Genomic DNA, 72,089 nt, shown 5'->3' with positions numbered 1-72,089 from the left:
ACATATAGTAAATGGCATTGACCATTAATTCTGAGATGTGCTTGATTTGCTACAAAAATGATGAGCTTATTCTTATGAGTGATTCAGAGGAGGGATTTGAAAGCTAAATTTTCACTGCAGAAGATAATAAATGGGAACAAAGTATGAATCATATGGAGCACAGCAAATACATTCAGAAGGATTTGGATAATTCATTAAACTAGGCCTGAGAATAACAAAAATATTTCAGTGAAGACAATGATAATGGAATCCAGAAACTTCAGAGGTGACCCAAGAGATATCTTACAAAGTTGGTGAAAAAAAAATAAAAATCTCTATTCAACCTTCACTGCAAATTATCCCTGTATCTGTTATTTAATCCATGAGTCAAATGGATAACATGACATCTATGACCTCCTTTCCTTGTAGCTTTTACATGATGGTCAGACTTTTCAGATGTATGCAGCACCACATGCGAGGTTACGTTTTTGGAGTCAGTCTGCTCTCATTCAGATGTGTGAAAAGCAAATATTGGGCTATACTCAGCTTCAGCTCAGAGAAGACTTTGAGTTTTGTTGCATGTATAACTTTCTTCAATCCTCTGCTGAACCAGGGTCAAAGGTATTAATACACCTTGCCTAGGAGGTGGAGGCGGCCTGCTTTAAGCTCCAGTGCATTTTTAACTATAAAACCAATGTCTTCTCTCTTTGCAGGGAGAGGTAAGTGATAATTTCCTTTCTAAAAACCAGATCACATTTTTTCAGACTATGGGAATGTTCTCACAGGAGTCTTCTCCTGGGAGAAAAGTCTTATCATACTTTAAGAAAATATCTTGCATCCAGCGAGAATCATTCATATAATTACAATAAGTCAACAAAACTAGATTCAAGCAAATAGTTCCAGCACACATCTGTACTAAAGCCAGTGTTCAAAGAGGCAGGCAAACACTGTATACAGAAGGGCTGAATTTCATCAGGATGAGAGGAGGAGTAAATTACAGCCTTCTGTGAAAAAAAAAAAAAAAAAAAAAAAAAAAAAATGATGAAGATGCAAAAAGATGTTGTTTTGCAATAAAAATATTTGTCATGATAGTACATAATTTTGGCTTGGAGTCCAAACACTGCTCTCTTAAATTTGCATAAATCAAATGCATTGTCTGTACAATTGGCTGCCACCTGGCATGGTTCCATCCTCTTTTATTATTTACAGATTCTCCTTGAATAGGGAGCTGCTTTTGACACCCTATAAAGGACAAACTTCTCCTTGAGTCACCCCTGTTGACATACAGCCCTCCTGAAATAACTAACACATGTACTCTGTATTCACCAAAGCTGTATTTTCTAGAAAAATGCTGCATTGTAATGACAGCTGGAATTCTATAATCTCCTTCTGGACAGAGAACCAGGTTTTGACTGGGCTTTTTCCCGATTTATGTGTTTCTGACCATTTAACTTTAAAAGTTCCTTGTTAGTGAACCTTCCTCCTCACATTATGGCTTCCATAACTGGTAAATTTACTAGTTTCACCAAAACCTCATGATGAACACAACTAATCAATCTGGCCTCAAGCTGGCTTTAGATGTAGCAGAAACACATGGGATCATATCTACAACCATAATGAATTGTCTGGTCTTGAGAAGTGCCCAGACATTTAGTGAAGGCTACAAGCTTCCGCCCTCTTTGACAACCTTGTTGCCTCAGTGAAACTTTCTGCATCCATGCCTTCCACAAGATCTCTCTCATTTACCATTTGCAACTTTAATTATCCACTTGGTATTTTCTTTTTTCTTTATTTCTTTATTTCTTTTTCCCGAATGTTCTCACCAAGCTGTTACAACAAGTGAAATAAATGATCATCCCCTATTCATTTATTCCTTCTAAAAAAATCCATTTTTAGCTGGACTGTTCTCAGTCTATTGGCACTGCTGGTGTGGATTCTCTGGAAGGCTGCAGCTGTGTTTCAGGAGCTGACAGCAGATATGATGTTATCTTCTTCCAGGGTGATTCATGAGGAGGGGCTGCTGTGAGACTGCTACAATCAGGTGGGGGCATCGTAGACATAGCATTAGAAAAAAATAATTCTTTATCTATGGCACGATAAAAAGTTAAACCTGAATCTTGCTTTATAAGGAATTTAAATGTAAACACCATCTCCCCATTCTTTTATGGGTACCCTACGAATCTGAATATGAAAATATGTCTGTCTTCAGGGATCAGTTTGTCTTTTGAAATTAAGAAGCTTTTTTTTTTTTTCTCCTTCTCCTTTCTTTCTTTCTTTTAAAGAAGACCTGACCAAATGTGATAAGGCAACATCAATCAGTGAACAAACCTCTGACCTCTACTATATTATTTGTTTACAAATAATTCATGGTCACCAGATCAAAGTCTTCTTTTTTTTGTATATATGTTGGCAAGTTATTTGACAGACAGGTCATCTTGGAGAAAAAAAAAAAAAAAAGGTAAAAAGGTTAAAAAAGAGTAAAGGACTTAAAGGAATTCACGTGCACAAAAAGGTCAATGTGCCTGAAGGGTCATACAGCACCATCATGGCTGAATGGTATCACATAATAATATTGTGAATTGGTGAGAAAATTGTTGGTAGAGGTCAGAACTTTACCAATGTGGTGCTGAAGCACAGAGTTAAATGAAGGGGATATAGAAACAGGTGTATAATTTCATTTTAGGCACTCTAAGGTATTACCTGTCCTCCAGCATCCACACCATAGTAACATGACTCTTAAGTCCTGCATCATTTGTGACAGCCCTATGTAGATGTACCACACCCACTACGGCATCTCAAATGGTACTAGATATCTGGTTTAGGTACTTGAATTCCTCTTTTGGTGTTTCACCCGAGGTCACACGGGAAAACTCTCACAGAACTTGAAATTGTATCTTTCAAATCTGGGTGAATAACCAGTTAATAATATTTCTGAACAGGCAAACTTTATACTGAAACATGCTATTTATGAATACGTGATTTGTCAGCTGATAAAGTTTAACTGGATTTTGTTACTCATCACACATATATATGTGTATCTATATATATATACACACATGTAAATATATGTATATATATGCACACGTATTTTTAAAGCAAGATGAATAAAGACAGCAAGCTGCCATCAGTCAGTCAAGCTTTCCATCCACCGCACAGATCTCTGCTGTCACTTACACAAATTGAGTGACTGATAACAGAAGTAGGTTGTTAACTTCTCCCATCAGCTAGCACTAGAGAGGGAAGGGACCCTTTGTTTTTGTGCCTTGCAGATAAACTATTGATAGCTGTTGGCAGCTGAGATGGTGTTGAAGGTCTCTGTTGAAATATGATTTGATTAAGAAGTGGCTTTTTCAAAGGAAATTTCGTCATGTGGTTTCCCATTCTTTCACTATATCTGCAGCAAAAGTCCATGTTCCTCTTTCACATGGTCATTTTCCTTTCTACTTGTGCTCAGAAGTGTTTGGTCCTTTCTCTGTAGGGAGATCTAGGTTTTGCTCTACTGCCTGCCACTTTTCTGAGCCTGATGCACAGAATCTTACTTCCTTTCTTGCTTCTCCCCAATGCCAAATATTATACTCACATGTTTTCCACAAGGGGAACGGAGAAAATGAGACCTCCCAGGAATGGAGAAAATGAGATCTTTCAGAAACTATGACTCAAGCAATATCTGACTCTAGTCCTATTCCCATCTAATGGTGAAACAATCTCTATTCTAAGCTTAATTGTAATTTTACTTGTGAGTGTCTGAGAGGTAAATACAAGACATTGTATCAACAAAATATAAAATAAATTGTCTCCAGTGTAGTCAACAGTTCAGATACTGGTTGTTCTTCTTTGTCCTTCTGCCACATTCCTGGTGATTCTGAAAGATCTCAAAGTGCCCAGGGCTCTCTTTCAGCCTGGCCAGCAACAGGGCATGCAAGCTCTTTTATTTCCTTTGTTCCACCTCCTTTTTATAAATTAATATATTTGCATGACAGATAGAAAAATATCACAGAGATATGGTCCAATTACAAAGGAAGAAACTACAACTCTTAAGACCAAATGCTCTTGTGTATAGCATCCATCAGGTTCTGTCATCATCTGCCACAAGAATCAAAGGCTGCTAGACACTTACTAATTCTGTGATCTCATCAATGCCAGTTAAAACTTCCCCCGTTTGTAGTTCTGCAGGATGAAATCATTATTCCTGCTTATCTTGCTCCACTGGTCTGAGTCTACTGATGCCAGACTTTGTTCCTACAGGCTGTTGCAGGTTTAGGTACTCGAGTACATTTATGATGCTTTTGCAGACTCTAAATTCCCTAAAAGAAAAATATTCCAGTCAAATTGTCATCTGTTCATAGAATTTAAACAAAAAAAGAGAAATTGTGGCCATTTGAGAGGATCTATCACAGTCTCTTAGCTTTGATTTGGGGGCATCTGTACTGAGTTCAATAACATGTGATTGAAGAATAATTAATAGATACCACAGGATACATCAACAAGTCACAGAGGACTGATGTTGAGATATTAAGAGGTAAATGCCTTGGTTCTTATGGAAGTTTTTTGGTCTTGTATTAAAAATGCACCTCTTTCCCATGTGAATTTCTCTCTTTTCTGCTTCTAGCTATGAGTTTCTCTTATGTTTTCATCTGTTAACATAAAAGCCTTTTAGGTATTCAGTATTTTCTGACAGTGAAAGCACAGTTTTATTAAGTTACCTTTTTTCCTTTGCTTAAATAACTAGATTGAAGTCTCAAACTTTTTTTTACTGTAAAAGTTTTTTTCCTCCCCCAACTAATTTTAGTGTTTCTTTTTCCCCTGTTTGAAAAACAGCAATATTTTTTAATGTCATCATGAAATAGTTGATAGTTTTTCCAAATGTTACAAACTATTTTGAGGGTATACAGCATTAAAAAAAAAAAAAAAAAAAAAAAAAAAAAAAAAAAAAATGTGAGTCCATTATAGTGAATAAGGTGAAAATATGCTTAAATGAGGAAAATTTGCAGGCAGAATATAATCCTGATATTTCAAAATGGTTGTAAAGGATCCAAAACAAATTCACACGTCCAGTTATAGAAAATGAGATAATGGTAATCACAAGTCTTAAAATTGCAATGTATATTTCTGGACACATTTCTGGAAAGTGGTGAATTACAATGCTAAAAGACATAGACTTCTCCAGCAAAGAGGAAGTGATTTTATGCCTGCAATGATCAGAAGATAATATGAACATTTGTGAAGTGTTTGTCAGGTTGTACAATTTGAGTTTATATTGGTAGTGGTTATTGTATCAGTAAGGATAGACTGTTGCCTCTAAAGTTGAAGATGGACAACTGCACATGGGCAACGTTATGAAAGACCTGCTAATATGACAGGTTTAATATCAGGTAAAGCATGAGACATAATCTCTGAAAATATGTGTACCAGTATTATTATGGCTATGCTTTGAGTTTGGCATAGATGTTATTAAAAAGAATATGATTTGAACAAATATTCTTAAATCTGTCCAAAGAAATGCATTTAGAAATCCCAAATTACCTGGAAGAGTCACTGCTTTTCAGGTCCAAAGACAGAACAAGCACAGAGTACCACCAACCCTCTGTATCCCCTGCCCTTTGCAGTGGATGCCATACTGATGCAATGGTCTCAGCTCCTGAGAATTACCTTCTGCAGCCTAAAGACTCAGTAAGCCACCCTGAACTGGAACTGGGAGCTTGAACTGGTTGGGTAACAGCACCAGTGGAAACACTGAACTTTGCTGCTGAAATAGGCCAAAAAGTCCTGGGTATCAATCAGCCTATGGCTTTGAAAGAATTTGAGTAAGAAAAGGACCCTCTCTTAAAATAATAAAAAAAAATGATTAGTAGAATTTGATGTCTCCGATCCAATTAAAAGCCATGAAATATATTGGGAGAAAGGCCGCTTGGAAAGCTTGAAGTTGAACTTCTCAGGAAAATGCAAGTAAGAACAGTGAACCTGAACTACCCAAATACAGCACAGACTATTTGTAAATCCATTTATTCCAAAGCAATTATTTTATAGTGCCAGCACTCCTTTGAGATTAGAGCAGAGATGCTTCCAAATTATATCTAGAAGATATTACTGCAACTGTAACACAAAGCTGAGGTGAGAATTTTATTTCAGGTGCCAGCTTCAATCATGACTAACTGCTAAGCTTCATCTATTGCAAACATACTACGAGGTCATTAAAGTCAGTTCAGAAATGTCTCCATCCACTCAGCCATGCCAAATGCCAGCTGTTTATGAGATAGGAGAAGTGGATCAAAATGATTTTGGTAGTGTGTTCAACCTGTGATAGGAGTGCAGTTTCAGAGCTCTTTATCATATTAAAGCCCAGCTTGGATTGACAGAGTAGAAAATCACCCATGACTTTGAGAAGTGGCAGAGCAATGTTTCACTTCAACAAACATGAGGTGTTTATCTAGTCACACATTACCTAAGAGTCTGGAGAGGATTTAACCCTTCACAAGCCACTAGCTGCTTATGCCATATTAAAATCCAAATCTTACTGAGGTGTAGGAAAAATGGAAGATAATAACTCAGTGTGGAAATGGATAAATCAAGTCTGTCCAGGCTCTCCACTTAAAAAAAGAGGATGAAAGCCATCTGACAAAGAGAAGGCAAAAGTAGTTTTTTCTTCCTAGTGTAGGACTGCATATTGGAAAGCAGTGAGGTATGGTGAAGGTCATCTGATGACAGCTTGACAGTGCTATCCTGTTGTTCATCTTCCTGCCAGCTCTCCTGCTCTACCTGTTCAGGTTGAAACAGGAATGGGATTACCAAAAAGACAGTAATAAAATTAAAACATAGCAAGACATCTGCTCATTTTCAAAGACAGCCTTAGTAGATATCCCTGGCTTGTAAAACTGAACTTTCTCACAGATTTTCCCCAGTATACTGTACCTGGCAGGAACCATTTTCCTGAACTGTCATCTTTAAAGTTTTGCAAGCCACTAAGGTTTTGTCAGGTTAAGCACTAATAGACAAGAAAGCTGTTGCACAGTGTTACATCCAGGTTCTCTATTTTCCTGCAGTAAGATGATGTGTTTGTGATGAAAATGACAGCCCCTCAATTTTCTGTTTGACACAATGATATGTTGCAAAGAATGCCCCAAAATAACACATGCTGAAGTACCCAAAGTAGTCAGAAAAGGTGAAACTTGTTTTTCTTTTTATTACTGCAGGAAATAGGCCTTACTGTTTTGCTCTATTTAATATTATCTTTCCAACTGACAGAACCCCTCAACGCTACAGAAGAGGAGGTTATAATATTATCTTAGAGAACCAGATGGGATACATTCAAAAGATATTTTTGATTAATATATTTATCAGGATCTTTCATTACATAAAACTGCTCTCTGCTTGTCTTTTTCTTTTGGCTACTTTAACCCATGCAGGCATAATACATTCAAAGGGTAAAGCAATAGCACATGTTCTTTTCATTTCTGTGACATGGATGTTTGTACCATAGATCAGCTATTTGGAGGAGAATAAAGAAAAAAATGCCAGTACCTCACTTGCTTCTGCAGTAGAATACATCATGCCATATCTCAGCTGCACAATAAAAAAGACAAATTTAGTCATTCTCAGGAAACTCAAGTACACTATGATACATTTGCTTTTGGCAATGGAAAAAAGTGAGAACTTAACTACTTCTCTGACCATTTTGCTCCAAAGTATGAGTCTACAGAAACAAGCTGATTCTGCCAACACTTTCCTCTAACATAGGTACAGAAAATAGGTTGCTAGACCTTTCACTTTTCTGTTTCCTAAGAAGAGGTTATTGTAGGTCTTTTGACAATTAGTGATAATTTAGAGGGTTTAGAGAATAGTGAGGATTTAGAGGGCTATATCCACAGCTGGTGTAAATTAGCCTGACTATCCCAAAGTCAATGAATGCTAAAATGTATGTGCTGAGGCTCTCAGTGTAGGTTCCACCTCCTAATCCCTCTGAGTCAGATTTTACTTGCAAAAGGCTGTAACTAATTTATTTGGGAAAAAATATTAGATTTTTGTTTCTCCACTTGTAAAATGTACATAAACTTGTTTACTTGCATCTCAGGGGCATTGTAAGGTTGAATTAGTTAAGTAATGTACACTTCTTTGAGTTCCTTGAATGAAAAATGCTGTAGGAATGCAAAACAGTGAGGATCTGTGGTGTTAAGATCTAAATTATGCTTACTCTGTTATAGTAATTCTGGGTAAACTAGACCAGAGAGCAATATACTGGCAATAGCTCCTCATAATCCTGTGTGAAATATTATTCATCAGGGCATAATACATGATATCCTGCACTTCACAGAGGCACTGGGTTGAGTGCTATCACGTTTATAGATATTACTGTATCTATAGAGATAGGCAGTTAGGTTTAGAAGTCCTTGATTAGTTCCCCAGTGTCAGGCCTGGCTGTAGCCCTGAAATAAACAAGTTGCTCCAGGTGATATTATAGCACAGTAATGAGGTTTAGATGATAGCTATAGAAGTTATGGGGGGGTTTGTTTCATTCTTCTGATTAACACATACATATTACTACAGCTAAGGTCATTTGGGCCCTTATTTCTCTCTTACACTTTCCTAAATTCTTCTACTGTGGTAGGAGAGACTTGTCTGCAAAAATCTAGACTGAAGATAATTATTACTCTTACTGACTTTTTTTTTATCTTTACTTTTTTCTTTTTTTTTTTTTTTTTTTTTAAAGTAAGATGAACTAGGAAATGCCTTTAAAGTTCCAGGTCAGCTAATATTACTACAAGAACATAAGAAGAGATAACGACACGGTTGGCTTGGGAAATTGCAGCCATTGATGTGGATGTCCTCTCTGCTGGAACAGAGCATCACCTGGCATAAATTGACTTCACTGGCCCACCTGATGTCAGTTTGCTTTTATGCACTGTAATGCAAGTTTCTTTCCCTCTTGTGTTACTCTCTTCTGTCAGTGTATGACTTCCATTTGTGGTCTAGCACTGTGGTTTTTCTCCTACCATAAGGTTTGTCGCAGCTGGAGACGACTCATTACCTGTGTTCAGGGAGTAGGGCTGGCTAAAATGGGTGGAGAAAGCAGTCGTGATATATAAATGCCTGTAGGTGGGATGGGTAAAAAATGATAGCCCAATACAGAAGATGAGTCTCCTGCATAGCAAAAATCGTATGCCCTGCTAAAACTCATGCATGTTAACTTTGAGTGGTTTAGAAAATATTCATTATTAGGGTAGAGTTCAGAGAGGAATAGAGGTCTTGTAGTAATTGTGTTTTCTTCTTGTTTTAGGCTGTGACAGAGGCTTTTAGGCCTCCACTAAATGGGCAGTCATTGTACAGTTGGGCAGTGAGACATAGGAGCAAATGATTGACAGACACAGAGCTTTGAGCAGAAGTACCACATTCAATTGCTTTCTCTTCTGGAAGGAGAAACTAAAAAGTTGCCCTGTTGCTCCTCCTCTTGTTATCTAAAGTAATCAAACAAAACCAAAATTAAATAATATGGTGTGATGGGTGCTTATTAAATTTATTTTTTACAGGAAAATGAGTTATGAGCTGAAACAGATTTGAAAAGAAGAAGGAAAAAAAAAAAAGGATCAGAAGGGTTAGTTTATTAGCCTTAATTTTGTTATGCAGTGAAGCTGCCTTTGTAATCATTTTCCCTTGAATACTCCAGGCACTGCGAAGAGTTCAACATCCTTGTATTTCAAAATAAAGTGAAGACCTGATAAATACTGTATAAATAATAGGATTGGCTTCAAAGATAAATAGGCTGTTAGCTTTCCACTGTTGAAGAAAAAGCACATTTTAGCAGCATATGAAGAACAAGTCATGTAAGTTTGAGATTTTCTCTCTCTTGCAGCTATTTATCTTCCTGCCATATAGCACTTAATGGTAGAAACCAATGAAAAGGTTATGAAATTTGGTACGGGAATGGGACATCCAAAATCTCATGTTTTAGAGAACTAAGCATTTATAATTTCAATATCCTCTTTAAAAGGCAGTTCAGATATCATTATGGAATCTTACAGCTTTTAGCATTTCAACTTTATGTCTTTTTCTAGTTAAAACAATTCTCTGTCCAGAATACAGTTCAAAATATATGTTGTCAGCTCCTGAACTAACACTTCATCACTCAATAAGTCATTGCAGTAAAAGGGTGGAAACCAAAATAAGTAATAATATACATTACAAAGAATTGCATACATTAAGGTTAATTCTTATAGTATTTCATCTCCTCTTTATATCTGAAAATATGCAATTTCTCTAAATGATCATCCTACATGCAGAAGGAAATTAGATCAAGTGGAGGAAATTAGATCAGAGCTTGCAACAGAGAATAAGCATAATGTTCTTAGAAGAAAGACTTGGGTAGCTGGACTTCCAAGAGATGTGGTCAAGACACCATTGCTACACACATTCAAGAACTAGTTAGATGAGACATTAATGGAGATTCTAAATTGAATTGTCTGTAGTAGATGTAGGCTCTGTCTGCAGGAAGAAACTGGTTTTTTGCTTGTTGGCTTCCCTGACAGCAGACAAAAATCTGTTTTGGTGACAGGCAGAGACTGACAAGGGTGTTGGGAATTTGTTGTCTTTTTGGTATCATAGATTTTAATGTCAGGCAATTTGAAATAATTACCCTGGGAGTAAACTTATGTTTGACTCAAGCAGGTGGAAGACTCCTTAGGATAGCCATGAAAAAAGAATGTTAAGCACAAATAGGTCAAAGTCTACTTAACTGATTTTCAGTTTAGAGGAAGGTTTATGTTCTCTATAGCAAAACCGAGAAGGAATCAATTCTGAAAGCAAACCACTCTGGACAGAAAGCAGGATTCTTTTACATCTTACAGAAGGATGTATGTGTAAAGGTAAAATGAACATGTCTTCATTTTAACTTTATCCATTTGTACTTATCTCAACATAGAAATAAAATGCACATAAATATCCAGAGATAGCTATGAAATAATACACTTTTGCATGTGGATAACGAAACAACCTATGTTACTGGGTACTGCTTTGCTTCCTCATCTGCTGCTTAAGAACACAGGAAAACAGAAGTAAGTAGAAACAGAGGTGGTTCTGACCTAGAAATGCTTCTTTTCAAATTAAAGATTATTTTGCTCTCTGAGGATGGAAACAGCTTTGGTAAAGTTTCAGGGAAATGTGATAGATTTTGTCTTGTCTCATTTCACACTTCAGAGTTGATTTAACTATAGCATATAGGAAAATTCTTTCTCTGGCAAAGATAATGTACATACTCCGTAAAGAATCACAGCACCGAGAATAACTGACCACCTGAAAATACCTTTCCAACTTATCTTACATATTGATTACTCAGTTAGGAGGAGAGTTAGATTTTAACAGGGATAACTTTTTCTATTTGTTATTTACTTACCAAAAAATGCACCCTTAAATTAAACCTTTGACAGTCTGAAGCCTTTCTTTGGATAAAACATTGACAGTGGGAGTAACTCCTGTGTTTAATGTTGTCAACCAACACAAAGCCCACACCTTTGTAAAGCTTTATGTTGCATCAGTGGCTAGAACGGAGGTGAAACTTGGGAAGCCTGTTTATACCCTCAAGACAGCTCCTACTCAGGCTCTGACTTAGCTATAATTCTTATAGCTACATGAAGACCACACTCAAATTTGACTAAGCCTTGGTCTGTACTCAAGCAAGAAAATTCATATGCACCCTGATGTAGATCATGTTGTCTACATGAATTGTGCATGGCTGAGTTACCCACTTAAAGGGATCTTGATCCTGGCAGTACAGTGCAGTTACTGTGAGCCCAAGCTGTGGTTGGGCCAGTACTATATACAGAAAGGAAGCGGACAAAGGTGATAGTAGAGATATAACTCTACCCTTAACTCTGCCCTTTGCCCCATTATAGAGATATATTTCAAACTGAAGAGGATCACTGCTGAAGGCTCTATTCACACTCCACTCTCACAACAGAGCAAGGGATTTCTGCAGTCTGGTAGGAAGATGAAAATCCTCTGACCAGGACAGATCTTCTGCTGTAGTGCTATCTGGTAAGCAGGCAGTAATGGACACATCTCCCACCTCCTACCTAAAGTTTATCCTCTCTCCTTTTGCAAAGCTAGTTATCCTTTCACTGGCTATCCTTTTGCAAGTCTGAAACATCCCAGAAAAATACCTAAATAATATCCATCGTTAGTAGGTTTGAGCTCACTGCCCCACTTCAAAGTCATTATGTTCTCAGATCCATTAATCCAGCCCATCAAGGTTGCTTTCTGAGGGGTTTCCCAGCAATACATTCCCCTTTCTTCCACCACAGCTAGCAATAAGGGTTGTCCCTTTCTGCCCCTATAAATTCAGGGTGAATTATTACCCTATGTCAGAGACAAGGATAGGGAGGTAGAAAGAATTCACTTCACTGAAGTCAACAGAAAGCCTGGGGCAGAGGCAAGAACAGATTCATGGTCCTTAGCATTTCTAAGTGGAACAGGAACTATGTATATTACGTGGAGCAAGAGAGCAATGTTAACCAGTGGTATTAGAGAAGAATTATTGGTTAATAAAAATGGCTATAGCTACATGCAGGCAAATTAGATGCATTTCAGTTAATCTGAATTCTTAGTAGCTCAGCCATTGAAGTCTAGTGCTAACATTTATCAATAATAACTACAATAACAATAATTATTAATCAAAGTAGTTCTGATTAATTATATGCTCTGACTGTATTTAAAATGCTTTTTTCCTTTTTTTCTTCATTCATCTGACAAAAGCAATTTGTCTACCCCTTTCATTACTGCTGGTAATTCAAATACACACACATGCACATTCATGCATACAAACATATATATAAGAAATTAAAAAAAAAGAATATTGTCTTTAATTTTAAACTGCATATAATTTTTCTAAACATGCTACATAGCAAGGTGCTTTACTGTGGCTTTCAGTTAATGTATATTTCTACACTTGGCTCTTAATTTCCTGCACTTTATCCACTGTACATACCCACTCCCTGCCAAAATCATCATTTTGCATTTTAGTCTGAATGGTTTCAAGCTGGTTAGGTTTCATTCCCCTGCTTTCTGGGAAATAGCAGGGGAGAAAGCTACTTTTCTTTTAATGTTGAGAGAATAACTACAGTACTTGAAGCCTATAGTGAACTAAGTGGGCAGAGTCATCATTATCACACTGAGTCCCAATTTTAACATCTCGTGATTTGTCTGAAATTCAAGATATGCAGCAATCAGCCTTCTGTAGTTAAGCAGTTTCAGCAAGCTTTCCATAGTGCAAAATTCAAAAGAATTGCAACTCCTGGGTTGAACATTTTCGCAAAGAGTTCTTGGGGGTTTTGTCCAATTCCTCAGGAAGCTAAAATCTGAAATAACACAGTTGACACTTACAGCTGTGAGCTACTTCAAAAGACTGAAATTTAACATGACAGATCTTAAGGTCCTTAACTTAGTTCTTGCTCAGACAAACTTATCCACACTCCTCAGTGAAAGGCTGTAGTGGAGTGAGGACTGACTTTGAGCGGTGCTCTTTGTATGAAGCCTCGCTGGACCACTGCCCTCAGGCCATAGTCAGATGCTCAGTAATCCTGGATGCACAACTGCACAGCTGTGTTTTTCGGTCAAACAAGGCAAAGCGGGCAACCCAGGGGTTGTCTCAGCTGGTGCCAGTGATGGGTGTCCCATACCTCTGCTTCTGCTCTCTGCCTGTGGCCTTGTGGCTGCCAGCACTATGGCACTGTAGAGATGTTTGCTGATGCTCCGCTGAGGCGCCCCCAGCCTTCTGTTCCTGAGGTTAAATTCCAGCCAAGGAAAAGGCCTAGAAAATATTGTGTCACTTGGGGAACTCTGCTTGCCTCTTGCTTGCAAGCTGCTCCCACACCTCACCTGGATCGCCAGGCTCCAAAGTCCTAAAAAGTCATTCAGCTCCTGTCCTTACTCTTCATGAGTGGGGGGAGCCTTCACGATGTCCTCTATTCATCCTTCCAGAAACACTAAAGAGTGATGCTTTGCTCTCTCCATTGAAGTTCATCTTTACTATCTCTAGCAACTTGTTTGACACTTGATTAATGGCTCTGTTGGAGGAAGGTGGATTAGGAAGGATAGGAGGCCTGAGCCCTGTTTTCCTGTGTGTTTTGTTATGTTCTGTGTGGCAGAAATAATAATAAAAAAAGGACTTGTTTGATATTTGTGCCTGGTTTTCCTTTCTGAAACTTGCTGCCTTGCGGTTGGGTGTGAACAGCTTGGAACAAAGAACAGGGTTTTGGGGTAGGGAAGAAAGAGACCAAAGTGTTGTGAAACACTGGGAGAAGGAGGGTCTACAGGAGCAAGCAGGTGTCAGCCACATGGCCAGAGCCACTCTCAGAGACTCAGGGCAGGACTTCAACATATGGAGTGCTGGGCAGAGACCATGAAGCACAGTTGGCCAATGTGGGCAAACCTCCCTCACCTCCCATAGAAGCAGGTGTCACCAAAGGACTTCATGAGAGGCAGCTCCCGGAGGTCTCCACGGTGAGCTGGGGATATACACTGTAGGGGCTACGCCGAGCGCAGGACTCGTCTGCTCCATCCATGCAGTGCCGCTGGCCATTCAGAGCAGAGAAAATGAATGCTTATTTCAGAAACGGCTTGCTCTCTTTTTTTTTTTCCCTGGCTGGAAGTGATCACCAAATTTGGCTCTGCAGACAAATAATTTCTGCCTCTCTCAAATCCTTGTTGTTGGGCTAGTTTACGAGAACATTTTTTGCCAACTCTAGCTGCACAACAATCAGAGCTACAAAGACTGATTGGCTTTTCAGACCAAATGACTGGATTAACAGTAGATGAACTGTAACACAAGCTGCTGTGTCTCTTGCTGTGCTGCTCATTCTGTTTTCTGAAGCACGCAAACTTAGCCCATCCATTTAGCAAGCCAGTGCTAAAAACTTCACTGCACACAAGCAAAAGCCAATTTTTTTTTTAGTGTGTGGAGGTTAGAAAGTAAGACCTCCAATTATAAGTCTGAGACAACTGCTAATGGTAACTTCCTAGCAAGACAATTTTCCTTTGATAAAGGAGCTCTCTGCCTGGATTGGTATCCTTTTTTGTATTCTCAGGGTGACTCTCTGATGCAGGGACAAACTGTTTGGGGATGTATTAGACACAACAGCAGAGCAATTAAGATATCTGACTGTAAACCCAAAGTATGAACCCAGAGTTCACCCTGGCTGTGCACCATACGCTATCCCCAGTGTACCCAGCTGTAAAGAAGTGTCCAGGCATTTGAGCTAGGCAGTCACGGGTGGCTGGACGTGCTGCCAGTCCTATCAATCCCTTCTGTGCTTTTGGCTGCAGATACTGGCATGCTCTGGCCATGATGATAGAAGGGATTTTAATGAACTTGATGTCAAATGTTTCTTCTCTGGTATGGAAAGTATTAACTTTAAACTTACTCTCCATTTGCCTGTTAAAGTGATGGGGTTATTTTAAAATAAATATTGGCCTTTGGAAGCAAAAAAGTATCAGCTATAGGGTTTTTGATAGATTAAACTTCCCTCTCTTGCTTTCCAAAATCAGTCAGGGCATTAGGAGTAATGGTTGCACCGATTTATAACCATAGGTTCTTGGAGGATGCAAAGCAGCATAAACCCGTGAAATTGGGGAGTTTAAAGCTATTGGCTTCAGTAGGTTTTCACTACATAGAAAGAAAAGTGCATAATTTGGCCATAAGAAAGTAGATGCAGGTGCCAGTACCTTTTCCTTGGTATTGGCCATTTATACTCATAGTAAAAAAAGATTAAGAAAATGCACACTACCAACAGCATATTGCAGTGGATATAAATTACATTAAATTAAAAAGCTTGTGTTTTTTTAGAAAAGAAAAAAATTAAAAATAATACATAAACCAGTTTCTTTTCAGAGACCAGAAAGAAGGCATGGGATCCTTAAAAAAACAATTTGCTGAAGACTCATTAGACCAAAGCAGTTCTTGGAATTCTGCCTCTGGCTCTCTAATGATCCATGAAAGTTGAATTCAATAAAAAATGATTTAACTGTAAAGTAGTTGAACTGAGCCGACTTTTGCTTACTTGGGTATTTTTTAAGCCCTTTGTTGTGTAAATAATATTTGTTTGTCTTGGAGTTAAAGGATTTCCATAGAAATATTACCCAGATGTGCTGAGATAGTTTGCAGCTATATTGACCTTTGTGGTTTTTTCCACTGATGGTATCACATACACCCAAAACCCAATAGCAGTAACTTACGGGATATGCACAATGAGGCTGCTAGTCTTGGGAGACTTTTGAAAGCTCATACATTAGACTCACTTTCCAATCCATTAATTCTGCTGTTCTCTGCCTGTTGGGAGCTTTGTTGTGTCTTGTAAGAATAACAGATCGCTGTTGAAGCTTTTAAGATCTGTTACCAGGAGAAGCTTCTGTGCAGACAGTGTGTCTCCACTAGCCTGGCACTTTTGGCTGCCAAACTTTTTTTTTTTTTTTTAATAAAGCATTACTGTCAAGAATGGGCATAGGAGATTTCTCTTTTTCTCTTGGACTTGAACTGCACCGAGTGATATTTTAGACACTGACCTGCCTGAGGATGGCAGAACCCATTGGAGTACTGCACCTGCCACTGGAGAATGCAGCCTGATTAAAGTTGTATGACTGGGGTTGCCCTGCAGACCCCTCTAGGCAAATGTCTGGCAGCAGCTGACTTAGCATAACTTTGCACAAACTCCTTTACTCTTAGCAAAACTCCTCCTGGAAGAGAACCAGTGTGAAAATTCCTGGGGCAGATTTACTGTAGGGCAAAAGATTACATCTTGTGGCTGCTTTGCTTTTCCTCCCGGGGGCAGCTGGAACCTTTCTAGCTGACAGTCTGGGCTGCTCATGGCATTCAATGTGTATAAAACTATTGCTGTGGTTTCCTAAACTTGCACACCATGTAGACCTCTTCCCTAGAAAACTGCAGGATGCTCAGAGACTGTGCAATGCTACGGCAACAATATCGTGGTAACCAGATCAAATTTGCTGCAGATCTGAATCTGTGGACCTGCCATGGCTTCTAGGGAAGCATTCCAGTTTATGGCAGAGGGGAATTGGATTTCATATGCTTGTACTGTCAGCCTGGCTACATATTTGGTGAATATAAAGAGACCTGTGTGTAACTTATCCAGACATTGTTACAGGATTTATCATTACAGAAAAGGTAATGTGTAGAAATTCGTGTGTCAGCGAGTGTAAGAAACCTATCTAATAGGGAACAAGTGCAAAATAGTTTATTAGACTACTGCACACAAAGGCATTCTCGGTGTAGGCTAAGAAAACCCTCATGGCAAGTTATTGCAGAATGCCTTGTGGGCTGTAAATCCACATCTATCTGCACACTAACTTCCCCATCCATCCGCATGAGCCCTTTGCACATGCCACTGATTTTAGAGCAGAACACCCCACTGACTTTTATAAACATAAAAATCAATCCCCTGATTTTCCCTCTTTGGAGACCATTCTCCAGATATGGCATATACCTGTACTTTATTCTTATTTATGTTTTAGCTTAGTGTGGTATAAACTACCTTCCATCCAGGGATCGCTAAGCACTTTACAATCTTCAGTTAATAAAGTCTCAAAACACAGGTAAATAGTCATACACCAAAACCCATGCTGGGTTTGTGATTACTCAAAACAGTCTTACAGTGAGTCAGTGTGTTTGTGTTCTTCACTTCCCTCTAAATTCTGAAATTCAGAAAAACAGTAAACATTCCAATTAAATATTCAAATATACTCATTTTTTAAGTGAAAGGGTGTGAAGAGAGGTGTACTGCAGGCTAAAAGCATGCATGTGGAGAGCTACAGGAGGCCAGCTAACATGCAATAACTTGTTCTCATGTCTGACCCCAAATCGGTACAAATCATTGTTTGTATCTTATGAGCCAAGAAGATGGCAGAAATATGTTCATGCTAAATACATTTCCATATCTGTCATATCATTGCCATTTTCAGTGAAAAGAAAAAACCCAACCCAGCTCAAACCAAACAACCCTGCTTCTACTGAATTGCATTGTGAGTAGAAGTAATACAGTCTGTGGATTCTCTGTTAAAGCAAGGAGAATGGATGTAATAAAACAAAAACCCACAAAATTTGAGAACATGGAGGTGACCACGTAGAGCATCTCCTGGTTTATACCCATCTCAACTTACACCTGATGAAGACCTTGGTGATGTAAAGCTGCTGAGATGAATGCTGACCTTAGCCTTGTCTTTCACCTGCTGTCTTTATACTGGAAGAGGAGGGAGGAGATTTCAACAACTACGCTGTTTCACCTGTGGAAACGGAATTTCTTCCATCACGATCTTCAAGGGCTGTCTGTATCAGGCTGGTTATGCTGTAATGATTTAATTATCAACTATTCTGTCTATTAAGGCTGTGCCTAGACTCCTGCTGCCTTGGTTGCTTTACCAAGCAGATTTTTTCTGTTTCTGTTCTATGAAATAATGCTGGATGTTGGACTGGGAAAGTGAAATGTCTGTATGTGTCTATGTTTACACACAGATCTAGTAGTCTATTCATGGCTGGATGTCCCATCCTGATTTGGGAACTGAGACATGCTGCAAGGTCCTGCAATTTAGATAGAGCTGTGCTCTTCCATTTCTGCTTACTACCTTCACCTTGCAGTTTATTTTGCTACCCTACATCTTTCAAACACTAAAAGGACTCACTCACTGCTAACTTAGTTTGTAGCTGAGAGAAAGAACAAAAAATATAAAGGTACAATTCTCAGTTATCAATGGTTTAATAGCACAGTTATATTAAGGCATCAAATATCTTCTACCCTCCATAAATATCTTCTACCTTCCACACTGGTTTAGATGATTTTCACTATTTTAGATGAAAAAATAGCCAGATTATAAAATCTGCGGTGTTCATTATACTCCTAGCATTTTATTTATTATCTGGAACAGCTCCCTGCCCTCCTTAATATCTTTGTTCACTGTCCATGAGGAAACAACTAATCTTGGGTACTTTTCCTGTTTTCTTCATAGTATCTTAGCCCTGTTGGTATCATTCTGCCTTTTCTTTACACGGGTCTCCAGGGACCGGGACAAGGAAAAGAAAGAAATTCAGGCAGAAGGAACCATTTAGATTAATTTAGATCCAGAGGACAGCAACTCATTAGAAATGTCTTTATTGAAGGTTTAGTCTGAACTCTAGCTTAGGCATTGATCCTCACCAAACTTTTGCACTGTGCAAATCCTTTGTTTGAATTAACTTGCTTTAATTAAGAGTCTATAGGCTGCTGCATAAATGCTGATTTCAGCTTGACTGGTAACCTATGGTAGTGTAAAAGGCCTGAAGCATTTGATAGTTTTTGGGTGCTTTCCAGCAGTCTCCCTGAAGATATCCAGCTAGACTAGAAGACTCATAGAATGGTTAGAAACCAAAGATCTATGAGATTTTCTCCTTGACCTCTTAACACATACACAAATGAGATGAGCAAATTTCTGTACCTTTACACTTTGGCTGATCAGATCTCATTTGGCTGAATCTGAGAGTAACAGCTATGAATTTATTCCACAAGAGGGAAATAAACTTAAGCAGTGATGCTTCGTCTTCACCTACACATGGTGAAGAGAAGAGAGAATTTCCCCATGGAAATGGAACTCACATCTGAGGAAAACAAAAGCAATCGTTTACAGAGATGGGCCGACGCTGCATTTTACTCCATGCAGTCTCTTAATTTCAATACAATTGCCAGACTTACAGTTTATATGCAGGTCTCCAAGGGCTCTAGGTTTGGTCCAAGTCATGGAATGGGCTGCCAGATGTAAAACTATTAATTACATGGTCATGAGCACTCAGAATTGCTGGTACTACGATGGTAACAGTACCGAAGATGATGGAAACTCTATCTGGTAGAATTTAGTCTCTTGTTTTAGTTTCTGCAGTCTGGTGATGGATTACATTTTTAAGTTTGAATCCTCAACTTGTGAAAGAAATGAGTGATACTTTGTCAAGGTTTTGTAATTTGACCAAGCATAATCTTGCATCACTTTGCCACCACACTTAATTTTTAATTATTTTTTTTTCATAAAGAAAGGAAAATACAAATTATCATACACTTTCTGGTTTGGGTTGAAACACATCTTCATAGTCTTATTCCAATCTTTTTCATTTACTTACAAAGATGTTTAAATGATGGCCCTTCCCCTTCCTTTATTGTTGCTGATTTCTTGAAAAACTATCTATTATGTTCAGGATCCCTTCTTTTACAGCCTCATTAGGAAACTTTACAGTATCAGTTAAGAATGGAAATCATCACTTTGGTTTGAATCTAGGCTAATGAGGTCTAAAGCCCTGAGGCCATTTTTGTTGTTCATGGTAGATCAGTTTATTTACTCACTTAACTTTGTAATACACTTTTTTTTTGTAAGAACTACAAGGGCCATATTAGTAATATAAAGTTTTGGACATCCTGCTATATTCTTTGGCTGTAGAAGGTGATTATGTTGATTTTAGATAGTTACAGTTGTGTGCTATAAATACCTCTTTTTAGTTTTTTTTGACTGTATGCTGCTGCCTTAACTCCTTTCTGCCACTGACATTTTAGATCACCACATGTAGGACAGGGTCCTGTCTCAAGGAGGAGAAAGGGTTTTGATGTGAACAAAAGGTCTACATGGAATTCCCTCCTACCAACTTCAACTAATGGAAATAGCATGTAAATCACAGATACTGAACCCCTCCCATGACTGGCTGTAGCTTCGGTGATGACTGGAGGAGAGGGAAAAGATCTGAAGAAGACAACACAATAACTGTCTCCCACCCTCTTGTGTGATATTGTGTAGATGATGTGTCAATGAAACCTAATGGACCTCTCTCAGTCCTATTCTGCCCACATGAATTCATCCCCCCTGAACCGCTTTCAGAGGCATTTTCATCACTAAGGTTTACAGAGTCAGGCCATAGTGCATAGATGCTGGGGGTTGCATCTGCAGCAAACTCCATAAAAAGTGCTTTGTTCACATTGCCATTTTTCGGAAGTCACTTGCCTGAGACAAGCACGAGCATCTATGTTTCCAGGACCAGAGAAGGGTCAGCATTAGGACTGTAGAAGATGGGAAGAAGTCTCTTTACCATCTGTACCTTGTACAGTGCTCAAATTCAATGGACCTTACAAATATTCCTAAGGTTTTATTTCCTTTTTTTTTTTTTTTTCTTTTTTTTTTTCTCTTCTGGTTATTTGATTTTAATCAAAGAAATATGCCAGTATTAAGAAGCTCCAACATGCAGTCAGTCAAAACAACCGTGAAAGCACATCATAGTAACACCATCTGATTGTACTAGTAACGGGGCTGGATGATTATAAAAAGCCTGCTTCTTGTCACTGGAGGTGAAAAATCACTGTTTCATCTTTTCATACAAGATAGGATTTTTTTAATTACTTCATCTTGTGATACTCCTCTTCTTAACAATATTAAATGAAATAACTGTTCAAGGATGTTTAGGAGAGGATTTTACCTTCTTAAGTTTGTGTTAACTAGTGGCCATCATGGCTCTGCTGAAAGAATTCAAATTTCTTCAGAGGAGGAATCTGGAAGGGACTTCTTTTATTCATTTGTAATCATTACTAGGTGACACAAATGAACAGAGAAATCATATGTGAGATTTCAGACCAGCAAAAATTGATGAATGTCTTCTCAGATTTTCAACAACAATAAAATATCATTTTTATGTAGCACATTTCTTCTAAGTATCTCAAAGCACATTATCCAGAAGTACAATATCACTACCTGTATTGTACAAATATTAAAAGTAAGATGCAGAAAGCTCATTAAGAGTAGAGCCAGAAATAATCTCAGGACCCCAGAATAAATAATCTTGATTTAATTATGGTGGGATACTCAAAGCAATTTACCAGTTTGGAATCTAAACTCTGTATTCTTGTTGCAATGCCATCAATCCAAGGTAAAAGAAGGGGCAAGCAAATGACTACAATTCTCCTGCATCTTATGATCTTTCTGGGTATGCTTTGCCTGTAGGATCAATCAGAAGTCAGTTGTACTCATGTTCTAGTGAGAGACTTCAGTGCCTGAGGTCTCGGCCCTTGTTGTCCAGGTATGCCTTTGCAAACATGCATTAAGATGCACAGAGATTCTCTTGCAAGGGATGTTTTCTAACTAATCACACTGTGGGACGCTGGCAGGGAAATAAGAATTAAGAACTTCTCCAGACATCCAAATGCAAGTCTTTTCCTTGCATTTGACAAAACCAGGAAGCATAGAAGTAGATTTAAAAGATCAAACCAACATGAAAATCTCTAACACTTTTAAAAATTGTTCTCATGGGTGATCAGGAGTTGCTGCTACAAGTTCACTTCTCCCAGTACCCACCGTTGTCTCATTTAAAACACTATCAGAGATCCCTTAAATTTAAATATTCTGAGCAAGTAGCTCTAGATTGCTCTTCACCCTTTATAAGGCAAAAAGATAAAAAAAAGGTATGAAAGTGTGTTACTAGTTGTTGGGAGCTGAACACCTACAGCTGTCAGGATCAACACTGATTAGCATTCCCATGGTACCAAGAAGCTTCCAATCTGGAGCTATCATATCTGCAGTCTCCTTTTTAGCCTCATTTTAGTCTCACATATTTCATTCAACAGATGGTTTCTTGGCAGGAAACATCACAATCCTTAAAGCAACATTAATACCTCAGTTATGGGAGTGGTATAATATTTGTTGAATTATTTAATTCTCTGTTCTGCGGTGGGTTAAGTGAAGATTTTTTCAAAACAGGAGTCAGCAGTACCGCTCAGGCAGAGCTACAAGCTTTTTTGACTTGTGCAGTGGGTATGAAAAATCAAATGGGTAGCTTTAATGGAGTGAAATCTGTCTTGTGATTCCAGAAGTCAAGTTGTCTGCCAGTGGTGGTGTTTATGGTAATGAGCCCTGATGTCTTGCATAATCATTTTTAAGCATAAAAGTAAAAATCTTTGGTCCATATGTAGTTCCTCCCCATCCCTTTTAAAGGTCCTTATGTGAGACAGCATGGAAGGACGGCTGAGAGAAGTTGTCAGCTTTTGGCACAGTTTTAAAAGCAAATTTGAACTTTCTTGTGGATGAGAAAGATGATGCCATGCAGATTATGTATCTAGATTTCTTTGAACTGTTGGTCTTTCAGTTCCTCAGTCATTAGGTGCTTCCATAGTTCCAAGGTCCCTTGTAAGTGGCCTCAAAGTAAGAACTCACAGAAATATGCTGTAAAATGTATGCTTGGCACCACTGAATTAACAAATCTCTTCTCAAAAGTTTCCATTGACTCTGGTAGTACCAGGCCTTCATAAGAAAATAACAGGTCTGGGAGATACCTGGGAGGGTCATATTGTATACCTTTCTGCCCTTAATATAAACTCCTTGAGAACTTTGAGGCCTAAGCATGACAAACATCACTTACAAAAAATTTATTTGGCCTGCTGTGCTCTAACACCACATACCTGCAGAACCTGGCAATGATTTCCAGAGCCTGGTTTTCATTACATTGGTGTTTTTGATGCATGCCCAGGGTATTTCTGTTTACATTTACATTTATAAATTACCAATGCAATTTACACATGTACAGACCTGATTTATGCAGCAGGATCATGTTTATGGTCATGTTTGTGCTATCATTTCCTAAAAGTTAACAGGAAGTATTTGGCTGGTTTATGACATCCCATATAAATGCTGATACAAAGGCTGGCAATGTGTAAGCGCTGACATTGCTTAAATATATATATATGGCCATTGTTAAATTAACAACCTTTTTATTTATAATACTAATATAAGACTGATATGTTTATATCCATACTGTCAATGATAACCTTCCTGCCTTTATTTAAGCCTTGGCTGGTAATGTTTATATTAGGCTTTTATGTCAATGTGTTCTCAACGGCATTAATGTTACACGCAAAGCAACATTAGGCCTCCAATATAATTCATAACATTTTGATATGGATTTTGCATCTATCCCTTCACTGTTACCACATGTGTATTTTACACATTTTTTCACTGGAAGGTTCTTCTGATGTTTCAGAACCTCAACATCTGTCTCTCAACATACAAAATTTGCACTTGATGAAAGTCTAGCTTTCAGCTTAAAAAAGTCTGCGCTAACAGCCTCCTCCAGGTTTACAAGAAATAGAAATTCCCTTGCTGTCTTCAAACATGCATGAGAGAGACAGTCTCTTTAGCATCTAGCATACGTCTAGTCTAACAAAGCAATAGTTTAAGTATGTGATGTTCTCTGCTGAAATAGGACTGGAAATCAATTATTATTATCATTTGTTGGTATTTCAATAGAGTTTAGAAGAGCTAGCTAGTATTGTCTGAATGACTGACTTTTTGATTTACTGTCCAGACTGAGAAAAGAGGAAATTTCAAACAATGAAAAAAGATTATCTGATTGTCTCTATGAAACAGTAGAAAACCCCAACAGCAATAAAAAATGCCACCCTCCAATAAAATGCCAAGTCAAACTAAGCTAAGCAAATAAAAATAACCCTACATTTTATTTTCTTAAGTGAATGAAAATACTTCTCAAAATTGCTCCTAGAACAGGGTCTGATTGTGCAAGATGCTGTTTAAATATACTTCTTTATAAATTTAGTCTAACTAGATGTAACAGATGTGATGGATGTTGGAGGTCCAAGGTCATACATCAGATATTTAGTTGGGCTCTAAAAAAAAAAAAAAAAAGCAGAAGAGAATTTAATTATCTAATTGCTTTCAGTACCAGTCTGTGCTGTGAGATTATCAAAGGGAATTAGGCATCCTATGGGAATGCAGGCTGAAGAATCAAGACTTTGGTGTACCATGGATTGGATGTGGACTTGATATCTCACAGTGAAGTAGGAAAAGAGATTTTGTAGATTTAGGGAGAGAGAGAAGGGCTTGTACAGAGAGGACATTAGCAGGAATTCACTCAGAAGCATGGGTAGGTCGTGATGATCATAGAGGTTAGGCCTTATTCTGACAACTATATTTATGGATGTGGAAACCTCATGCAGGTGTCGTAGGAGACAGAGAGAGACGGGAAATATAACTCAGTAGGGTCCTGATATTGTGGATGCTGTAGACATATGGATACGGGAAACAAACAGGGCCTTCAAGAACATGTCTCAGAGAACACAAGGGAAGGATGGGAGAATGACAAGGTGCCCTTGAACAGAAGCTAAGTTACTACGTGGGCAGGTTGTGAGGAGCTGATACAGAGATATGACTGTGTCCCAGTGCTCAATCTACCAAATTTATTATGTGTATATATCTGTAGGCTTCACCCAGAGAAAATTATAATTTCTTATTACAGAAAGGCTAAAAGGAGATATTTAAGGAAGCCAGTGACTTTATAAGAAAGGCAATGAAAAATAAGGAAATGCTCTGAGTAACTGCTCAAATTTACACTGAAACATCTTTGAACAATTTTTGCAAACATTAATTCATATTTGTTCAACTTTTCCTTTATTCCTTCTTTTGTCTAGTCAACAAAATAATGTTTTAGTGTTGACCCCTAGCAGACCTCAGAGGATGAATGTGGTATGTCTAACTAAGGCATCATACCACTGGCCTGACTGCATGACCTTCTGCAGAGAAGGGCCTCTATATGCCGAGCATATACGTTGAAATAATTGCTTTGCTGAAGATAACGGGAGCTTTGCCAATGATGTCAAAGGGGATAGGATTTCAGCCAAACCACTGGAGTAATGTAATTTGGCATAACTCCATTAAAATCTGTGGAGCCACTTGAATATACATCAGCTAAGGATCAAGCCAATAAAATACATATTAGTCAGCATAGTCACGTAGGTGTTTAAAAAAGGTTATGAGGAAAAGAAGCAGCATATGATACCTGTAATTTTGATTCATACACATACATATATATCCTTAGGGAATTTGGATGGGTACAGATTTGAACACACCTTAAACTAAAATGACATCAAGGCTGAGATGAGAGTTTACAGAGCTGTGTTCATTGTGAAGGCTTAGAGTGAGGCAGGAGAAAAATCCAGGGAAACAAAATATTTTAAAACCTGTTTACCAATAAAGCTCTCCTTCTTTTTTTTTTTTTTTTTCCCCACCCAGTTATTAGAGAGCGGTATTTAAAGGGTATATAGTAATATAGAGGGTAAAAATACCTGGTGTTTTACAAACAGGTGACTACATGGAGGCTATTTTAGCAGGTTATGGAAAACCGGACTTCTCGGTTTTCAATATTTAGCAGGGGATCCAAGGATATGGATAAAGTAGTATCAGATTCCATTAGTCGATGCTTGCAAAATGCAAAGTGGTAGCTTCACACAGGAAGAGGCTGATGAGAACAAAAGGATTTCAGATGAAGTGGAACATACGGCTGTGAAACAGATTTCTATAATGAATTCTGAGGGGCGCATCTGTTATTATCTACGTGGTATAAAATTGCTCTTTTTGTCTCATTTCGCTCAGTTGCGCAAGATGCAATCACATCAAACAGGCACGTTCAATAAAACTGTGATCTGACTGATTAAAATGAACAGCAATCTGTTTTCTTCTGACAGTCACACAGCAACTTGAATAACAAGGGCTATGAACATGGAATTGAATAGCCACTCAGAATTGGTATTAATGTTCGTGAGTGCTGTTAAGACATTTGACTAAATCTGTCCAGCCAATGAAATAGGAACCCTGTGTCATTAAATCATTTAAAACTCAAGTCATTTGTGAGGCATATTTGATAGCATAATGCTATTCCTCAGTGCTTTCAAAGCCTTCTCCTGAGTCATTTCACTGCTTTTCTATGCAGTGAAATGCACTTTCTATGCAGAAGTGTTCCTGGAAGGAGAGCACGGTCATCTGTGAGTGAGACTCTGAGAAATTTACATCCACAGAAGTGGGAAGAGGGTTTGGGTAGAAAGAGATATCTGGGGGAGTCATTTCATCTAACTCCAGCATCTATCCTAGCCTTTCTTCTCACTCCCTGTTTAGGTGAGAGAGGAGAGTCCTTCCAGAGAAAATTCATTCTATTCATTCAGACACATATCTGTGTTGGGAGACTGAATGTTCTTTAGAGATATTTTCTACTGCAAATATTAAACCTGCTCAAATCTGTGATTTAAAAAAAATTCCTACAAAATTCACCCTAACTGATTAGTACCACTGACAGATTGCATTCTTCTGTCTTGGAGCAGGCAACCTTAGGCTCTTTTATTGTTAAGCATGATGAAGTCTAACATAGCAACCAAGTGGTCATATAAATCTACCTGCTCTGAAGTTAATGTGAGATAGCTGACATTTCTATTGATTGTAGTATTCATTGTCATAACTGGGAAATTTGATGCCTGTTTTGTTGTCTACACCAGATGGTATTGTTTCTTTTCTTTAAGTATCTCAAACCCACAAAGAGCATTCAAAAGGGCTTCAGAAGACTTCTAGAATTAATATAGTAGGCAAGTATTCCTATTTCCACTTCCTTTTTCTTGTGGTTTTGAAAATCTCTATTAGCTTGCACAGTATGTTACAATATGGAAGTAAATTGAAGGGACATGGTCAAAAGCAGAGTGAATACATGCATTCTCATACTTGTTTTCTTAGCAGTAACTCTTTGGATCTGTGTTAAGACCTAAAATATTAAACAATGAGGATAAAATTTGAGGTCAGATATTTAAGGCTTAAACAGTATATAATACCCACATCATGCAGTCATTTTACATGCAACTTTTTTCTCTTTTTTTAGTAGTAATCAATGTTTCATTGAGGAAAAAAAACCCCAACACTTAAAGGGGCAACTTAAACGTAGCATATCTGTAGATGATACAAACTTATTTAACTAGAAATAGCTTATTTAGCTAGAAACAATAGGTCTGAGGGAAATAAGCTTCCTCATGTGTCACCATTTAGGGTCAAGTCCAAGACCTGTGGGCTATGGGACACCCCTGGCCCCCATGCCTCCCTTCAGCAAACATTTTATGGAGCAAGGAGACCAGTTGTCTGGGCTTTCTTGCCAAGACAAATACTGCTGCTCTATCTTCCTTCCCCTACAAACCCTACTACCAGAACTGCTGGAAGAGAAACTCATGTTCATATAAATGGGACCTGTTTGTCAGTGGTGTTTGTTGCTCCGTACTTATCCTTCTCTTTATATATACATTGTTAGGTGGTACTGGGAAAAGGATACTGGTGGACCTTTCCTCTGATGCAGGATAAACCTCCTTTTTTTTTTTTCTATGATAGGAACAGTAACTTAAAAAGGCTTCATTTCACTGTACACCTTGAACCCAGCATGACCTTAGTTAAGCTCTGAAAAGAAGACATTCTCAGAAGAGCAAATATCTCTCTCTGTGTGCCTTTCACATGACAATTTTGGGCTAGCATATCAGCTTGGAGGAAGAAAAATTACTGAGTTGCATTTCATGTGGTCAAAGTCCCTGGGTTACTTATTCCTCTCTATTCTTTTGACAGAAACTTCCAAGGCTGTGAAAATCGCTTGGCAAGTATTGTCAAGATCCATGTAAAAACTGTCATGACACATCGAGGGACTTTTGGAGTTTCTTGCCTGCCAGCGCAATTAGATTATGAATGAGCCAATTGTCGGGGAAATTTGGAAATGTTTCCGTGATGGCTTCTCATCTTGACAAGCCTTTCATGAAAAATAAGCAATACAAGTTTCTCAGGAACAAGGGGAGTAAAGAAGAAAGCTACAGGTGAAATATTTATATCCACTAAGGATTTTGTTTATACAATTAATAAAAAAGTGACACTTCCCTGAAAAAAGAGAGGAATCTACTTACTACTCCTTGAAGACAGGATAAGATAGCACAGTGCATCTAAAAGTCAGTGTTCTCTGTAAATTAGTAATATAATAGAACAAAATTGTCTGGCATGCCTAAGTCCATGCAAAGTCTGTGGGGATCCACCTCCAATGCACACGTTGACACCTCTGAAAATAAGAGTTAGAGGCTTTTGTTCCCTGTATGCATTTAAACTGCCTGTGTTTCTGTCCTTCTATGGAAGAGAGGCTGAAGTGAAAATATGAGAATGGACAGTGTGTGCTTTAAACCTGTATATCAATGCCTTACATCAGGTCCTTAGCGTTATTACGCGGATGTTGAAAATTGTGCAAGTGGTCCCTGTTGGTTTCAACATATGCAGCTTTACACTCACAAAAGAAAGATGTGGGCACTATATAAATGTCTTATTGAACGGGCATGTTGGGGGGGGGGGGCAGAAAAAGAGGTGGTTAGAGAAGATGTGGGGACAGCAGAGTGAGATGGTTCAGAAGGTGGATTTGGAAGTGCTGATGAACAGGCAGGAGCAGGTGATTGCAGTGGGCAGTGACACAAGACATCAGTGCATGGGAAACCTGCTTCCAATAGTTCCACTGCTCATGGAGTGGCCCTTTCCTTTTCCAGCTTTTAGCTTTTAGCTTTGTTTTGGCTACTTACGTGTCCCGAACATAGTACTGCTTCTTATGTTTCTAATCTCTCCTTTAAAATTATGCTCGTGATCACCTTCTGCTGTCATTTTTAGGAGCTATCTTTAATCTCTTCTTTTTCTGCTCTCATGATATGTGATGCCACATCCATTTGCCTGAGCAAGAAGATTCTGGAAAGAATTCATGCAATTGTAGTAAACTTGAATAACTTTTAGCCATTTTCCCTAGCTATAATTCATTACATGAGGAGGCTCAAAAAAGGAATTTTAAAAATGGGTTAAATCAGGACAAGAGGAATTAGTGTATATTCTTACAGATCTGTTCTGTCCACAGTGCCTGTGAAACTATCATATTCTCATAAGCTTCTGTAGTCGACAGTAAACACACAATAAAGGTGGTTAAAATCAATGGTAGCAGTTTAAAAAAATAGAGAAGGCTTGTCTAAAAAATTTCCATCTTCTTTCCAGATTGTCAAAAGCTTTCAGACATAAATAATCAAATATTGAACATACTTTATTCATAAGCTCAAGCCAGGTCTTGTGAAGAGACTTTGTCTATACGTATTGTGGCAGACTTGCCTTTTCCTCATTGCAGTGTCAATCAGGAAGAGCTCTATCCAGGTGATGGTCTCCCTTGAGTCCCCCAATCTGAGTATTGTTTGAAATCCTTTCTAAATGTTTTATTATTGTGATATCTAAAACTCTTACAGATAGGCAGGCCATGTGAGCAATACGACCATGTAAAGCTCTTTATTGTACCTTACTTAACTGACAGTATCTTACTATTTCCTTGAACTGTGTCTCCACCCCTCTGCTATCTTATATATTTTTGTTGCCATTTTCTACAATGCCAATCAAAAACTTTGTGTCTAAGGATTTACCTGGCATCAGTAATAAACAATAAGAAAGATGAGAATAAGAGTATTTTGACATCTCTCTGATTGTTTTTATGTCAGTGAAAAAGAAAATCTTGTCAGAGTATCAGTTTCCCAGGGAGGTGGCAGGCACTTCAAGATGGGAGAAAAGCATGTTTAATAACTTAATGATTATTAATCCTGATGTAAATATCTTTGAGTCAAATTCTGACTTTGCAATTCCATTGAAATCAGTAGGCAGAGGTGGCTTAGTTATGTTGATCCTTTTTTCTCTTCTTTTCTTAATATCTTTGACAATTAATATACATGAAAAAAATCCCAAGGTGTTTTACAGACACCAGTCTCCCTTTAGTTTGTATCTGCTCCCTACGCTATGTGCTGTGTAAGCTAAGTGTTTACCATAGCAACCTTCAGACTAGTCAATTACCAGACACAAATTCTGGGAAAAATACTACAATTATTCAGAAAGGATTATTAAACACTGCATTCTTGTTCCAAACACAGTAATTATTCAGATATTTAAACTGCAATATTTTGTCCATTAGATGATACAGCATATTCCTTTGGCTACAATTTTATTTTTTTAAGTCCCAGATCGTGAATCGCTTCTTTTTACCTTGACCATGGTCGTATTTCTCTTCCTCCCACCCACTTCCTGGAAAAGATTTTTCTGATTTTGCACTAAGAATTACTTTAGTAGAGTAATACATTAAATGGAGTGTGGAGGTCAGATTACTTCCTTTGGAAATGGTACATCCCAATTAGATACATATTTCTCATAGCCATTTATTCATAGGCTAGGGTGTGGATAAGAGTGCAATGCTTAATGGAACTGAGAATCTTCAGTTTAAATTCATATAGATACTCTTTCCTAACATAGACATAGAGTGAGGTGTTTATGGGGTAAAAGATTTGCGACAAAAAGGGAAAGGAATAGAAGAAACAAGTTCAGCAGTGAGGAAGATCATATTGTTCATTGCTAGTGATATTTAAAACATAATTTTAAAAACTGTGAGGGAGTTTTCTAAGTAAGGCATTATTCAGGAATGGTCAGCCCTTCAGTCATGTGCTGTGTGAGGTGCTGTACAAGCACATGTTAACAGATACAATACATGAAAAGGCTTTGTGAGCTGGTGTCTTACAGACCACATCATTGTGCTTTCATGGCAGTCCAGCTAGAATCAGGGCTCTCTGTATCTGTCAGAGAATGAGGTCTGTCTTTTTCTGTTTGTTGACACCTCCTGAGCAATTATAACTAGGGAATAACTGCTCTCTGAGATTTCACTGGCTATCAGTGAACGTACATTAGCTACCGTTACTTGGTCAAACCTAAGTATACACAGTTCAGGGGATGGAAGAAAGCAACCACTGCACACAACTTCTGTAACAGTCCTTTCGTACATCTCTGCTAGCCCTTTCCATTAACTTAATATGGGTTAAAACTGGAGTTCTTAGATAATTGTTATTTAATCTCTGCAGCACACCGCTTCAGCAAACCCCTTAACCTTCGGATATGTTCAACTACAAGTTGTCTGAAAGCTAAATGGGACATTTGGCTTTTGCTTTAACGGTTGAAATGAAACATTCAAGCAAACTTTTGTGAGTTTGTCACTTCCAAATTCAGAGTTTGAGTCCAGACGGTGTGCCTGACTCATCTGGTGTCACTTCTGTCTACATTTGGATTAGCTAAATCAAGAATAGTGTGAAGACATTTTGGCATGTTGAATTTCTCAGTAGGAAAGAACTCATGTTCCAGCTTGGAATCAATGTCATTGCTTTGTTGCAATTTTGTTGTTGTCTTTCCTTTCCCCAACTGCGACTGCTACTAGCTGATTTACTAGTTTTCCTTGATCAGCAGAGGTGGGATTGACAGGTCTTTTTAATGTGCAAACAGATCTTTGATGTGAGTCCAACCCTCTCTACAGAACCATGAAATTTCAATGCAGAGAACATTATCTCACCTTAGGCTTCTCCAAAAATAGAAGACTATATATTTAGTGTTTTTCATCAGAAGATTTCAAAGCATTTTACAGAGGAAGATAGGTGTATTTATAGTTCAAGTGTATTTATAGTCAGGAAAGACATCAGATTCTGAGACATCAAAACCAGATATAAATGTAAAGCCTTTTTAGGGAGCTGGTGAGAAAACTTATCTTGCTATCTAATATGGTGATGTCCTGTTCTCTGTGATTTTCTAAGCCAAGAGTTCATTGCGTCTTTCCTGAAGCTGATGGCTTACTAGAGCTGTAAGTCCTATTCTCTTTTGTGTTTTGTTTATGCTGAATTTTCAACTGGTTGACCTAATCTAAGCAATGGGCAATTGTGGTCTCTCTGATAGCATGAATATTCCCAGCTGCTTCTGTAGACTAAAAAGTTCTGTGTAGGCCATGCAATGTTATATGATATGCCCTTTAACTCAGCAGGCCACTGGGAAATCTGGACAGTTTGATCAAGACTTGAAGATATAAAGACAATATCAAAAAGGAACTAGTGTTTTTGTGTGCCTTAATTTTGGGCCCCTAGCTTGGGAGTCTTTAAAAAATATAGTCAGTGTCCAGCGTGGCCAGTCACTTCTGGAAAATGAGATCACTCCAGAATTAACCATTTGTCACCTTCCTGCCTCACATCCCCCACTCCAATACTTGTCAGTAGAAACTTTTGCAAATGATGGCAAATACCAGCTTTGACTTTTGAACTTCTTTGGTCTATTTGGACAACCTTACTTTGCAATAACATTAAGTTAAAAAAAAAAAAAAGAAAAGAAAAAAAAGAACAGCAAACAAAAAGCCCTTGTCACTTCAGAAAGAGATAAGACAGGGAAGACTGTTTATGCAGTCTCATGCATGATAATGGTAATTTAAAATATTTAAATGCATGGTCATCATGGTTTTTAAATTAAAGCTTCCCTCTCAAAACATCTTAAATCAGGGCAGTGCTCTCAGGTAATAGCTTTCATTGGCAGTGTTGCTGACTTACATCATTTGGATGCTAATCAGAACAGAATGTGTCGATATACTTCCAGACAGTTTTTATTTTGAAACTTTTCTTTGCAATCAGGCATCTGATTCGTTAAAAAAGTTTTAATTTCTATTCATTTCTTTCTATTCTGTTAGCTTCTCTACTGCTGTGATGATTGTGGCTGTGAGGCATGAGTATTACCTGAACTTTCTATGACCTAATCAAGCTCAGGTAAAGATAAAAAACAGGCCTAATTTCTTTTCCTTTGTGCTCTTAGAATTCAAATGATATTTTCAAGGTAAAGGGGTCATCATCTCTTTTCTGCCAGGTATGCTTTTCTCTCTCATTCAGGTTGTGAATATATTGTGAAAACAGCAAAATCAGATTGACGTTAAGGACATGAGCTTAGTCTTTACTTTCTAATCAGATAACAGCTATTTGTGTATAGTACTTAGAAATAGGAGTCATGGTTCATAGTTCTATTCTGTGAATGTGTCCAAAGGAAAAGAACAAAGACAAGTCCTTGACACAGAGAGTGGTTTCACTTTTTATTAGATTCAAGGTGACAGAAACTATAGTTGGCACTTTAAACTTGCTAGATTCATTAGATTATTATTGGCAGTAGTTATGAAAAAGCAAAGCTTTTTTCACCTCACCATGATTCTCCTTGTGAGGATCATTGGTTTTCTGGCCACGATCACAGCAATATATCTGTTAAAGTAGTGATTTTTATCAGTGATTAGATAATTAAATATTGGGACCAGAGATTGTTCCTTTTTTTTTTTTTTTTTTTTTTTTTTTTTTTTTTTCCAAGGAAGATGTGAGGCAATGACAAGAGAACGATCAACATTAGCTCAAGACTTCCTTCATACCAACCACTGAACAAGTTTGAGGGAGCACCTTATAGGGGAGACTCCCCATATTAGGCTTGCCAAGTTTCATGCAAAGACTCTGAGACACACAGATGTGCATGTGCGAACTCCCACCTCACTGCCTTGTTACAGCTTGGGGAGGCACTTTTATCTTTATATGAAGCTGTGGTTGGTCCAGAGCTGTGACCTGCAGTACCAGGCAGTTGGCTGGTGGGAGGGTTGGCTGGGCAGCGGAGCGGGGGATGAAGGACTACGGTGCTTTGATGCCTATCCAGAGACTTTAGTGGAAAAAAATATGATGTTATATGAGAAATATATATGATAAGCAACCTGACAGCTTTGAAAAAGAAACAGATTAAGAAATTAGTCCCACCTTTACACATGGAGTGAAATAATGGCTTATTGCTTTCCTTTGACTCTACCCTCATGCTCCTTCTCAACAAGGAATCTATTTCTATTAGCTGGTACCCAGTCAAAGTCATATCCTTCTTTGAACAGTTTGATCTGCTTTAGATAAAGTTCACTAATGCTAGTTTGATTTTAATTGTATCAATCTTGTGTTCATTCTCGGTAATAACTTTTTAAATTTTTTATTATTTATTTCAGTTTCAGGGGAGCACTTCAAAAGGTTCTTGTTGGCTTCATCTAGTCAGAATTTGGGTTGACAACCTGCCTGCAAAGTTCTGTATCAGTGGTAAATGTAACCTCCCCTATCTCTGTTCCTGTAAAATTAAACTTTCAAGCACTTTTCTTACATTACTGAAATCTTTACCCCTTCATGTAGGCTGTATGTTATGATTACTTAGGTTTAGAAACAGATGAACTAACAACCTAAATTATTTTATGGATTTTTAACTGTAAGTGGAATCATCTCACCATTTATCTTCAGTTACTATAGGATCTACCGTAGATGCCATTCAAAAAATCAGTCAGAAATTTCCTATAAATCAATGAAGAAAGGCCTCTGGTGCTGACAGTGAAATTTTAGGATAATGAAATTAGCTTTCTGAAGTGCAGAGGGTACATATTATCAAGTATTTAAATAATTTGTAAAATGCTATTCATAGAAAGTTTTTCCTAAGGTCACTCAAGAAGCCTGTAGTATTGTTCAAAAATAAATGCCCGTCTCCCAGGTCCCACGATTCACTCTAACATCTGCACACTTCATCTTCTGTGATATTTTTCAGGAAGAGTAAGAATAATGGTGTATTGCACCCTGTGTTTTTTCTTTTCTCTGTCAAAAAAAATCATCATTATTCAGCTTTCTGGCAACAGATACTTCCATACTGTTTAGGATAAAACTCAAGTTTACAGAAGAGAGGCCTGTTTCCTTATCCACTTTCTCAAAGCATTATGTTAGCTCAAAGCAAACTGGAAACTGTTTTCCCTAATGAGCACCAAGGTTTGCTATTTAACAACACAAAGACCTTTACCCTGTACTTATGCTGTATGTCAATAACTCGGAAGAGCCTTTGTTTTACCCCATAGACATCTTAATCATGTTGGAAGATGCAGTATTAAGAGAAAATCAGTTTATGTTAGTTATCAAAAATGTTTACAGTTACTAAAGATACGTTTCTCTAGGGGAAACATATAGCCTCATGGGCTTTTGGAAAGCTTCTCTACTCACTCCAGGTTATCCAGTGTAGGACTCTGGTCTGTGGCAGAAGACTGCACCTGAACCAAGGGCTGAATTGACTGTTCTTTCCTCAGACACATATAAACATATGTGAGATCTTGGGCACATATAAATAACCAAGTTAAAAGTGTTAGTATAAAGAAGTTGTACATACATGCACAGAAGTTGGAAGTCAGTGGAGCTCTGCAATCCGCTCTGCGGACTGTACTCCATTTCCCAGGACTGTGACCTGCATTTTCAGTATGTTCCCCTGCACCGCATGGTTTGAGCTGGTGGGACCTGATGGACATCTAGGACTTTATCACAGCCTCAAACTGCAGTACTTGTTAAGATGTCACATTGTCTAGTGCCCGTCCAGACAGCACAGTAGCCTCCTGGAGAGGGCAGCACAGCCACCACTTTCTGTGACTTCTTGGTGCTGCTGACATGGTGAGATCTGTTCTCTAAATGCAAGTGTGACCCCTGTGCTACTCCTCACCAGACCACTGAGGCTGTCTACATCTACCCTGTCCCAGACACAGCTGTAGGAGGGTTGCCCCTCCAAATCTCCCCAGAGCATCATGCCCAGCACACAACTCCAGCTCTGCTTTGAACTTTCAGAACTGAAAAGTTGCCACTTTTCAGTCTTTGCAGAGCTTCACCCAAAGCTTTGTTCAACAAGAGCACTGGACATTTAAATGCAAAGATGAAAGGGACAGAGAGGCTGTGATTCACACACTAAGACCAGTCCCATGTTTCCTTGCGCAGGCTAGAATCTGGGAAATTTCCAGGGTAGAAGCTGGACTTTGAGGCATTGCTGAGGAGAATCCTAATGCAATTCAAATTATTTTCTATTAAGACTATGGCAAATACCTGTTTAGTTAAAATGCTGGAATTCTGCCTGCACACTCCTCTGCTGAATAAATCCTCGGGTAGCCTGCTCCAAACAGGTAACTAATCTTTGGATAATTTAGCTGCCTGAGAGTGCTAAACTAATTCCCACTTACTCTCATTAGGTTCCCGTAGTCTCCTGCCCACTTCATCTGGGCTGGAATCCAGCTGATGAGAGCTCAGAGAGGGTGAAGGTGGAATCCAGGTCTGATGACAGTTACTAAAAACTCATTTATTTTCCAGGCAGTAGCATTTATTTAATTTACATTTTAATAGACTGTTATTTCAAATACTAATCAACCTACCAGCTACCTTCAGGTGTCTCTCATTCTACACAAAAAATATGAAGAAAAACATTTGCGATCATCTGAGCTTGGGCTCAAATCAGAATTTAGAAAACAGTTAGCATGTGCTTAACTTTATGCATGTTTATAATTTAATTTCGTATTAGCTATTGAATATTGGCTGAGTTTAATTATGTTAATAATTTTTCAGTTTTAAGTCATATCATCCTCTCAGCCCTCTTGTAACTTACTAATTTAGCAAACTCTCTAATAGTATTAATAATTCGTACAGGGATGGCTGAACATTGTCGCCCTCTGTGGCCTGTCTTTATGAGAACATTATTTTTCAACAAGAATAATTTTTTAAGACAAAGAGATTTTTTGCTATATTTAATAAAAAATTCTGTATAAAAGTTTTGGACTAAGCTAAATTTAAATTTTAATTTTGAAATCTCATATTTGTTTTCTATGAAAAGCAATATTTTTTGATGAATGCCTCACCCCATAATGTTACACTTCAAAGAAAAAAATTATTTCTAAAAATTGTTGATATTTTCTCATGGTCTGATTATAGTTAATAGCTGCATTTTTTGCAACACTACAACCCTTGTAATTCTTATAAAGTATTTTCTCTAGGAGGCGAACGATGCACAGCAAGGCACTAACCAAGTAAAGATAAAGAGAATTGGGAAAGTTTGATTTTTTTTTTTTCCTATGGGAGAAGGCTTCTATGGACTGCAAACTGCTTGAGCCTGACAGAGCAGCTGAGGTTCATCAGGCATCTAGAGTGTAGCATGCCTGACAGCTCACTGGGTCATATGAGAGTGATCAGTGGGAAATCAATTGTAAACAGTATAAGCTATACAGAGTACCAGGGCTGCAGGAGGTGGAAAATAGGATGTTCTTATATTACCTTTCTGGAGCAACACAAACCTCTGAGGAGGTGAAAGAAATTGAAATAATCTGACCATCTAGTATGGGCAGGTCGAAAAAATTGTAGGAATAAAAAGATAAACCATAAAGTTGGCTTTGGCTCTGGAGAGAAAATACTTAATAGTATAGCACATGATCATGGAAATTTTTCTTTCGCATGAGTAAAATATTACCAAATATTGCACATATTCCTAGGTTTCTACGTATTAGTCAGGGAAAGGATGCCATTTTGGTGTTAACATTGCTGTCGTAAGACTCATCATATCTAACCTTCCAATTTGTACTTCACAGGCCAGACCAGCTACCTTTTCCCTAAAAAATAAAAGTCTTTTTTTTCTTTTTTTCCCAGTGCAAATCGGAAATAAAAACTATTTTAATTATACTATACATTCCATTAAAAACTGGTTTTAAAAAAATAACCTATTCCTCCCCATCCTTTCTGTTTTCACTGCCATCATTTAGTAAAGAAAACAACTGGCACTTCACTCCCTCATCCAAATATTATTTACCTAGGAATGAATGAATCCAATTAAATACACTGTCATAAAATTAGAACTACCTACAAGTGTGGGTCCAGATGTGTTCAAGAAAAGATGAGCAGATGAATAATCCCTGCTGAACTGAGTGGAACTGTTCATCTGCACAAACTGTTCGGAGGAATGAGAGAGAAACTGAGGCCCAAATAATCCATAAACTGTAATAGATATTTGCTGAGTATATGTTCCTGACCATGCCATAAGCACAGCTCTAGGTGTTAGTTAACTCTAGTATCAGACACGAACACCCTCACGGTCTTCGCTTGTTGCTGAGATTGTGTGGCAGACAAGCAGATACATTGAACAGCTCGGTCTGATACTTAAACCGATAGACCGCTGAAATGCCTATCACCACCACGCAGCAGGGAAATCTGAAAAGAGAGATCAGGTGTCCTGGTTTCCAGTCTAGCACCTTTGCAGAGCAATTCCCCCTTAAGTTTCCACAGTCCTCCTAGAGAAAATGGCCAAAGTGGTAGTACACTTGCTGCATAAAGTTTGCAGTAAAGTACCATGCTTTTTGAAACAGTGTCTGAAAATATCAATAACTATTTGCCTTTTACTGACCTTAATCTTAGAAATTTCCTCTTCAGATCTTAATTTGAATATAAATTACAGATGGTTCACAATTCTTTCATGGAAAATGTCTAAAGCAGAACTATTGCCTGTCTATTTATTGCTTCCTTTTCTTATCATTGTAAAGATATTCTCAGCACAACTGAGAATTACCACAAAACCCATCATGATTTAAGTGAGTGTGTAGAATAGGTTTCACAGCAAGCTATGGCTATCATAAAAATGATTCTCAGTTGTTAAAGTTGATTCTGCCTTTTAATGTTTCCTCATAACCTGATGCTTTAAAATAGTCTGTCTTTGGAACTTACAGCAGCTTTTTTCATTTAAATATGTCTTCTTCTCTGAATCTTGGAAAGCAGTCCCATATTATTTCTACAGTTTATCAGTCTATAATGGACTTTGTGTAACAGAAATTCTCTAAGACCATTGTATGTAATGCGGGGAATCCTTCAGAAATTCATCTAGACCCAACCAAATATAAAGAATATTGAAGTGTATCTATGTCAGCTTTTGCTGATGTGTCAATATATGAGTTTATTGAACACATTGACTTTCAGGAATTATACCAGCTGCCTGTTAACTAGGATGAATATCCACCCTCATGTTACTTATATCTGTGTCTGTATCTATACCTATACTTGTACGTATCTCTATATCTATGCTGAATGTGCTAACAACATGCCTAAAGGAATGCCAATATGGGTATAAAAGCTCCTGATAAGATTCAAGATAGGCAAACCCAGTAAATATTTGCAGATTATAAAAGCAGGGTACATGAATAGCCAATGACACTGCTGAAAACTTTCTGTCCCAGGCATGTGTGGTAACTTAGGCCTTTAGGAGAGAAAGGTATGGCTATATGAGTATTTCTGTGCAAACCAAGTTTATTAAGGATGGTTATCATGTTTTCCACAGTTTTCTGTATTAATATTGTGCTTCTGATGATTTATCTATCTGTAATTGAAAAGTTCCTAAATAATAAAAAAAACAAGATAATACAAATCACATATAAAATTAATTAAAACTATGTTAGGTTGGTGAAACTGGGTAATGAAAGAAATAAAATTCGTGGTCATATTCCATTCCTTGGAGGCACTTAGCAGTTGTGAGGACCTGAGCTCTCTTGCCATTTCAAGGGTCCTGAAGGAGCAAAGCACCTCACAGTTTGGTATGGGGGTTGTCCGGTGCAGGCAAAACCCAGAGGTCTAGTGTGGCTTGCTATGCTTTATTTGCAGGGGCTATAGCCTGCACTGGGAATCTCCCTGTGATTATGAGCTTGCCTTAGTATTCCTTTAACCTAGTTTTTTGTTCTATGATTAAGGAGATTATATGTAATGCAGAGCTACTGAGCTAAGCCCAGGGAGACTGTGATCTTTATTAAAGGAACAGATCATGATGCAAAACACATTAACTTTGTCAGCTTAGACTGATGGGAATGTTACTGTCTTGTGAGATGAGAGATTTGGACAGCAATTAAGAGGAGCACGGTTTTTGTCCATATTCAATGACTGTGAATGCATAGTACTCATTGAGGATGAATAATTCAGGACCAGATTCTCTTTCCTTAATTACATGATGTGTACCAAGTTGTAGATTGACAAACACGTTTGGCAACAGTGTTGACGTAGTCACCACCTACCTTTCACTCCCTGCTGCTCATTGCTGTCTCTGCAATTGCCCACGGTGTTATAGTAGGGAAATAACTGATGTGACCAAGAGGAAACCTCTTTTCCATAAAAAATACAGGGGATTTTTTGAGGTAGAGGAGATCCAGTAAAGGATACTCTAGAAATTCTCATAGAATGATACAGAAGGTAATGCGTACATGTGAGGTTAAAATATAGTTTTATGCAGGCAGGAGCGGTGTGTAAAGTGATATGGTGGATATGTGAGTATAACCTACTTACCGATAGTGAACACCATATCCTGTAAATCCCATAACATTGTTTATGGAGGAATTAACTTCCCAACATAGCTAAATAGTTTAAGAACTGTGTGTGAAAAGGTCAGCTAGCTACCCACTCCAGAGTCCCCAGATTTGCGTTGATCCAATTATTATATATGTTTGCATGAAAGGAGATGAAAGCAATTGTAGAGGGAGAGACTAAAAACATAATGTCTGTATCGAACAGAAGCCCCATCCTTTCTCCTGTATACAGTGAGAGGTGCCTAAGGAAATAATATAGGGGTACAGGAGGTACACAGAGTGATTCTTCCACTTGTACCACTAGCAATCTCTAAATATTTTGCACCTTTAGGGACAACCTGACCAAAACATTTAATCTAAGTACTGTATTTAATAGCTGTTCACTAACTTTTCTACTGCAGTTGCTCTTTGAATCCATATCCAGACTTCATATGAGGTGTAATTAGTTGTTTTAATTCTGTGTGACTATTTCATTAGGTGTCTTCTAACTTCTATTGTATGAGGAATAAAGAATATCTACGTCCCTGCTCAACATACCTATTCCATTAATGTTTTTATAGCTCTTTACTGTATTTCTCAATCATTTTTACCTAGGACAGTGGCTCCTAATTTTGTTGTGTAATTTCCATATGGATACTGCTCCATGTCTCTAATCACCATCACTCTTCTCTGGATTGCTTTTAATTCTGTTATATCTTTAGTGAGATGGGATGACTAAAATTGCTCTTAATATTCTTTCAAGTTAAGTTACTCTATAGCTTTAAACATCACCAGAATGGTATAGCTATTACTTTCCCCATAATCACTAATACTATTTTGATCTAATGCCTTTGCAATGAGCAGATATTTTCATAGCACTGTCCCCAGTGATTTCAAGGTCCTTTTTGGAGCTAATTTAGCACTTACCCATTTCTATGTATTCTTAGTGTGTTTTTTTTTTCTTTTTTCCAAGCACATTAATTTGCATGTATTAATTTTGCATTTCATCTGATATTTTAGTAGCCAGTCACACATTCTTGTGAGATCCTTCTGCAACATCTCACAAAGAAATATATTTTATACTGGAAAACTTTATCCCTCACTATTCACTTCCTTCACATATCATTCACGGGTAAGTGGAACAGCCCAAACCCCCTGGAAATCTACCATTCTTCTGAGGACTTGCTTATCCTACTCTCTGCTTCTAACTTCTTGCACAGTTATTAATTCACAGTGGGACCTGCTTGTATTCCATGGCAGCTTCTTTTCCTGACCAGCTTTTGTTGTTCACGTTAAAGGTTTCTGGAAATTCCGTTGCCCATTGTACCTTCTGGACCACTCTGATCCATGTCGTTCATGCCTGACAAACTGGCAAGCACTTCTGAAGCATGACATCCATCTGTCATTTGGATTCATTCTAATTTTATCACATTTATTCGTGTCTATAAACTCTATTTGAGTAATGTCGATTTGGTCTATATCCCGGTCCAGTTTACTGGGGTATAGCTCTTTGAACCCTCATAGACTTCTTTCTAAAATTTAGGTCATATTTTCTGCCTTTTACTCCTTTGGTTCTGTGGTTGATTTAAACATAAGGCAACATACTACAGATTTTACATTCAATTTCCTTTAGAGCTCTTGCATGAGTAGCATCTGGTTCCACACATTTGTTACTATTTATTTTACCACCTCTTTCAAAACTTTTCAACTGACACTTGAATTTGAAACAGTTACTCTGACTCATTCCCTCTACGGAAAGGTGCAGGTGTGGGATCAGGCCTTAAATATAATGTTTCTTCTTTTTATATCTCTTTTCCATATTAAAAATAAATGATAAATCAATCATCTGAACATTTTCAAGACAGTCTATATTTGAGTCTGAGCATTTTTGTCAATGTTATTCCAGAGAGAAGGCATTCAAGAAGACCAAAGAATCATAGAATCATAGAACGGTTTGGGTTGTAAGGGATCCTAAAGACCATCTATTTCCAACCCCCCTGCCATGGGCAGGGACACCTTCCACTACACCAGGTTGCTCAAAGCCCCGTCCAACGTGGCCTTGAACACTGCCAGGGAGGGGGCAGCCACAGCTTCTCTGGGCAACCTGTGCCAGTGTCTCACCACCCTCAGAGTGAAGAATTTCTTCCTTATATCTAATCTATATCTACTCTCTTTCAGTTTAAAACTGTTACCCCTTGTCCTATCCCTACATACCCTTGTAAAAAGTACCTCTCCAGCTTTCCTGTAGCCCCCTTCAGGTACTGGAAGGCTTCTCTAAGGTCTCCCCAGAGCCTTCTCCAGGCTGAACAACCCCAATTCTCTCAGCCCGTTCTCATAATGTAGGTGCTCCAGCCCCCTGATCATCTTCATGGCCTCCTCTGGACTTGCTCTAAAGGGTCCATGTTGCTCTTACATTGGTGGCCCAAGACGTGAATGCAGTGCTCCGGGTGGGGTCTCAGGAGAGTGGAGTAGATGGAAAAAATCACCTCCCTTGGCCTGCTGGCCACACTTCTCTTGATGAAGCCCAGGACACAGTTGACTTTCTTGGCTGTGAGCACAAATAACTGGCTCATAGTCAGTTTTTGATCCACCAATACCCCCAAGTCTTTTTCCACAGAGCTGCTCTCGATCCACTCATCACCCAGCCTGTATTTGTGCTTGGCATTTCCTTGACCCATATGCAGGACCTTGCACTTGGCCTACTTGAACTTGATGAAGTTTGTATGGGTCCACTTCTCAAAGCTGTGGAGGTCCCTCTGGATGCCATCCCTTCCCTCCAGCATGTCAACTGCATCACACAGCTTGGTGTTGTCAGCAAACTGGCTGAAGGTGCCCTCACTCCCACTGTCCATGTCACCAACAAAGATGTTAAACAGCTCTGGTCCCAACACCAACCCCTGCAGAACACCACTCATCACTGCTCTCCACTTGGACATCGAGCCGTTGACCACAGCTTTTGAGTGCAATCATCCAGCCAATTCCTTATCTACCAAATGGTCCATCCATCAAATCTGTCTCTCCAATTAGAGACAAGGATGTGGTACAGGACAGATTCAAATGCTTTGCACAAGGCCAGGTAGATGATGTCAGTTGCTCTTCCCTTGTTCACCAATACTCTAACCTCCTTGTAGAAGTCCACAAAACTTCTCAGGCACAATTTGCCCTTAGTGAAGCCATGCTGACTGTCACCGATCACCTCCTTATTTTCCATGTGCCCTAGCAGAGTTTCCAGGAGGATCGACTCCATGATCTTGCCGGGCACACACAAAAGAGACTGACTGGCCTGTATTTCCCCAGGTCTTCCTTTTTCCCCTTTTTAATAATGGGGGTTATATTTCCCTTTTTCCAGTCAGTGTGAACTTCACCCAACTGCCATGAGTTCTCAGATGTGATGGATAGTGGCTTAACTCCTTCACCTGCCAATTTCCTCAGGATCCGAAGATGCATCTCATCAGGTCCCATGAAGCTATATACCTTCAAGTTCCTTAGATGGTCTTGAACTTAAGTTTGTCTTACAGTGGGTGTTTCTTCATTTTCCCAGCTACTGTCTTCACCTTCTGCAACTTGGGCGGTGTATCTGGAGCCCTTGCTGGTAAAGACTAAGGCAAAAAAGTCACTGAGTACTTCAGCCTTCTCTATGTCCTGGGTAAAGAGTTCTCCTGTTCCTTTCCAAAGAGGGCCCACATTTTCACTAGTCTTGATTTTATCACTGACATATGTATAGAAGCTTTTCTTGTGACATCCCCGGCCAGATTAAATTTTATCAGAGATTTTGTCTTCCTAACCTGAGGAGCCAACCGAGTTTATGGGTCAGGATTAAAGGGAGGCAGGGACAGGTGACTTTATAGTGGGGGTCTGCTACAGGACACCTGACCAGGAAGACTAAGCAGATGAGACCCTCTATAGACAGGTAGGAACAGCTTCATGTTCACAAGTCCTGGTCTTCATGGGGTACTTCAACGAGCCCAATATCTGTTGGCTCCTCATCCATCCCCAGGTAGAACTTCATGCACTCCAGCTGGTCATTGACGTAGAGGGTGACACCCCCACCTCGTCTGCTCTGACTGTCCTTCCTAAAGAACCTTCATCCCACCATGTCTTTGTGATCCCAGTAAGATTATATCCCTGTAGGCATGCACACATCTGTAGCTCCTCCTGCTTATTCCCCATGATATGTGCATTTGAATAGAGGCATTTATGTTGGGACCCTGATGAAGCTGATTTGCTGTCTGGAATTCCTTTGTGCTGCTCTTCAGGTGCACTCTTCTTGAGTTGTGACACCTCTCCAGGCTCTGGGCATCTATCGCTGTCACGGCATTTAGCTCTAGTTTAAAGCCTTCTTAACCAGCTTGGAAACCTATGACCAAAAATGCTCTTCCCCTTCTCTGACAGATGGAGTCCATCAGCCCCCAGTATATCAGGTTTTTCAAAGCAAGTCCCATGCTCTAAAAAAGCAAACCCGTGGCTGTGACACCAGTCCTATAAGCAATTGTTGATTCACCAGATTCAACTGGCTGTTTCAAACCCCTTCCATTTGACCAGGAAGATTGATCAAAAAACTTCTTGTGCTCCAGAGTCCCTTTCTGCCACTCCCAGGGCTCTGCAATCCTTGATTGTCCTCAGACTGTTCTTGGTTGTATCACTGGTGCCCATGTGAAACTAGATAGCTATGTCTAACTATTTTTTTCTGATTTCATTTTAATTTATTTTCTTGTTGTTTTATTTTCCTGCTGTTCCCTCACCCTCCTTCTTGTAAGGTGTTTCATGTAGGTGAAATATTTTATTCAGTCTATGAAATTGTACCAGACAATATCTAGGGCCCAACTTTCTGAAGTATCTTTCATGCTCTTACTTGAGTACTATCAGTATGTTCAAAGCTGCAGCCTAAAGGTGGGAAAAGTCCCCTCTTACCTGTGTTTTTTCAAACAGGATTTCAAAAGCTTCCTATGTTTTTTAGCTGCTAGTAAACCTAACAGAAGCTGAAACCCGGAAACCTCAAGTCAACTTTGCCAACACTAAACATTGAAGAGAAGCAAGGCAAGGTCCTTGGAAGTACTCAACAAAAATGAGAGCAATATGTGAAAAAAAACCCAAAACCAAAACAGTGAAAAATTGAAAGCAGAGGGGAAAGAGGTCAGAATGGAGCTATTAAATACATACTGGAGACAGGAAGATGTTCAGATGTTTTAGGACATCTAAGCAGCTCAACCATAATCTGCAAGACAGTTGACGATCTCAGGTCAGGTCAGTCACACAGAAAAAAACCTTTGGTTGATCAGACTGATTTATCAGGACTAGTGTTATGCCTGACTACATTCCAAAAGCCATTTTATTGAGTATTTAACTGCATTCATTTCCTCTAAAGAAACCACCTCCAGGTTGAGAAATCCATGCAGATCTTCTAGTGCTAGAAAAGTTCCCTATGAGCTGAACAGTAGTTACAGACCTTTCAAAATATGGCGTTGTCAGTCTTCACAGTACTTCCAAGTGCTTGGGACACTCATATTCTCAGTGCCTCATGGTGCTCTGTTCAAGGAGGCCCATCCAATGATACCCAGTCCTTTGCAGAAGCATCTTGCTTGTGGGCTTGTTTTGCTACACTTAGAATCCTAGCACCTAATATTTTCCTGTCTCTCAGTTATAGTTCCCTGTTTTTTGTCATTGCATCCTTTGATCTCAAAGAGGCAAAGGGTTTCTGAACCTGGTGCATCGAATTTCAGTGGTTTAGGGGAGCTTTCAGTTGCAACCACATTTTGAGTAAATGATTCATTTCAGCAGCATTGCTTTGTGTTCTGAGCATGACTGAAGAAAGCAGTCCTCTGCTAGAAATGGAAAATAGTCAGATGCCCCTTATGAATTTTAAACTGCTTTTATTTCTAGCAACAGTAGCAGCCAGCAAAAACTTGGTTATAAAATTGAATAATTCCTAGTAGGTCCAGGATGAGAAAGGAGAAGCCTTTGCTTGTTGCAACACATTTGACAGGGTCAACAGTTTGACGTTGCAGGGATCTGGAAAATCTTTCACGCTTGAAGCTCCTTCTGCAGACAACTTTCACCCGAAAATATCTTCAACATGAGAAGATGGAAGAGGAGAACAAAATTAAAGAACAACAAACCTATGCTGAATGACTCAAACAGGACTGGATTTGAATACCTATTCCAGATTAACATCATTCTTCTACAAAAGCAGTCAGATTAATTCCCACTGAGATAGTCACCGCATGGGATAATGTAGTAGAAACTGATTATGTGCTGTGAAGAATGTGGAAACAGAAATTTTCTGTTTCGTTTCTGTTTTGTTTGAGTTAACCCACCTGAGTTATTACTATTGTTTTCTTTGGCTTGTTTATTTTGAGTGCTGCAGAGTCCTTCCCAAATCCCTTGCCTGATGCATCTTTGCTGCAGTGTGAACAAAGTTTATTGCTAGTACAATATTAGCTTTTCTAATCAGAAAGTGATGTTATTACCTAATAGTTATTGCTCTGCATTACTAGCCAGATGGTGGAAATAATGGGCTGATAAAGCTGGTATTAATTTAAACTGGTTGACAATTTCAGGCTTTTGCAGCACAAGATCAGGAGACCCATAAAGGAGCAGAAAAATAATTTGAGTAACAAAGGTAATCAAAACCTTGCAAACCCAGGAATTAATATCCAAATGCACTACCCCTCCTCAGCCGGAGAGCTGCGTAGTCACTCAGGGTATAATATGAGCCTCCGGCCAGAGGCCAGAGACTCTGAGCAGACCTCAGGCAGACAAAAAGTTATGAGACTCTGTCAATGTCATTCTGACAATGAGATAATATGTTTCATTTCTTCATTGACGATATTTTACCTTCCAACACTAAGATAGTCCTGAGGCTTTTGACCAGCTGGAAGTATGGACAGAATGGGTTTGTATCTCCTGCAGTTTTTCATGGAGAGGGAGGTGCATGGTTACTGGGTGGGATTTAAGGAGTTACTTATGGTTGTGCACGTTTAGCAACTGGCTGGGAAAAGTTCTCTCCCTGTTTGCTCTGTGAAAGTCAAAACTTTTGCAATGGAAGAGGAAAATAGAAGCTCATTTTAATCTAAACCAAAAAAAAAAAAAAAAAAAAAAAATCATTCAGCTTGAGAATGCATTTGTTGGTCTTGCAGTTCTAGGGTAGAAACAAGGAACAAAACTTTGATATCCTGCAAGGTACCATTCTTTGGTCTTCCATTCTATGTTGAAAATACAGAGTACCTTAATGTAACATAATGGAATAAACCTAAATAATCACCAGATAACATTTCAGTGCATGCTTGTCTATCCTTGGAGAAAGATTAGAAAGCAAATAGGTTTCAGATAATAGAATATTTAACAAACATGTTGAAGGTGTTTAGATGCAGTAGCAATGAGGCAAAGAGGACATTTATTGGTATTCGAAAATAGAACAGAGTACACAATAGAGCAGCATCCTTTTGAAGAAGAAAAAGTGTACTACCATGGATGTACTGATGTTTCAACCTCCAAGAAAGTCAAAAGGAGCTCTGCTACCTGTCCATAGAGAGTAGTGCCTCCCATGCTTGATTTTAATCTCAGTTCCAACGGTGTAACTGTCCAGAGCAAATTTCAATAAATGTAGACACAGACTCCTATTCAGTTTGCACTTTCGTCCTAAATCTGTTGAGGGAGAGGAAAAATACAAAATCCTCACTTCTAGATTTACTTGCAATTCTTATTACTGGATTTGCTTTCTTGGTCTGTATTTTTTAGAGTCTAATTGGGATAAAATATATCTACTTATACTTATGTGTTACATATCTATGTAATGTAGAGAATATATAAAGCATGGTCTTTTCTGTTATTTGGCTAATTCTAATAATACCATGTAGGAAAGGAGAAGCAAGAATAGGGAAAACAGAAGAATAATTTAAAATAATTATATTTAACTTTTGAAATCTGACATTGAGATGTTTGCATTTTAATGTGATTTTATAAAATCAGACTAGTATCATGAGAAAGCACCAATGCTCCTTTCAAGTCTTTTTGTTTGAAAATATTTATGTCTTTAAATGAACTATTTCTATTTTCATTAAAGATATACCTTGGAGAATGAATATAAATTTAATAAAAACATTTATTAAAACTTTATAGACACATTTACTTTAACCTTCAAGCATTCTTGGAGTCTTGACTAAAAAAATTCTAATTATGATGTCAAATTTGATCTGACAATGTCTTTTTTTAAAAAAACAAGATGATAAAATAAATGGAAATGCCACATTGATAATGGAAACTTGCACTAATAAATCTTTTCTGTGAAAAAAATGTTTCTTATTCTGGTTGATTGACATAGACAATGACTTACAGGTGATGACTTCTATTCATCAGTGAATATCAAGATATCAGAGTTGTAGGGCATTGTCTGTGAAAATAGCATCATTGACTCACTTCCTCATCAAAGGTATTTTCACGCAAATATAATGGACTAGATACAAGAACACTTAAGTACCTATTGTAGTACTGTTGTAGATGAGTTGTCTAAATCAAAAATAGTAATCTAAAGAAAATCTCAGTGAGCTGTCACCTAACACTGGAAATATTCACTACTTTTAAAAATTAATTTACTTCCAGTGTTCTTAATATCTGAGCACCCATCTGTTCCAACGACTAATATTTAAAAAAAAATAAAACAACTCCACCAAGAGTGATGATGAGACCAGCCCTGGAGTGCCTTGCAGCCTCTTGATTTCCCTGAACAATGCAAAGGATCATGGGTTCGAGTTCTCATCCTCAGGAAAGTACAGCAGAGAAAAAATTTCAGGGAAGCCATCAACTTTGTTGTGTTTTGTGCAAGACCAAATCTCGTTGGCATGTCTCAGACAAGAGTCACTGGGGAGTGCCCAGCCTGAGAGTTTCATTCACCTCTGTGACACCAGCACTACTGATAGTACTGATAGGTCCCTGCAGCACAACACCAAAGACATCAAGGACAAGACTGCAGTATCCATGCCACTAAGTCATGCCATAGCTTTATGAGTCTATGCATGAGCTAAATAGCTTCTGCGAAGGGGAATCCATATGAGCCGAGGAGACCACTATTTCCTTTTAGTTCCCGAGGGAGAAACAAGACTCCAGACATTTATGTGACCTACCTAGCATCAAATTAACAAATCAATAACAGACCCAGCATCATTTATCTCTCAGAGCTGGAAGTTTGCTAAAATCTTAGAACAGGGAAAACAGTGCACCATGAAGCTAGATCAAAACTAACAGGAGAAGGTTGAATCTACAGCTCCTTTTACCCCTAGCAGTGATGCTTGCTGTCTACTGCCCCCTTTGGAAAGGGACAGCAATTTGTTATTCAGATCAACTTTTTGTTTTTTTTTTTTTTTTTTTTTTTTTTTTTTTTTTTTTTTTGTTTTTTTTTTTTTAACAGGTGTTATTGTAGAAGATAACTTTTTTTTAAAAAAAAGAGTACATTCCTGTTGAACTTTCAACAAAACACACCAAAATTACTAGATTAAGTGAACTATTCCATCTAAGGAACCTGAAGGTGCACAAGTCCATGGGACCTGATGAGATACATCAGCAGGTACTGAGGAAATGGGCAGATGAAGGAGTTAAGCCACTATCCATCACATTTGAGAACTCGTGGCAATCTGGTGAAGTTCACACTGACTGGAAAAAGGGAAATATAACCCCCATTATTAAAAAGGAAAAAAAGGAAATACAGGCCAGTCAGTCTCATTTATGTGCCCGGCAAAATCATGGAGTCGATCCTTCTGGAAACTCTGCTAGGGCACATGGAAAATAAGGAGGTGATTAGTGACAGCCAGCATGGCTTCACTAAGGGAAGATTGTGTCTTGGTCCTTTTGTGGACTTTTACAATGAGGTTAGAGTGTTGGTGGACAAGGTCTGAGGAGACCTTAGAGCATCCTTCCAGTACCTAAAGGGGGCTACAGGAAAGCCGGAGAATCACGTTTTACAAGGGTATGTAGGGATAGGACCAAGGGTAATGGCTTCAAACTGAAAGAGATTAGATTACAATTAGCTCTAAGGAAGAAATTCTTTGTTGTGAGGCCCTGGCGCAGGTTTCCCAGAGCAGCTGTGGCTGCCCCCTCCCTGGCAGTGTTCAAGGCCAGGTTGGACGGGGCTTTGGGCAACCTGGGCTGGTGGGAGTTGTCCCTGTCCATTGCAGGGGATTGGAACGAGATGAACTTTAAGGTCCCTTCCTATCCTAACAATTCTATGATTATATGAATCATATGAATCATATGAGTCTGGTTAGGATAATATCTTCAAATCTTCACACTGTTATAATTAATTGTGTCTCTTTAAAATCTATGTTCAGAGGCATCCCATAGATCAGGAGAGAATTCGGAGTAGAAATAAATTTCTTCATTCAGCATTGGCATTTTACAGTCACATAATTATAACATTTTTAACAGCTAAGTTTTTGTTGCACATTTTTGTGTCACATTGTTATCTTTCTTTTTCGGTTACAGTTTCTGGTTTCTGTTCTATAAAACAGGTTCCTTCTGCAATTTTCCTTTCTTTGCCTTGTTAGTGTTATCAGTTCTTGTAATGGATTCACTTTTACTCTCAAGTCTCAGCAAAACTTTTGTTATCTGATGAATTAAGATTATCTTCACTTCCATTCTATGCTAATTAATTCTCCTTATTTCATATTCACATTTTGTGTTACTCAGTGCAGATGAGGAATGTTCTCAAGTTAGCACCTTTTCCACAGGCCAAACTGATTGGTTTTACACAGAATTCAAGGTAATACTTATAGAATTCCTCATGTGTCCCACCTTTTTCTCCTTCAAATCATCCTGTAAGCAGATTTCTATAGAGAAATCACCGTGAAGGCTTTTATCCACTGAGAAATGTACTGGCATAATTATACCACTGCAAATTACAATACCAGTATCAACCCCCATGTGTTTATTCTGGGACAATGGTTCTTTGTTCTTGTTTGTTTATGCTGCTGCAGAGATGGCATAATGCTAGAATGGAAAAGAAAAAGGAAGTATAATTATGTTTATTCTATAATGAAATACATGTCTGTGCAGTTGCACTGATATAATAGCCAAAGGGGTGTTATTTTAGTAAATACCCCACACACTGTGTCTACTGGGGCAATGAAACTTACTGACTACCTACCACAAATTCAGTGCTGTGCATTAAACTTCCCAGAATATTTTCTTTGCATATGGCTTATTTTTCCCAGAAGAGGGATGGGCTAAAATTTCCAAAAGCACTTGACTTAACAGCCTTTGATTTATTTCCAAAAGTGAACCTAGTTCTTTTGGAATAAATATAAATGAATTTATTCAAGACTGGTTTTGTGTTATTTGTGAACTGTGGGTACTGAACAGCTACTGAGGTTATACTAAGGGTTACAACAAAGAAAAAAACATTCCTATGAAAATTCATCTATGAAAGTGGATGCTTCCTTCTTACTTTAGTACAAATTCAGTGTTTTCCTCTTTATAATACGGTCACAGTGCAGACACAAAATAATGCTGTTCGGGTAATTGGGAATTAAAAAAAAAGAACTAAAGTGAAATAAGTTATTTTAGAGGTGTTTGTGTTTAAAGAAGGAAGTTGTGTGCAGAAATCAAAAAACTCATACTGGAAAAGTGGGGGGAAATCTCAATGACACACTAACAAACAGTTGCTAGAAAAAAGATTCTGCCTTTTTCTTTCTGCAGAATCTGAGCAATGCTATTGCAAAGAAAATTTGGTTAGAGACAGTGAATTTTAAAAATTATTAATATTAGAAGTTGAGAAGCGGTCTTGAACATCAATATAGTGTTTACTTGTTGGGGGACTGGATAGCTGGAGGAAATCACAGAATAATTACATTATTAGGAAGCACTTTCCAAAAGGGGACCATTTAAATGTATTTCTTTTGGGAAAGTCGGTATATATTTTTCTCAGATAATTTAATGGTAAAATCAATTGTGCCAGTATTTTTTGTTAAATGGAAAGAAAAAAATCATAATTAGAATTAAAATTGTGAAATTGCAGAGGAGCCTAAATAAAAGTCTCAAGCCTTCATTCATAAGGGGTGGTTAACAATGCCTTTGTAATGCAGATTTACTTACTGTAAGATTTACATCTGATGAACTGAATTATTCAGAAGATACTCAAAGCACCACTGAAAAGCAACACTATCTTCACTGACAAAGTGTCACCAATTACAGGCCAGTTATTTTCATCTTGCAATCTATCTTCATAAGGTGGACAATATGGAGTTTTGTAGGTCAACATGAATCAGGTTTTCATGCATGAACTGAAAAGCATGATTCTGTTCATCTTAATCCATAGATATGCTCAAGTTCTAATTGGAATGTGCCTTGTATACCTGTTTCTTTCCTCTTAGAAATTTAAATCATGATATGTTGCAGTGGAAGAGCTATGATATAACATGACTACACAGATGTTGAAAGAACTCATTCCAGTTTTTCATTATAACAAGCACTGGAAGAGGTTATCATTTATGTCTTGTTATAAAATAGTTTCATTTTAAGAAGGAGGAATGTTCAAAGGAGCAGCTAATGGTACATGGGGTTTTTTTTGAAACTCTTCACAACATTTTGTTGTGAAGGGGACGACTTTCCTTCAATGGCTGAAATGCCTGGTACATGACAGGCCATGGTGCCTAGTTTTTAAATCTGCTCTTCCAATAAGCTTGCAGAGGACATGCAGTCAGACAGCTTCTTGGTCCAGGTTCTTTGCTTAGCAAACAAACAGCTGCGCACGCTTTTGCTATTTAAACAAGAGAGCTTCATTTCAAATGCATGTACAATTCCCATTAAAGTCAAGGAGAGCAGGATATGTCTGAAAACAGGATTTTTCTTTTACTTGTCTTTGGCCTTCTGATTGATGCACCAGGAGAATGAACAGCATCTTGTTCAGGAAATACAGTGTTTCAAAGAATTTCAAAGGGAATAGTGAATAATGAATAAAGAGACAGGATTGAAAACAGGAGGAATGAGAGAAAATAAAGAAAGATAACATAAAGCTTACAGTGTTACCGGGGAGTGGACGACAAAGGGTGCTGCTAACATCCTCCCATGAGGTACTGATGTCCTGGTCATACCATACAGGCATGAATGTTTCTCTGTCCAGCCCTGCTTGGAGCATGGGAGGCATTCACCTCCTTCCCTCTCTTACGAGGCCAAGGTCTCTTGAAATTTCTCCTCTCCATTGGCTCTTTCAGCATGTTTTAATTGGTTTGCAAGTCTTCCAGGTGAAGCATAGAATAAAGCCATATTCTAGAAAAATGCAGAATAGTAATAGGAAGGACCTTACATGGTCTATCCCCATTTTTCAAGGTAAGACAACCCTATTGATATCATTGTTGATGGTTGTCCGATTTGTTCTTACAGACCTCCACAGCTGCTCCAGGCAAACCAGTCAAGGATTTCACTAATCTTTCTAATGTTAATTTAATAAATATTTAATCTACATGTTGTTGCAGTTTTAAGTCCATTGCTCCTTATTCCGCAGGCCACGGGTATAAAAAATGGATTATTTTTATCATCAGCCTTTCAGGTTGTTGTTGATGTATTTGTGCCCTCTTTCTGTTTTCTTTAAGCTAAGTAACCCCAGTTGTCTCAGGGAATTGACATCCCTTGAACCTTTCCCACATATTTCTTGACACAAGGCTCCTAAAACTTGACACAGGATTCCAGGTGAATCTATACCAGTGCTGTGTGTGAAACTTACTTCATGTGAGTTTCTGGTTACAATCTTCCTCATATTTAAAATTTTGGGGGGTTTGTAATAGCTCGGCTTTGTTGATTTATGATTAGTTTGTCTCAGCTTTCAGAGCTTTTTAAAGATGCTCCAATATTACCAACCTAAACACTTGAAAACAGACCTCAGCCATTAATATTATGAAATAAAAATGTAGGGAACTTCTGGAATAAATATATACTTATTTCTCCTTCAATGTTGTATTCCTTAAAATTAATCTTTTTGAACATCTCATTTCCATTAGAGGTAAGAAGCTCTATTATTTTGTAGATGTCTGCTGAAATTATCAAAGATTATCACTATTCTCAAAAGATCAGGGCTTCTAAGAGAGCACATAAAAAACCTTATAACTGGCAATAAAATAGTGAGATATGATAGTACCAGGCTTCAGAAGATCACCAATGAGAACAGATTGTTAAAATCACTTCAGAGTGGTTTTACAAAGTACTAAATTATTGAAAATTGATCATTATTTTGTCATGGGAGTCCAAAATCGAGTTTTCAATTCCCAGTTTTTTGGCTGTGACCTTGTCTGTGTTGCCTTTCTACGACTGCTTCTCTTAGTCTGGTCTGAAAGAGTTTGCAGCTAAATACAGACCCCTACTGTGAATTTACAGCATCCTGTGCCATTGGCCTCAATCTTATATTGCAATGTTAAAAAGTGCCATACGCCAAAGTGACATACTAGATATTGAAAAATGTTGATCATAACATCTGTTAATCATCGGAGGGATAATAAAATATAAATTGGAGATTGAGAAGGAAATTATACAATTTGTGGAGTGGGGAGAGCAATACCGATAGGAAAACTTTGAGATAGAATTTGAAATACTATGATAGGAGGAGGTACCAAAGGAGAATAGTGGAAAAGAATACATCTCCTTCATTACCCAGAAGAAGCTTCACCAAAAAAGCCCCTCCAAATGACACACAGTAGTTCATGTAGATCTGGGCCAAGAGGATGTGTCTAGATTTTAACAAACAAATTTTGTTCAGATGAGGAGCTGTACAGTTAGTCTTTTACTGCAGAAACTGACTCTTTTACTCAACCACCCCTTCTAATTGCAGAGAAATTTCAGCCCAGACAATGTCTACTAAGCAGGGCAGAATCAGAAGCTCTATAATATAAATATAGGACAGGGACAGTAAAACTTTAAAAACAGAAGACAAATTGCACCATCATAACTCTGTTGCAAATAATTCACAAGTACAGAAGTAGATGTCTGCATATTAACAACAGAAAGCAGCTAAAACCACTGGTATTGACCTACATGACAGATAAACCTCAATCTGATCTTCCTCATAGATGAAGAGCACAAAAAGCCAGCTGGAACCAGGGCGGTCTCATCCGACCCTGAGAGCACAGGCTGTGGGACTTCATCACGTGCCTCCACCCCATGACTTCTGGTTCTGGCACAACCTGGCTCTCAGCTTGGTTTTGCTGTTTTTCTCTAGTTGCCTGCAGGGCCTTAGACTTTGTGTGTCCCTGATTTCCTCTGCCTTTGAGGGAGTCTCCAGTTCCGCACTCTTGAGTTAAAGCTGGTGACCCACCTGGTCAGGCTGTCAGCCAGCACGAATCAGCAGAAGGTTTATGTAGTGTCCTAACACAGACTTGGTGATGGTATAAGTGATTTTTCCTGTAATAAATCTAGGTTTATAATGTTCTGTGCTATACAGTATATGATGATTATTAATTTACAGTATTTTTCCACTGTAAACTTTTTTTTTCAAAAAAAAAAATCAGTCTTGCCTATTAAACTACAATCAGAATAGACTGTCTTTTCTCTGTGTGTGGAGATGAAATGATTGCTCTTTTCTTAGTAGTTCCTGTCCAACAGCTAAAAAGCTGAAATGATGGGCAACTGGGAAATTTATGTACCTTTCCTGAGGGCTACTATAAGCCTTTTTGCTAGTGAGGCACCAGTTTCACCTGATTACAGGAATACTGACAGACACATTCCTATTTCTATTTTTAAATAGAACATTTATGGAATATGGAATAATTAATTTGGAAAAAAAAGAGAAATAAATCACTGGGCAAGGACTGGGTGGGTGTGCTGTAAAGAGAAGCTATAACCTTAGAAAACAAATTAATATAAAATATTTTGGTCCCAATGACTTACTAACATTTGTCTTGCTTTGGGGGAGTGGTTCGACTGTAGTCTTGGGGATTGAAGTATGCAGCATCTGAATTTGAAATGAAATGCTAATGATCTGGGGGCTGTGTGGGGGAGTATTGGTTAAACTATGTTTATCATCTTCTGTAATAGGTGTGGGTGCCCACACTGTAAATACCTCTGTTAACATTATATGTCACGTGGGAAAATTAAATTTATGGATTAGTGCATTTTGATTTTCAGACCCAGGCCAGTGTCACCACTGTGCCTTACCATCCTCAGCACTCTCTGTTGCTTTGGGTCTCTGGTGTAGAATGTGTTCATTATTGCTTCTGCAACAGAATTTACACTTAATAACTCGATACAGATTGACCTTTTAAAAAAACAAAAGATGAATAATGGTCTCAGTGAATCCCTGGAGCACCTTCACAAAGGTTTGGCAAAATAGCCCTAATGATCCATGCTTTTACAAGCCTTGGATTTGCATAGCATTAGGAATGATGCTGCTATCCAATAAATGATGAGCACTAAGATATGCAACAAACAGCTGCGAGGAGCACTTTCTCCCATGCACCCATATCATATGCTTAGGGATAGGAATCACTTGCACAGAGTGGTGAGTAATTCTGAAACTGTTAGAAAGAGGCACTAAATAAAGAGGAACTACCTGACTTTAGGAGCCTGCACAGCTATATATAGCAGCACAAAACTGGTCTATAATTCTAGTCAATGGCATGGCTCATTTCTAAAGTTGTACTTTCCTGGATACTTTGAATGAGAATGATGCTTCTAATAGCGATCTAACATGATAGTAAATGTCCACTTAAATCATAATTTAAAGATTTAGTACCTGGATTTAGAAAAGTAAATCTCTCTTTCTCTATGAGAAAGACCAAGTCATGAAGGCATTTGGATCAAGCCCAAAATACTACCGAAGGGAAAAAAATCATAGAGTGGTAAAAGCTCTTTAAACAGTGTGGATAATAACACATATATTCTTGTAATGAGGAAGGAGAATAAATTGTTAATACACCCAGGATTTAATAGATTTATTAGTAGAATGAAGCAGAGTTGAGAGTTTTGAGACTTATTAAGGAAACCCTGAGACTCTAGATTAATTTGGAAGGGTGTCTTCGGAACCAGATTTTGACTCTGAATGTGACATGTATGAGAACCACTCACTGTTCTTTCCATGGCCCCAGTGCCTCGTGCTGTATTCTGGTGAGGTGTCACAAGTATGGGTGGTATGGGAGGCACCCAAGCATTACCATTATTGTATCAGAAATTCTATGGGCATTTTCTGTACACGTGAGAAAAGCTTTTGGGATGAACAATCTTTAGCTATTGCTTGCATTTTACTTCCCCTGTCATTAAATTTTTCTCTAATGTTTGATAATGGGAGATGCTATGGGACAACAAAAGTTAGTCAATACACATGCTATCTTTGGAGATATATCTAAATACCAGTGCACCACTAATCATTATACCACTGATTATAGTGATAGCATGGAAATCACAGAGCCATAAAATTCCTCCATGCTGAATGATGTGGGTTTTAAAACCAGGGTCAAGGCAGCCCTGCCTGCACTCAAGCAACCTTATACCCAAGCAGCCCAAGTGACCCACAAAAACACCATTCACTGCCTCGTACAGAGGATTGCCCTTGCCTGGGACAAAAGTGATGGAAAACTGAGGCTGTGGAAAGGATTGTCATATTTGGAAAACACATCAGAAAACAATATTTGAAATAAAAGGAAAAAAGTAAATAGGCAAGGGAGGGGATAATCAATGAGGAATTCATGCGAAAAGTGGATTACATAAATAAAGGATTTAAACTCAGAAAGCAAGCTGGTGGAAAACGGAGAAAACGGGCAAAGAGAGGTTTTGGAACCTGTATTTCCTTTTTCCTTTTCCTTTCCTCTTCCCTTTTTCCACAATTTTTCCTTTTTTTTTTTTTTTTTTTTTTTCTTTTTTTTTTTTTTTTTTTTTTCTTTTCCATTCCTGCCCACCTTTTCCTTACTTCCCCTTTTTCCTTTCCTGCAGTGGAGGTGTCTGAGACCATTTTTAAGGCTAAGAAAATGAACCAAGCCCAAGAAAGAGCATCAGTGACAAAGAATATGTTTTGAAGGGAAAAGGTGTGGTGGAAGTTATTATGAAAGGTCAGGGAAACAGACCAGAATATCCGAGTGCCACGAAACTCATGAAGGAAAAGAATGTTAGAGGTTATAATATGATGGGGGAAAATGAATGAGATAAAAAGAGAAGTAGACATAAAGTTTTATGATAGATGGAGTTAATATCAAAAAAGCACAGTGTATATGACAGGTAGGCACACATGGCATGCAAGACTTTGTCTCTTAGCTTCCACCTGAAAGACTAGATATAACGTTAACAATATTAGTAGGTAATATTAAGAAAATAAGATTGGTAGGATGGAATAATCTAGGTTATCGAACACTAAATTTGATATCTGGTCTCAAAATAATTGTCCATTTCTTTACGTTAATCATAGACTTTTGTAGGAATTAAACAGTAGCCAGTATGAGTAAAATTATCAGGTCAGGATATGAAATAATTGTGTTTTAATTTTGCTTGTAAAATGTTGTCTTTAAGCAAAGAAAAACCCTGAGTAGATCTAGGCAGCAATGATTTTCTTCTCTTGTGAGAACATGGAGAGTAAAAAAAAAAATCTACCTCAAAAGAGACTGAAATATCAGAATCTTAAAAATATAAATAAACAGATGAATCAAAGAAAAATAAAACTAAACTCATGGTTTGAGAATGTCAATACATAAGATTTTGACCTGTAGATTTAAACAAATTTTAAAATAAATTTCATAATAAAAAGATATTGATAGTGATAACAAAAACCCCTTTGTGCTTTGAAAACACTGAGAGGACCGTCAGGCAACTCCAGAACTTACTCGGCCATTCAAACTGATCAGTGAACTCCGCTGCTTAGTGAACAACTTGGACTGATTCACAGTCACCAGCTGATGCTTCTTTGGCTGCAGTTTTTCTAGTCATACAATCCTTTCCATTCAGCTGCTCTCATCGCCAAAAAGGAAAGCAGGCTGAAACCTCTCTTGCTGCTTTGCCTTCACGCCTTAAGAAAATATCTTGGATTTTTCAGTCAAGGAAAAATCCCTCAGAGAGTTTCTGTGAGTCTTGGCATTTCTGTTGCTGTCAGGGCTGGGAAGCCTCTGCTCTGTGGCCCATGGCAGAACTGATCTCCTCCACTTCTCGCTGTCCTACCCACTCTGGCTGCCTAATATATTCACCAGAAATTTTGGGGCACTTGTCTACCACTCATATTTGACCCTTTTTCTTCAGCTTGTGTTAACATACCTGCACTGGGACGAGCCCTGTGGTGGGGGACACAGTTATATTAGTGAAAAAACCAATAAAGTCAGGTTTTTTAGTATAATTCATTCTACTCAAAGAAGTATTTTATGGTAGAAAAGCCTTTCCCACTTAAATAGTGTCTGTGCTCTAGAGCTTTGGGGTGCAGCATGGCAGCAAACCTTTCTAGGACAAGACTTCCTTTTGTGTTTGTTGAATATCCAGCACAATGGAGCCTGAGTCTTTAATGTGGCTTTTAGGTCCTGCTTTAATACTGCTAATAACAAGAGAGAGTAAGAAACAGGTAAAATAACACATGGCAATTTGCTGAGTTAGATTTCTAAATTCCTTTTATGTTACCTGTACTAACATCCTCCATATTTATTACTAACCTTTTCCACTAAGTTCTGCAATCATTAGTCTGTCTAGTTGCTATGTATAATGGTGGGATAGATTCTGGTGCACCAAACGTTATAACTTTCAGAGACATTTCTAACCAACAGCTAAACATAAGCAGTAAAATCTGACCAAGCACATGAAAGGTTTCTATAATTGCTATAATTATGTAGAAGCTTTAGAATAAAACATCATTCCTCCCTGCCCCCCTTTTACCTTTAAAAATTCATTGTCAAGGAAAATGAAAAGGAATTGTTCAATAGCGGGTCACTCTCTTCAGGCTTTGATGCTTTTGATTGGAAATTAAAGCCACGGTGATTACAAAGTGGATAGAATACCTAATTATAACGTTGGTTCTTGTGGTAATATATAATAATAATGTACTCATTTATGTAACTTTTGTGTTATAGGATTACAGGAGCTGGGGAAACATAGCCTAGTTATAACTCTTTAAAAGTTACTGCTGGAATAAAGCAAGAGCTGATCAAACTATCACAGTACTGAAATAAAGTTTTTGTGAAGCGGGAGAGAGCAAGGACCCTTTAAGAACCTTTTTTCACTATGGAGAATTCTGAGGCTTTGAAGGTCACAAAGATGTTAGCAGAAGCAAAATATAGCAAGGTCCTGCTCTGTGGGGATGTAGCCCCAGGGACAACAGCCCTTTGCTGATCAGCCTCAGCAGGCAAACTGAGATACGAGAGGCCAGTAATTCCATTCAATATGTGGAACATAAGTCCATTTTTCACTCTCTGATATTAAAATTCATGTCACAAAGGTTGTTGAAGAATTGCAGGCTTGAAAACATGCTTTTGTCCTATGCTTTTGTCCTGCCCATATTCCTAGAGATGAAACTGCATCTGCAGCAGTGAGGTGCAGGAGACTACAGTGTTATAACGACTCCTCTTGGGGTTGCATTGCTGTAGTTTGAGCTTCCCCAGATCAACAACAGGTCTGTTGGCTGTTCCATCCAGAAACACAGCTCTACGCAGAGTTATTTTTGTTGAGTGGGAAAACATCTGGCACACAGTCTGATCCATGCAACATCCTGCTTGCATGGCAAGAGTCTAGGGTGAGAGTAGAAGAATTTCAGTATTTCAGTGTCTTTAGTGGTCAAAAACATGGCAAAGACCCTCAAAAGATTTACAATGCCTAAGAGAATGGGTTGTTCACTATGTAGTGAAACCAGTGAAAATTAGTTCCTTAAATTCTGCCTACATCATGAGAGGAAATCTGTAAAATCCACCTATATGCTTAAATAGCAAACCACTATTGAAAATCCATTCCTAGTGTGTTCAGATACAGCTGTGTATCAATTAAATGTAGTTAAATTGCGTAGACATGGCCAAATTTTCCTCCGAAGGGGCTCAGTATTGAACCAAGTTTCAGAGTTGTTCTCAGTTTACATGGGCAGGAGACAAAGCAGAATTTCACCAATATTAGGTCAGATAAAACAAATAAAGCAAATCATATACAAGGAGAAGAAGTCTAATAAGTAATAAATATTAAGAAATATTTAATAAAAATATATCCATGATTCTATAGACAGGAGGCTTCTGAAAAATGTTAAAAAATATGGGAACCAACTTTATTGCTATTTAATATGTCATCACCAGAAAGAACAGCCTGCTGAGACAACAGGCAGTTTTCATGATGCTTAGGACCCAATAGTTCCTGGGTTATGATGTTATGCAACGAGTTTAACAATTATGTTTTAAACATACAGCATAAAAATGTAGGAGGAATGTCAGTGGTACCATTGCCAGCAGTAGTGTCACAAAACCACACAAAACTGGACGGCATTTTGAATCTATGGACCCACAAAAGTGGGGTTTGTGTGTAGTCTTTGCAAGTGTCTCTATTTTCAAAGAAGTAATCTGTTAAAAAGATTAGCCTGCCACTTCAAGCCAGGCAGAGAAATCCCAGTGAATTCTTTGCTTTAGAAATCTCCTTTACCCATAGAGAAGTGTAGTAGCAACACAGCGAGATGGTTGCCAGTGGAACGTAATCAAGTGACACAACTAATGATGCAGAGCATGTCTGTGGCCACAAGGCCATCTTTTGAAAAATGATTAGCTGCTCTGTTCTATTCTATTTATTTCTAACATTGCAGCTGTCAACTTTGCATCAGAGCCCTAGTGATTTCCATGACAGATAGTCTGTGCAACACCAAAAGACTTGCTTTTTATGTTGTCTCTAATGCATTCTTGCACATTTGATTCTGTCTCCAGGGTAGTATATTTGTCAGCTTTATCCTGCAATCATTCAGTAGGTAATTATTACCCAAGAACAATGAACAACTCATCCAGCAAAGCTCAGAAGTTTGCTGATGATAACAGAGTTTTGTTAGCCTTTATTGTGCTTACCTGAAGGTACCTACTGAGCCTCAGAGCTGTGGTGGTTTTTTAATGCCTTATAATTATAATGGCAGGTGAAAGTACAGAAATATTCCTCCTCTAGACATTTTTTTTAAAGTATTTAATAGAATAGGTATTGATTACAGCTTTTTCCAGCTTTCAGAAGGAACTATTTATTGCTCCATGAGTTGAGTGATCTCAGCTGACCTGCCAAGTCAAAAGCTTTCATGTAGTCGATAGAGTATATCTAATGTCTCTGGTTTGGGTTCTCTGTCAATTCCATAATTGTCTTTCAGCTGAAAGATTTCATCCTATATCGCTTAACCCTGTGTGTTCTGGTACCATTTCACTAGCCAGAATTGGTCTTTTCTTCTCAACCATACTTTGCTTGCAGGACAAAATCATGGGACTTTTAGGGTTAATGATAACTGAGTAATTTCTGCTAGTTTTTTTCTCCACTGCCTGCTTTCAGAGACAGACCAACAAGCCTTATTAAAAATATTATGATACTCAACCATCATTTTGTCTGGCCATTTTTTCTCATTAGTCTGCCTATGGAACATCTCATCCTCATGATAATGTTCCTTCTTTTAAAGCAGTTTCTTTTAGAGAAATTTAGTTTAGGCACTGTGATAAGTGCCTAGCTGTAATTCAGATTTTTTTCCGTGCTTTGAAGGCCAACACACCAATTTCCTTATTACACAGTTCTTCAGCTCTGCACACTCTTGATATGTTCACCCAGAACCTGCACAAGTGAGACTGGCATCCTTCTGGACTACTATGTCAGTGATAAATTTAAGTGTGTCAGCCTCCCCCCTTGTCCAGAAAACTTTAAAAATCCATTCAGTTTACATTTATCAAAGAAAAGGTTCAGAGATAAACTGATTGAAGTCTGTAAGTGCTTTGACATGGGAAAAGCTGATGAAAAGATAGGAATCTTGAAGTAATCAGAGAAGGACATTGAGTAGTTCAAAGATAAAAAGATTCAGACTAAAAAATGACATGCACATTTTCCACAGTGACAGTGATGAGCAAATGTGGGAACACATTAGCAGTGGAATCAGTGTACTGACATATAAAAAAAAAATTTCTTATGAACATAGTATATGTCACACGTATGGATACAGAGCAAAACTTACTGCAAGTTCTATGCCTTGAGTTGCTCAGGAGACTAAGTTGTGTATGTTAATGTTTAATAGGCTGAGGAGCCTTCCATCAGTTTTCATCATTATAACCTGCTAGCGAGTTTCATACACAACATTTGAGAAAATAAATAAATCGACTAAACCAGGTCCCAAACAAAATTGTGCTACAGTTTGAACTGCCTCATTTGAATGGGTTTTTCCATTCCAGAAGTCATCATTGCCAGTGTGCATTTCTGCATCAGTGGGAGATTTAGATCTGCTCTTTTGTGACTTTTGGTGAATAAGAAAATTACACTTATATCTATTCCCTTAAATTTTCATTGCTTAATAATGTGAATTTCTTTCATTAAATATCATAGCACCTCATATTTATCACTCTTCCATTTGTAATTACTGGAGATATTTAGCTTTTCATTAATGGCTTGTAGTTGGGATTGATTTTACTTTCAGTACTTCAAGGGTTCTGAGCATGTCTGCTGTAAATCTTACCTGGTCCAGAGATGTCACTGTATCTAGGTTAGTGATTTGTTTCAGAGCAATGGTATCATTTTGAAGTGAATTCTTTAAATGCCACTATTTTGCACTAATTCTGTTTGCAGAATGGTTTTGGTACAGGCAAACTCAATTCCCTTCAAAGAAAACTAGCCCTGTATCTTTTCTTCAGATATCATTTAACGTTCTGTAATCTCAGTGGAGACAGAACGTCCAAACCAGGGATGTTTTGGAACTATTTGAATGGCACATACACGGTGGAAACTTTTGCTCTAAGACACCACAAAAAAAGTGGTTTGACATTCCACCCCAAAATACACAGTCTGGATGCAGGGGCTTGAACGGCAACTGCTTTGCTCTATGGAAAACTTGCTCTTGCATTAAATTACTTGTTCATTTAGACATACTCTCTGATTACTGTATTGTAGACTTGCTTCTGATTTGAGCTAACCTTAGGGCTTAAAAACTGCTTTCTGCACCCTCTTACATAAAACACAAATTGCCTGATCTTAAACAAGAATGAGCACTTCTGATTGAGGATGTCTGGGTTTTGGCAACCCAAACTTAGGTAGAGTTGCTTCTGAAAGTTCATTCTTTAAGTTCAGGTAGGAGCTGAGCTGAAGACAGTAATAGGCATACAAGGAAAGTTCTACACTTCTAAGAAATTTTAGTTTAAAATCAGTTAAATTTTCACAAAAAGAATGCTACATTTACAATAATCTAAACCCTCTTCTTTTCAGCATTCAAATTATGGACTGCATTTTCACTGTCTTAATATGCATCATCTGTCAAGATAGCAGCTTTCAATTTGATTGTTAATTATCTTCTTTATACATAAGACATTTGAGCCATTTTAGAGCTTTATTCCTCTTTGCAATTAGATGTGGTGATTAGAATGTCTTTTATATGCTGTTAGAATATTCTTTTAACAGTGCCTGACTTTAAATATCCATTCTTGCCTCCAAGTAATTGGTGAGTTCTCTCACTCTGTATTGAACATCTCTAGGTATATCCTTGTTGTTTTTCCATTTAAGTGTCTCAAACTGTTCACTGATGTAGTTGATGCCTCCTTATCATGTCTCAGCAGACAGTGCATGTGTTAATTTTCTGCTAACTATTGCTTTCTAGCTTACTCATTTGGGGTTCTTTTCTTTCCATTTCTGAGCTTTCATGTGTGCTTTGTGGAGTCAACTGAAATTCAAGTTTTCATTTAGGCAAATCTATTTTTTAATTTTAATTATAGTTTTTTCTTCAAGGACATTTTTACTTTTTTCTTTCCAGTAATCTCTAATTTCATTTTATGTCATCTTCTGTTTTTGAAAGGTTTCTTATGGAGACTATAAAAATTATGTGATACACTTGGGCTCATGACAATAAGCTCATATTTAGAGTAAAGTATGTTGGTTTCTACCTCTTCAATAATATATGTAATTAATCTGATACCTACAGTGAGATCTTACAGTTTTACTGCGGGTCTAAGCAAACTATTTGCACTGCCACTAACATGACCTCCATAATTTTAACATCTAATTATACTCTTCTCAATTTCTCTCTCTTTAGATAATAGATAGATCTTGTCCTATACAGACACTGTTCTTCCTTAAGACTAGTTGTGATCTCAACCCCCAAACCCTATATCCGAGTGCCTGTGAAAGTAGGGGTCAACCCCAACTATCACTTTCTCATTTTGCCTTTTTTCCTCTATGCTCCTTTGGTCAGAATTATAGTCACTTCAGAAGGCTTGAAATTCAAACAGGATTTAGATCTCAGAGATTTCCTCCTTTTAAGCCAAAACCTCACTGTACCATATGTACAGACTCATTAGTATTAAGACTAATTTTGTTTGGGGTATTTTTTGTGTGTGATTTTTAAACATGGGATACATCTTAGACAAAATATTTGTTTTAACAATAGAAAACCTGAAAATCTGAAAAACTCTGAATGTACCAAAGCCAACTTTGAATTCTGGATTCTGTAGCATACCTCTGTAAAGATTTGAACTTGTAAATGATCACTAAAGAGAAATACTAACTTCCTGCTGCTCCAGCTCTTCGAACAATTTACAGATTTCAAATCGTGCACTTTATTGACTGTTGTCTTTGCCACAAATATAGTTGGGGTTTTGTTCTCTATGCCTTTCAACATAACAAAACATGAAAATAATTTTTAAACCACCTACAGTGTATGCCATACTTTTTGCTTTCTTCTCCCTTATCACAAATATCTGAATAATCACTGTTCAGCAGTCACAAGCTGAAAAAGATTTTGTTTTCTCAGTTTTATTCTACCCCCTTTAAAGTGAAGCTGGTGTGAAACATCATGAGTCACGGTTGTCTTCGACCCTGAGGTCTGCTGCAAATTATGGTCTCCGGGTGGTGTTTAACATCTTGGTTAAGTTTAAATAGCAGTAAATTGTCAAAGCAGAGCTAAAAGGAGAGTATGTGTTTCACTGTGGAAGTGAAATGTGAAACACAATGCTTTCCTTTAAAGATTTCAGATCTCTTGAATTTTCTGTCTCAAAATTCCAAGTCAAGATAGTTCAAATCTTGTGCCTCCTTAGCATGTTGCAGATTACCATTACTTAACTGAAGAAGATATATTTTCTCTTTGTAACTAACTGTAGAATTATCGGTAGGTGCTGGTCTGCTAAACAAATATTTCCAATATATAGGTTGAAATATCTGGCATTCTGTTAAATGACTAAAGAGGTCAAGGTGTCTTGACTAGGCAACTTTTTACAATTCAAAATAGTTTCAAGAAATGGAGAGAGTCTATGATTTTCAAGAAGGTCATAATGATTTGGGGTATGTCTTTGTTCTGGAGTCTATCCTGAGGAACTTTTTGAAGTCCTTGGTTTTCTGAAATTTTGATGAGACATCATCTGGAAAGTATTCTCCCTGAAAATGTTTCAAAGATTGGCATTCAAAACTTCAGAACACTTTACGGTCATCTTTGAATATATATTATGACATTTTCTCAAATTAGTACTTGCTTGGTTATGCTCTGGAAAAAAACAGCTTTCTCAAGTCTTTTTAGTCTACAGTCTTTTTCTAGCTTGTAGAGTGCAAACAGGGATTCATTAGAATGTTTCTGTCACTTTCTGATCAAACATAAAGTGATCAGTGCTCAAAGGGAGACATCCATAGTATTAATGTTTCGTTCTCTTTCAGTCAGATAAGCAGTGAAATCTGCCTTTCCATAGAAGGCAGTTTAGCAAATGGTAATCACCATTACATCATGCAAAAAATTGAAAAAGGTTAGAGAAAAATGTTACTAATTGGATCAATAGAATCTAATTTCTCTCTCCTTAATTAGAAAGTGAACTAGGTACAAATTCTTTACATCTTCTTCCACGTAATCCTGTCTTTTATATTCAATCTTATGCAACTTTAATCAGCAATACTTAATAGTTCTATGGAGCCTTTCAGTATGGCTGCTAAACGTGGAAGGTAGTCTTGCAAGTAAAATGGAAAAAAAAAAAAAAAAAAGATATAACCCAAACTGGCTTTTTTCCCACTATAAAATATAGTAATTTTTATGTTTTGAAATGTATCTAGAATATTAATGAAATAAAATATGTTGTAAATTATTTCTATACTTCAATCTATACTTGGTTTAAAACATGTTTTAGTTAATATGCACTCATGAACATGTGTGGCTCTGTGATTCTGCCGTAAATATTTATCAGAAGTAAAATATTAAAATGTGAATGCCACTGAGGCTGTGGTGACAAAATAAAGCCCTAATCAGATTTATGAAAGCTAATGATGAAAATAATGGCAGAATTTAAAGAACTCTTAGAGTTAGGACATAAACAAATCTGTGTGGACAGAGGATTTGGTAGCTTTCTACTACGGATCTTTTAAAACTTCCTTAAAATGCCTGTGTGACCTACTCTAGTGCTTTCTACCTTCTGTGTAATTTTTCTTGGTGGATCATGTCTATTAAAACTTCAAACTTGTTGAAGTAAAAAGTTTACAACTGGAGCTGTGAGTCTAGTAAGAGACACTGCACTTTTGTCTTGCATTATGCAAACATGCCCTTTTCAGAGGAACGTGAACCAGCAAGTTGTAAATACAGCAATTTATCTTAGATCATTCATGAATTTGTCATTTCAGTTAGGCCATTTCACATTTTATTTTGAAGATGGGGAGATATGCATATTCCACTGTGATCCATTAGGATTTAGGACCCGCCGAGCTGCTAAGAAGCTTTCCTATCTATCTGGGAAAGAAGTCTTTCTCCTCTTTCCTTCTTGCTCTCTTTCCTACCTAGCACTTCTCCATTGTTTCAGAATGCTGCTGTTGCTTTTACCTTCTTTTTCTGATTCCTACACATTCCTTTTGAACCATTGGTCTCTTGGAAAGATGTCTTCTGAAGATCAAAGATTGTCCTGAAGGTAAGCCAGACCTCTTTTTTCCCAGCCATCCCCTAAGACAGCACTGCTTCTTGACTGTGTTTCTAACAACTCTGAATAATTTTGTGCACACTGTAAAAAATAATATATTTGTATAAACAACAGCTTCATCAGACATCGTCTTTCTTCCTCTGCATTTCTCACATGGCTCTGCAATACTGTATTTTAATAACTGTCCTTTTTGAAGCTTTTCTTTATCTTCACATAGCTTTTTGCCTTCCACCTCTCCTTTCATTACAGTGCTCCTTGATCATAAAGCAGTTTCTAGTTATTTGAGATGTCTACTATTCATTTAGTGCTTTAAAGAATAGCTAGGCAGCTTGTTAACGAGAGGACATGACCACAAAGCTTGCCTACACACATGCTCAAGTCTGGTTTGTTCCTGTGTCTGTGAGTTTCTGAAATCTTTTGAAACCTAGCAGAACTCTATTAACTTTACTTTTACATTAGAACTTTTTATATTCATAAAACAAATACTCCAAACAAAACCATTTGTCATTTTGTTTTTCTTAAAGAAGCAATTTTTTTTATACAAACAACCATAGGTCTACCATTGTCTTTAAATCAACAGGGATTACTTTACAGGCTTACGTACTGAAAGAAGAATACAATAAAAACACTGTGGGGATGAAACGAGAAGGAAAGGCTTCCAACTGTATTGAATTGCTACAATAAATCTTAGAACCAAAATAAATAAATCATGAAATCTAGAATATGGGATTTTTAGGTAGAACTTAATTAATGCACTGTTTTAAACAATAATTTTCAAGACTATTTTCTCAGCAAGGGGGTACTTTCATAAATAAACCCAACTTCCATTCTTTTAATATTTCATATCAAGAGTTATTACAGATATTTCAGATGCTAAAACTGTAATAGTTGGCTATTCTTTATTGCCAACTTTCTTCTGTATAAATAACCTTCTGCCAAGAAGCTAGAATTTCTTGGTGCCAAGTGATTTGATTTAATAGGCAGATAATCATCTGTTGATTCTTCCTAATCTAAACAGGGTGCTTTGAATAAAAGATAGAATATGGAAGGTAGGTGGTAAAGCACATGAAGCACATGAAGCTTTTGCAAAATGGCAAAAATTGAAAATGTAAATCAGTGACTGAAGGATAGGTTTTCAAAAGGCCATTTAAAGTCAGTTTTATAAGACTAGCTCTCACTTTCGTGCCAAACATCCTCTATAAACAAATCATTTTAGTTTCATTTTGTATCTGCAGAGAATTTAAAAAAATATTTTAACAACTTGTTGCTCTTTTAAACAATTACGTAGCTAACAATAAAAGAATATGCATTTCTTGTCATTTTGGTGGCTGGCCAATTTAACAGGGTTTTTTTGTGATACTGCCTTCAGTTAATAGACTATTCTATCAAGATATATTCATCACGAAACATTTAAATTATCAGAAATATTTTAGCATCCATCTCTTCAGAGATGGGCACATTAAAAAAATGGCCAGCACTTCTGCTCAACACTGAAATACTGATGTTACCCCAGTTATGATAGGGTTCAGGAGAAAGTTCCCTGAAACTTTTAGATGGGTGATCTTTTTCCAAATAAACTTTTCTTAGTCTGTTAGACAGCAAAGTCATAAAATATGGATGAGAAATTTTGTTCATATTGTATTTATTCAAATATAGGGACTATATAAAGTGTGCTGAATAGCCTCAAGGAATGAGATGGTATTTTTTCCCACCAGGCTTCAGCTTCTTTAATTTAACATTTAACTTCAGATTGTAAGATAGAAGTGGGTGGTGTTGGGAAGCATTCAGGATCCAGATGGATGCCTAGTGGAACCACTCTAATCAATATTAAACTCAGTAAAAAAGATTTTCTACCAAGTTGCAGACCCTTCTGTTTCCAGTCAAGCATAGAGAAGGGACAGGCCGCCCGGTGTCACACAGACATTCTGATCCAGGCTGCCAGCTGAAGATACCAAACTATATCTGATCCTGCTGAAGCTTAGATAGGGTTTACACTTAAAATGTCTAGAGAGTTGATTTCTGGAAATTATGTAAGTCGGGGTAAGCTGGAAGAGTTTGACTGCAATATCAATATATTGGGGTAAATTTGTACCAGTGGAAAAAGCAAATGCCCATGTTTGAAGAACTTCATCTCATGGAAGAGCAATCCATGAGAGAAGTCCTGAAGTAAAATGGGTGATGTATTCTATTTGCCTTGCACATTCAGTGTGGTATTGTAAAGGGTAACCTAATAATACTGTACAAAAGAGTCTTGTGCAGGCATAATCTCTATGTGAGTTCTACTTCTAAATGCTAAGTGGTGCTTGCATAGTGCAGGTGACAAATTTCATCATACAGGGGTACTAAGGCGTACTTATCAGTGAGCTGTATGCATCATTAGTATAGGGCTCATTTGGGACACTAATGACTATGGTTCTCAGCCAAATACTACCTTATATTACTCCCTATATATGTCCTTACTCCCTGTTTACTACATGGTATTGATATCATTGAAATTTTGCATCAACTGTAATTTCAGTGGCATTTATGACAAATGAGTGTCAAACACTGGGCATCTTTCTGCATGTAAATAAAGAAGCATAGAATTTTTGACTCCTTGAGGGGTTGTAATTATACAATGCATCTAAATTTTTTATTAACAATTTGAACATTTTCCCAGGGGGTTGTCTTTTTTTCTTGTTCTTTTTTGTTATTAAATATGTTGTCAAGAAATAAACTCAGCTTAGTATTGACACAGTCAAAAAGATATAGGTAATTCTTTTTCTATAGTAGATCGTATTTTCTTAGAGTTGTCACGCTCTGGGTGAATTTTATGCACAGCATTTTGATAAATAATCTAGTATTTTATTCACTATTTCTGTGAGCACATTGTTTCTTGAAGGACAGGTATGTGGTTTGATGTTTTGCGTGGTAATTAACACTGTGGTAGTGCACAATCTTTGCTCTTGTGTTTGAAAATGTCTTTCCCTTCCGTTAATTCCACAAAATACCCTGGGCCATTGTATAATATGCCTGTAGATTTGCTGTCATCCCTAGAAGATACATAGACAGAAAAATAAATACTTCTTTTAGTTTCTCCATTTAGGATTCATCAGGCCTCTATTGATCTTTGTTATTTCCCTCAAAGGATTTTCTGAAGAGGCATATTAACTGTATAATAAATATTAAAGGCACTTTAACTTCTGGCAATGAAAGCTTTCCTATTTCAGGGTATCTTTGGTATGCAAAAAGTGTACCTAACTATTGAAGTAACTACAGATATGCACCCAGGCCCCTTCCTT

The sequence above is a fragment of the Athene cunicularia genome (genome assembly GCF_003259725.1).
Source record: "Athene cunicularia isolate RWA chromosome 7 unlocalized genomic scaffold, athCun1 chr7_part1, whole genome shotgun sequence".
Lineage (NCBI taxonomy): Eukaryota > Metazoa > Chordata > Aves > Strigiformes > Strigidae > Athene > Athene cunicularia.
Note: the sequence above shows the minus strand (reverse complement) of the source record.